Source organism: Manis javanica, chromosome 1 (genome assembly GCF_040802235.1).
Source record: "Manis javanica isolate MJ-LG chromosome 1, MJ_LKY, whole genome shotgun sequence".
In the NCBI taxonomy this organism is placed as follows: Eukaryota; Metazoa; Chordata; class Mammalia; order Pholidota; family Manidae; genus Manis; species Manis javanica.
In genome coordinates, this window is record NC_133156.1 from 167350816 (window position 1) to 167406758 (window position 55943).

A 55943-nucleotide genomic window follows, 5' to 3' on the forward strand; every position below is an offset into this window, starting at 1 on the left:
CCACTAGACTCTTGGCTCTGTAGGGTCAGGTCATTTGGCTCATTGTATCTCTGCATCCATGGCATCCTGTGTGTTTCACTGATGTCACCCAATTTATTATTATTCTGAGTCTGCTTGTAGAATAGCAGGGGAAAGTGTGGGGCAAAAGATATATTTTAAGACAAGAGGAAGTGGGGAAAAAGATATATTTTAAGACAAGGGGAAGTGGGGAAAGTTGGATTAGAACTTTCCTGAACTCTTAGGAGCTCATCTGGGGTAGGGTGGGAGATTTGTATTTGGGGCTGTTCATCTGATGCAGTTTTTTTTTAAACTCCATGTCACTTCTGTACTTTTAGATATGTACTCTGTTACTCCTAAGACTGGTAGACACTGATAATCATACACCATTTTGGGAAAAATTTTCAGTTGGGTGTCATGTGGCCACCCAAGACATTCAGCTTTCTTTGAAGATGACATGTGATCAAGTTTGGGCCCTCCATCCCAAGAAGGAATAATGCATCCAACTTCCAAGTTGTGGCCTTAGAGAGTGGTGTGCCTTCCACGTGCTCTCCTCCCCTTCCCCACTGGCTGGCGTGTGGCATTTGGTTGGGAGCCATCCTTGGCCATACGGATGAGCCTGCACCCTAGGGATGGCAGAGCTGCGGTGGGCCGTAGCTCGGGCCTGGCATCTTCTGAGCCCTGCACCAGCTTACCCAGGCCCCTGATGTGAGAGATTCATTTCCAGCCACGGAACTGATATCATTACCTCATTTGTTAAACAAAGACAGTACTTTGGCTGTCACAGACTCCTGTTTGGTAAACTGTAACAGCTCAAGAATTTCTCCTTTGCTCTTTCTCACCATCCTAGTCCTCCTTTTTCCATTGTAAATAGACATCTGAGCTAAAAGCTCTGGAATTGGAATCAGACAACAGATTTTGAAATTTCAGCTGTCATTTACTAACTTGTTTCCATATCAATGTCCTGAGGCTGCTGGGAGATGTGATGAGGCAAAACACAGCTCATGGGCAGAGTAAGCACTAAGTAAGCTTCCTAGGCTAACAGTGTGTGTACTAGTTGGGACTTTTTCCCTAGTAAGTAGCAAGAAGCTAAATGAAACTGGCTTAAGAAAAAGGGAGTTTATTGTCTCAAATTGTAAAGCCCAGCTTGACCAGCTCCAGGCTTTAACCAGGGGACTGACTGTTACTGGATGAAACCTCGCCCTCTCCAGCTCTCATGTTCATTCTGTGTTGGTAACATTCTCTGGCAGGCTTTTTCCTGCATGGTTAGAAGACGGCTTTCAGATTTCCATCTTATTTTTCAGCTGCTCTACCAGGAAGTCTCTTTCCAAAAAGTCTGGGAAATGAGTTTTGCTGGTTTTGAGACTTGAGCCCACCCTCTAGTCATGGCTGCTGGCCAGGAGGTGCCTGGCTCCTGTTGGCCAGGCCTGGGCCACGTGCGCGGGAAAGGTGGTCTTAAGGAAATTAGGGTGCTCTTATTAGGACAACTGCATGCCAGGCAGGCAACAACAGATGTCTTTCATAGCATGAGTGCCTGGTACCTAGTAAACAGCAAATGTGTAGTCATGCCTCTTCTTTACTGGTCCATGGTCCTCCTGCACAGGGGTGCCGGTCCGTAACCACCTTCTTTCTAAGATGTGCTTTATTTTCACCTTCTCTAAGAAGTTGTCGCTAAATATTAGATTTGATTTCTGCCAAGGCCCATATCTCCATTCCAATTCCCTATGGATCTTCCTCCCAAGTGATTAAGGGCCTGTCTTCTTTCCATCATTCTCCTCCCCGCTCCTCCCTATTTAGGAACAGCTATTTACCAACCAAGAGAGTTACTGAGAATCTATAAGGAGTTCTAGAATTAGGGTGCAGTTTTCTGCAGCTACTTACCATCTACAATTGTTATCCTTTTATATCCTGAAGATGCTGTTTAATCAGACTGTTCAAAACCTCCAATTTGTCACTTTAAGAACTATATATTATTAGAAATAATTAAAAATGGGGAAAAAAATGGAAAAATACACATGGTTAGTCAATAGTTCAACCAATAGTTGTTATACCCGGGGTGGCATGGTGAGAACTGCCTCCCAGGCCTGGGGTGGGGGTGGGCATTGGGTGGTGAGGATGAACTATTTTAGAGCCAAAGGAGAGGGGAATGCACGAGGGACCCTCTCCAGTGCAGTCCAGTGAGGGGGCCTGGCTGGTGGGCATAAGACGGAGCACCCGAGGTCTGAGCAAGGACATTGCTAGCATGGAGGGACTCATTTAGTCTGGTTGAATATTTGATTTCTCTAAGTCCTAAATCCCACTGTCAGATCTTGTGATCTCTCTGTAAACCCCCTGGGCATTATTTGGCTTCACAGGCAAAGTGAGTCTGTCTAAAGGGAAGGAAAGGGCTGGCTGTGTGGATTCCTGTGTTTAGGTTGTGGTGATGCTCTATTTCTTAGCCCAAGTCATCCTATTAGTGTATAGTTTTATTGCTCAGTTTTATGAACATTGTTACTAAAAATCTGACCTAGAGAGATGGATCTGCTTCTCTCACAATGAACAAACCCAGGTCCTGGCCAGACCCCTGGTCAAGGTGATTAATGTTCCTGGTGGGGCCTCTTGAGGTGGCCTACTGGGGTTTCCCCAGACAAACTCTTAATTCTCTAGGCTAAGCCATCATCATTATTTCCTATGATAAAGAAGATAAACGGATGAGAAGGGATGACAAAATTTAATGTTTGCTTTAGATAATAGTTTAATATGAAGAAAGCAAAAATTTTACATATGTTCAACTAGGTTTTTCTATACATTATGTTTACATAATGATTCTGATTGTACGTTTCCAAAAGCACTTGCCCAGGACGAAGGAAAGGCAACATTTATCAGTCTCTAGCTTCTGTTGTCTTCTCAGGCCAGGTGTCTTCTAGCAGAGCAAAGAACTGAAGTGAAGAAGCAAGTGTGCCCTCCCTGCCCCTTTCCCCCACTTCCTTTCGTTTTTAGTTGAAGCATTTCTGAATGACAAGTGTGACATTAAGTTTGGATATAAAAAACTAAGTGACCATCCCAATTCAGGGCAGTGTTTCATTGGAGGAGACCTACCACAGGAAAATCACAAATTCCGTGCCACCCGCAGGGACACTGACCGAAGTCGAAGCTCACACAGAAGTCACCTGCAATCTTTGGACAAAGGCATGGCTAGTATAAGCTCATCTGTAAAATGAGGGGATTTGATCAGATAGTCTGTCCCATCTAGCTGAGGTTAGTTTCTAAGCTCAGCTCTTCCATGCTGGGAGGACCTCCCTCTCTGCTAAGGTGGGTGCTGGAAGGAAAGTCTATCATAATAAGGCATCAACCCTGATATAAAAAACTATGCTGGGATTAGATTGACAAAGTATAAATTTTTATCACACTTGTGGGATACATTAATATTCAATAGTTTGAAATTTATGTATGTTGTAAAACTGTGGCAAACTACAGCCTTAAACAAATAAACCAAAGACGTTCCTTTGGGGATATAAAATTTGAGAGTAAACCCAGAGAATCGCTTTCTCAGTCCTGAGAGCCCATAATCGGCATCCGTGATGCCTCTCCATTATAAAGTTTCTTCCAGGTCCCTGGACTAGGGCATTTCTTGTCTCATGGAGGCTCTGAAACACCTTTAAATATAAAAAAGCATCAGGAAATTATGAGTCAAGGATTTGAAACCCTAATGTTACAGGCAAAGCCTCATTTTTACGGAATATAAAACACTCTGTATCTTCTACTTCTAATAGCTCGTTAAGAGAAGCCACTACTAAATCGTGTTCCTGCAGCATTTCCGGATAGTGGGACACAGCTCGCTCGATCCTTGCTGAACGCCGTATAGGAGTGATAAGCTTCATGCCTTGCACTTCTGGCATTCCATTTATTCTGGGAGATAGCAAGAGATGCATTTAAAGCCTTATAACTTCTTTTGAAATTCTACTTATTATTATTTATTTTTTTCTTATTACATATAATAAAACACAATGGACATTTCAATGTAGGTTGGTGTAAGAGATATGTCTAGAGCAGCTCTTTCCTAAAATGGCTTTTCCCTGATTGCCAGAATGAAATGGGTGGCGTCCATCTGCTCTTAGATGATATAACATAGGGATTTATTGAATGAAGTAGTAAGTACGTTTTTCATTTGAAGTCAAATACTTGGCAGTTGGTGTTTGTTTATACCGTAAACTTTCAAAGAGTTGACAGGTTTTGAGGAAATTGGGCCTAACACCAAATGGGATCGACTAACGAATTCTAAGATTCTTTCAGCTTTGACATCTGATCATAAATTATCCAAAAAAAAAACCCTTTTAAGCTGGCGGACAAAACCACTAGGATGGATTCCAGGGGAGGGAGTAAGCCCATTCCCATGCCCTCCTGACTCTGGCAGCACTGCCCTCACTGCAGGCCAAGTCTCGTGGGAGTGACATGAAGGGGCTGGTCTGTGTGCAGAGAAAGGACCCAGCTCTTCCTGTTAATGGTCCAACCTCCCCTCCCCTCAGCTCCTCCCCCTCAGGCCAAAGATGGATCACCACTGCCTGGTCCCCACATGAGGTAGAAGGTATCAGTAGACTACAGGCATTCTGGATTTATGGAGGAGAAATGGAGACCTGGACTCGAATCAGGCCTGTGCTTTAGCTGTGCTTACCTAGGGATGGGGGTGATCTGTAATTTGATGCCAGGGTGGTTACTCCGCTCTGCCCTGGTTGTTTGGGGTGTTGCTGTAACCTGTTCCCTTGCTTTTGGAGAAAGACAAGACTTTCCAGATTCTATCTTCTTGGCCAGCTCTTCTATCGATGTCATATTACTTTCAGCAACTAAAGAGTCAGAGGTAATTCCTGTGTATGCAAGGTCAAGAAGGAAAGTAGGGTTAGCAAATTAATACTGAAGCTAAAATCAGTAAAATGAAAAAGAAATATAGAAATGATTCCCAGTGATCCTGATGGACTCCATAAGCTGAACATGGAGTAACTGATTTGAAGTGAGACTTAAAACTAGTTTTTCCTGCTAAGCCCTGTAGCAATGCCCTGCTACATCAGGTCACCCTCCTAACCAGCCCTCCGATAGCCTTCGGGCTTCCATGCCATGTCGGGATGGATCCCTGAAACCCTTTCAAGATTCTCAACATCCCCAACCTCTCTTTCACTCCTAAGAGAGCTTCCTTAGGGGCAAACCATTGGCCTTTTACCTTTACACCACACCAGCGGTCAATTTTATTGACTCATTATGGTTAACTTGCCTGATCTCTAGATCTCCGCTCCTACAACAACCAAAATGAAGGGAAAAAAAAATTCTACTGAGACAGGCAGATACTGTGGCTGGAGGCTGAGATCCCAAGACAGATCAATAGGGGCAACAAGCACGAAGGGCATGGATTCCAATTTCTCTTTTTATTTCTTTGAAGAACACAATTCTGAATTGCAGCATCATTCCCAGTTAAAAGCACCTTCGACTGTATGTACCCTGTGGCCTTATTCCCTAAAGTAATGGGTTAGGTAGCTGTAAATTCATGTGACTTGACTGTTCCCCAAAGTCCAAACTACTCTTAAAGGAAAAAGATTTATCTCCTTCTGAGACCATAAAACCAATTCATTTTTTTCTCAAGGTATCTTGTTTATTCTTTCCATTCACATAGCAAATGTTATAAGCAGTTATAATATGCCATTCACTGTATTTAGCATGCCATTTTTCATAGAAGGTTCTCTTAAGATTCTGAGCAATGACAGCAAGGGTTAATTATGCGAGAAGATTCCTGAGATGGCTGTTTTTAAAGTTATAACATGGATTTGGATGTGTAAGTGCTGATGGGTTTTGTTATGATTAAAGTTCTCTCCCTTTTACCTCAGTCTCTTCTTAGCAATGACCACAGGGAAGCCAGACACTCTAGTCTAGGTTGCTCTGACGCAAACAACCTTTTTTCAGTGTTGAGTACTGTATTTCCTTGTAACAACAGAAATAAATCAGCTGCTGCTGATGGCTGAAAGGGCCAGGCTATGGAAACCAAGAAGTAAGAGACATTTCAGGGGACTTTTAATTATTTTCTTTTCTGTATGTGTCCCTCAGTGACTTTTACTTGAGCAGATGGAGGGAATGAATTTAAATACAAAAACTTCAGTACCTTCTGTGGTTCTGTTGGAGTCTTGCAAAATATTAAGAACAACTTCCCGTAACTCTTGTATTGGCTGGAAGGAAGGCAGAAAATACAAGAACAGTATTAGAAACATTTATGGGAAAAATGATCTAAGGAACTATAATATCAAATGGACTTCTTTTTATCATGAAAATGTTTCCTTTTTTTCTCTCTTGACTAACTATAAATATTTTAAAGTTTCATATTTATAGCTTTATGAGAAAAATGAAGGAACAAAGGAAATGTTGGTTAAATGCTGGCATGCTTGACTTTAATGAAGAGATGTGTTTATGGAAAGTTATCTATAATGAAATTTCTGTAAATCAAACTAATTTTCTTATCGACTTATATGATCCCATTAAAGATGTGTTCCCATGTAAAGATTCTGGCCCAAAGATGTAAAGTTAGCCATACAGAAAATGTGTACACATTTTTAGTGCTGTCTTAACTGAATTTTTGTTTTTATCATAAAAGTCATATAGCTCATTACATAAAAACTGAATAGGCCAAACTTAAAAAAGGAAACCACCCATAATCCTATTACCTAAATAAAACTTTCAGTGGGCATTTTTGGCAATTTTCCCTTAGACTTTCCTTTGTTTGTTCTTTTATTTGGTAACATGACATAGAAAACACAAGATTAAACATAACTTAACAAGAAAAAAAAAAAGCCATTACAGAAAAGTAATTTCCTGATAAAATTATCTGAGTCAGCTTTCCTTTTTCAAAGTATGCAAACCCTGCCATGAAGCATAAGTGACCTGTGCTTTCTCAAAGGAACATTGTATTTAGAGGTTGGTCTTCCTGACCTGGGATGCTGTATCAAATAAATAATAGATATAAACTGACAATAGAACATAAAAGCAAAGTTATCTATACACTTTTACAAAGTCTAAGATGCTTTAAGCTTAAGGGAATAGGAATACATGAAGAGAATATATTACAAATAGCCTGAATTATATAAAATATTCATCGAGTATATTTTACATTTTTAGGGCTCCTAGTTAAATATGATGGATTGAATGCACATTTATTTCTAATCCCTCTTGAAACTCTACTAAAATGATAACAAAGGGATCAAAAGGAGGCAATAACTACAAAGAATAGAAGAAACAGCAACAAGATTTTGGAAGCTAGAATGTAGTATGAAGAGGTAATCAATTTGATCAACTTGAAGGAGTTGAATTCGAAGCTGGCAATGTAGCTGAGAAACAACCCACTAAATCCCAGGGCCTCTGAAAGGCTCAGGAGTGGAGGGTGGGGCCAAAATCAGGACTGTTGAGCATCCGTTCAAAAAGCAGTCCGGCCTCCAAGTCCACCCTGCAGCCCTCAGCTCCATGCAGCTTGGTGACTGTGCCCCATGCCCTTCATTCTAACAGAAAACAGGATATATTCTCCAAGGATAAACATCTCTGGAGGATATCATGTAAGACTGAGGGTGGGGGTGCTTACTGAACATGAGGGATAAATGAAAATTTCCATGTTTAAGGTTGAGACTCCCAGCTCTCTTCTCCCCAAGACTCTCATAGCTGGTTTCTAGCCCCCAGGAAGGAGATGGAAGAGCCTTCTTTAGACAACATGGTCAGTCTTAGAGGAAAGACCTGAAGACACTGATGTTGAGGGGTCTTCAACTGACTCAGCCAGATCACCCTACGGTAAAGCCTCATCGATGTGTCCAGAGCTCTGAATAAGCTTTTCAAATCCTCCTCTTACATATGCAAAAATCCCTGTTTCACCAGCATCTGACTAAAGCCTTTAATGAACAACAGAGAAGAAAACAAAATAAAACAAATTAACAGCCGAGAGAAAGAAGAGAGAGACAGAGGGAATGAGCGAGCAGTGAGGAAGTAACAGACAATGTAGGAAGAAAAGGGAATCTAAAGGTGATGGTGAAAGGAGATGACAGAATGACAGCCGGTAAAAAGAAACCTGTTGGACGGTCTCAGAGAAAAGTCTCTAAGAGGAAGAAGTCAATAGAATATCTGATGGTTTGAAAGTACTGAGAAATTTAGACAACTGGAGAAGAATTGGAAAATTGTATAGTAATAAATAGAAAGCAAAGCAAAAGGAACTGTTTTCAGAGTAATCACTTCATTGGAAATTATTGAGGTAAAGATAAAAACAATCACTTTCCTTTGGGAAGTGGGAAGGAAGGGAAGCTGAGGCCTTATGTAATGAATCTAATATAACTATTTGGCTGTTTAACTATGTGCATGTACAACTCCGATTTTGAACAATCATGGAAAAATAACATGAAAAGTGACAACTAGGAGAAAAGAGTTATAAACCTACTTGATGCATTCTTTGTTAAAAAAAAAAGTTATAGGGAGGCAGTGGTTTTACTAGGTTAAGAATTAAAAGTTATTTCATACAATAGCTCTGCATTATTGACTTATGGATATTGATAAGGATATTGATGTTAGGTTTGATATATTTTTAGGTTCTTTATGGTGAAGTGTGACTTTGTAAGTACTGGATATTGAAATGAGGCGATAATTTTCTATGCTATTCCTTTCCATAATGCATGTTTCTACAATGAATGTAAGGCCGAGACATACTCACTTGACAAGAAAACTGACTCTATTGGTTTACATGTGATACTGCTTTCTACAAAATGAGTATTTTAATTAAAATGTTCATAAAGGACATATTGTGCTTCATATTCTATATGAAGTGAACTTTGTGAAGTGATTTAGGAGTTGAAAATACATTGTCTAACTGCCATATTGCAAACAACAGAAAATCCACACAAAATATTCAAGAGGTTGCCCACCCTTGACAGATACTCACTGTTGCCCCATTTCTAATGGCCTCTTCATACAGCCCAATAACATCAAAGGTGCCTTTACTTGCCGACAACTTTGCTTTGCAGATCCAGAATTTAGCAAATTTTTTAGCCTCAGGAATGCTAGACAATATGGTAAATATTTCATTAGAAAGTACACCCTGGAAGAAAGAAAGTATGCAGGGGTAATTATTACCATCTCACTCTTATTCTCCTGTCTTCTAATATTTATTATAGCAGGCATGCAGAAATCAGTCTGATCAATAATTTAAAAAATCTTTCTTAAGTTTCAATTTTGCTGAGGTACAGCGTACATATAATAAAATGCAACCTTTTAAATAGTAGATTTCAATGATTTTTAACACTGATAATTAAATTTTAAGAGTTACATGAGAATAAACAGAAAAATGTTTATCATAACTAAAGGCAATGAATATGGTCTGTACTTTTATGTAAAACCAAAACCAAAACCAAACCAAACCCTACAGTAATCAATATTCATGTTTCTTATGTATTCATACTAATATAAACATAGTGTATTCACAATAATATACAATTAACATAAATAATGACCAGAATTTCCATATGACTCTAACAGAATTATGAAGGATGGCACAGGTTTGCAAGGGTCTTGGGGTGTATATGTGTGTGTGTGTCTGTGCAGGTATATATAAAGAGGGTAAAGCTGCAGAAAAAGGAACTTTAAAGTGGCTCCATTGATGGTCCCCTTCCGGCTCGTACTCAGTGCAGGTGACTTGGACCAGGAGGATTATGGGGAACTGGCACATTCAGCGAGGCAGCATTACTCCTCCTGAGATGCGGAGACACAAAGGTAAGCTCACAATTAAGAGTCATCAATGTTTGAGAAAACTAACACTACATGAAAGAGGCATAAACCTAACAACTAGTGGAATGAACACTGGAGCAAACGGTTGGAAGAGCAAAGAGTAACACATTTTAAGAGTACTTCAGTCAGTATCTTCAGAGTGGTAAGAAAATATTGCTATCGTAAAACCAGAACTACCTATGACAAAAAATATATATAATAAATGGCAGGAGAAAGGCATGGACACGGCTGAATAGTAAATCAGTGAGCTGAAAATTCAGCTGTGGAATTCTCCTAGAACCCAGTGCAACAGAACAAAGAAATGAAGAGTATGAAAGGAAAGGAGGAGCTCTGCAGGATGCACTTATCATTCAGGAAATCCAACAGCCTCTAAGAGAATTTCTAGAATGAAAAAACAGAGAGAGGAAGCAAAGTTGAACACACATTTGAAGACTTATAGAAGACAATTCCCAAGGGCTGAACAAAGAAATAAGTGTTCATACTGAAATGTCCTCAAAAAGCCAAGCAGGAACGAACAAAGAACCATGCATAGAAAACCAAGGATAAAAAGAAAATCTTAAACATTTTCAGAGGAGGTGGGTGGGGATTACCTATAGAGGAATGGGAATTAGACTGACAGGAGAGTTTACTAAATCAAAAACTGCAGATGCAAGGAAGAAAACAAAACAGCACTTCAAATTTTCTATGGGAAAATTTGAATTTAGACATTTCCCCCAGACAAACTATGGTTCCAGCACAAGGAAGAAATAGTGACATTTATGTCAAGTGAACTCAGAAAGTTTGCCATTCAAAATCCACAAAGTTACTAGTTAATATACTTTTGAATTCAAGTGGAAAACTTGAGACAATAGTAACTACCCGAAGAATCTAACTTGCATGACATGTTTCAACTTAAGCTTAGCACATTCCTTTGTGATTTCAATTTATTGCTTTCTTTATGGAATAAAGAAAATGGGACCAAACACAGAAATGAAGGAAAATAAACCAAAAGACAATGGAAATAAATTGTATTACAAAAAAAAAATGGCAAGTATAAATTTAAACATGTGTAATTACAATAAATGTGTATTGGCTAAATTCACTTTTTAAAAGCAGAGAATTCCAGATTTGGTTAAAAAAATCCAACTGTATGTATTTATATGGGGCATACTTTTAAAAATAAAGGGATGGGAGAAAGATTTATTAGACAAATTGCAACAACAAAGTATGTGTGGCAAGATTAATATCAGGCAAAAGGAAATCAAAGCAAGTCATGAATCTTTATGTACCTAAGAGAATAACTTTGAAAAATAGAATGTAAAGTTGACAGAAACACAGAGAGAGATTATTAATCACGAATCACAGTGCCAGTGGGTGTTTGGCATATTTATTTCAGAAAGCAATATATTAAATAAGGAAACAATAATTGTGCTATTTAAAATTTCTAAGTTTGTTGTAACGGATACCCATGTAGAATTTTCTCTTCAATAGAGAACACATATTCTTTTCAAACACTTTGGAACATCATTAAGACTGATCAGACATTAAGACCAGAAAGAAAAGTTCAAAAATTTCATCAAGTAGAACACATAAAAGCTATGTTCACCAGCCACAATGCAGTATAGTAAGAAATTGACAGAAAAAAACAAAAACAAAAAAACCCTACATATCTAGAAGTTAAGATACTCTTCTAAGATAACTTTTGGGTTAAAGAAGAACTTAAGAGTAGAAATCTCAACAATGAACAATGATGATAACACTTTAGTTATAAAGCTATGGTCTCAGTTCCAGACCCATCTATTCTTAACCTCTCTGCTTTGTGACTCCGGGGCTAGAATTCTGTAAATCACTTTCTGCCTTCCCAACAGCTCCCTGCTGGGCTCTACCAAGATGGGGCACTAGAGGAGACTGCAGCCTGGTGAAGAGCAGGGACTTCCTCTCTCCCAGTTGCTTGCATCCCCTCAGCATCGGTCCCTCGCTCTGGCAGCAGCAGGTGGTCCTCGCCTCCTTTCCCCCGGCATTCACAGATCCCACCTCACTGGGCTTTTGGAGGCTAGAGCACCAATTGGGCAGCATCCCTTTCTCCAGGTCAGATCCCCAGCCCTGTGGGGCCCTACTTGCAGCCCTCAAGGTCTCAGTATCTGTGGGGTAGTATGCCCTCTTCAGAGTTGGCGTCCCATTCCCACCAGGGTCTGTCTCACCTAGCTTCTAGGTTCTGAGACTCCCAACCACTTTGCTCTCCTGGACCAATGGATGCTAGCTGCTTCCTGAAGTTATTGCCACTGTTACCTCAGGTTCTGTTTGGCTGTCAGCCCTTTGTGTGGCACACATATCTTCTCTGAAGAGCCTTTTATCATTTTTGTCTACACAGGCTCACAAAGGGCTTTCATGCCCAACAACCAGCACCTGCAACTCTTTGTAGTATCCAGAGAGACAGAGTGGGAATTTTTGTCCCCCAAGGGCAGCCATTAATCCATGACTGTGGAACTATTAACACCGCAGCTCCCTTGCCCCTGATCAGGACAACTCTGAGAGGTCTGACCCACACTGTCTCCAGGGAATCTCCTGTGGGATTGTGCCAGTCACTCTCCATGGATTTTGCTCAATACGACAGCCTGTTTGGCCTCCTTCTGTTCCTGGCCCCACATCCCTACATCCCTCCTAGTTTTCCCTAGGAGCTTCCTCCTAGTAAATTACTTCCACACAAATTTTCCTATTAGGGTCCACTTGTAGAGGACTCACATATGACATTGTGAAGCCAATCTTCATGTTATTGCATTCTTTCTATGGAGGTAACTGGTGAAGTTTTTGTTTCTCTGACTTGACTCTAACTGATACAGAGCCAAACCTAGTCAAATCTGAAGGATATGACCAAAGCTAAATTCAGAGGCAAATATATAGCATTAAATGTAAGACAGACATAAATGATTTAAGCTTTCAGCTAAAAAGGCTAGAAAAAGAACAATAAACATAAAAATAGACATACACATTGATGCCAGAAAAAAAAATATCAATAAACCCTCAAAGACAGCTTTTTAAAAAGACTAATAGAGAAATATTTAGCAAGTCTCATTTAAATGAAATGCATAAAATTACTAGAATTGGCTCAAGAAATAAAAACCTAAATAGATCAATGTCTCAGGAAAAAAATAGAAAAGATACACACAAAACTATCCTCTGCAGTCCAGGTGATTTTATGGGTAAGTTCTTACCAAGCCTTCAAAGAAAAAAATAATTCTCATGTCACAGAACTATTTTCAGAGTGTAGGAAAAAAGGGAAATCTCCAACTCATTTGACAAAGCCAGCATAATAGCAATGCTAGGAAAACATGAGACAAAGAACACACATAAAAATCTGAAATAAAATAACTGCAACTCACAAAACTACATACTAGTTTCTCTGTGTACCTATTTGGTATATACATGCATAAAAACTGCCTGGAAGTGTAATTGTAATAGTGGTCACCTCCAGGGAGAAGCCCAGGATGCATAACTTTGTGTGTGCATGCACCTGCTCCATGGGAGGGCTGGTCCTTTAGCTGTGCTGCCTGAAATGTTTTTAACAATAAGAATGTATTAATGTACTTTCTTTAATACAAGGAAAACAAAAGAAGGAGCAATGATGATGACAAAAACAACTAAGTTTAAGTCCATGAAGGAGACATAGTTAATGTTTAACTGAATTTTGTGAACAAAATTGCTGGGATAGACCAAAACTAAAGATTTCCATTTTTTTTTTGTTTTGTTTTGATGTCCAACACTACCAGCCAAAAGACAGAACTGGATTTGCTTCAGTCAAGAACCTTAGTATAAAAGTTGATCCAATTATTATTTATTATTTATTTATTTAACCATTTTTTTGTTAAGGTATCATTGATACACAATCTTATGAAGGTTTCACAAGAAAAATAATGTGGTTACTACATTCACCCTTATTATCGAATTCCTCCCCATACCCCATTGCAGTCACTGTCCATCAGTGTAGTAAGATGCCTGAGTCCCTACTTGTCTTCTCTGTGCTACACTGTCTTCTCTGTGAACTCACATACACCATATGCCCTAATCATGATACCCTTCAATCCCCTTCTCCCTCCCTCCAGACCCACCCTCCGTCAACCCTCCCTTTTAGTAACCGATAGTCCCTTCTTAGGGTCTGTGAGTCTATTGCTATTTTCTTCCTTCAGTTTTGCTTCGTTGTTATATTCCACAAATGAGGGAAATCATTTGGTATTTCTTTCTCTGCTTGACTTATTTCACTGAGCATATCCTCTAGCTCCATCCATGTTGTTGCAAATGGTAGGATTTGTTTCTTTCTTATGGCTGAATAGTATTCCATTGTGTATATGTACCACCTCTTCTTTATCCAGTCATCTACTGATGGACACTTAGGTTGCTTCCATATCTTGGCTATTGTAAATAGTGCTGCAATAAACATAGGGGTGCATATGTCCTTCTGAATCTGAGAATTTGTTTTCTTTGGGTAAATTCCTAGGAGTGGAATTCCCAGGTCAAATGACATTTTTATTTTTAGTTTTTTGAGGAACCTCCATATTGCTTTCCACAATGGTTGAAATAGTTTACATTCCCACCAGCAGTGTAGGAGGGTTCCCCTTTCTCTGCATCCTCACCAACATTTGTTGCTCCTAGTCTTTTCAATGTTGGCCATTCTAACTGATGTGAGGTGATATCTCATTATGGTTTTAATTTGCATTTCCCTGATAATTAGCGATGCAGAGCATCTTTTCATGTGCCTGTTGGCCATCTGGATTTCTTTGGAGAATTGTCTGTTCATATCCTCTGCCCATTATTTAATAAGGGCATCTGTCTTTTGGGTGTTGAGATGTGTGAGTTCTTTATATATTTCAGACGTTAACCCTTGTCAGATATGTCATTTACAAATATATTCTCCCATACTGTAGGATGCCTTTTCATTCTGCTAGTGTCCTTTGCTGTACAGAAGCTTTTTAGCTTGATATAGTTCCATTTGTTCATTTTTGATTTTGGTTCCCTTGCACAAGGAGATGTGTTCAGGAAAAAGTTGCTGATGTTTATATTCAAGAGATTTTTGCCTATGTGTTCTTCAAAGAGATTTATGGTTTCATGACTTGCATTCAGGTCTTTGCTCCATTTCGAGTTTACTTTTGTGTATGGGGTTAGACAATAATCCAGTTTCATTCTCTTGTATGTAGCTGTCCAGTTTTGCCAACACCAGTTGTTGAAGAGACTGTGATCTCCCCATTGTATGTGGATGGCTCCTTTATCATATATTAATTGACCATATATGCTTGGGTTTGTATCTGGGCTCTCTACTCTATTCCATTGGTCTATGGTTCTGTTCTTGTCCCAGTACCAAATTGTCTTGGTTACTGTGGCTTTGTAGTAGATCTTGAAGTCAGGGAGCTTAATCCCCCTCACTTTATTCTTCCTTCTCAGGATTGCTTTGCTATTTGGGGTCTTTTGTGGTTCCATATGAATTTTAGAACTATTTGCTCTAGTTCATTGAAGAATGATGTAGGCATTTTGATAGGGATTGCATTGAATCTGTAGATTGCTTTAGGAAGGATAGCCATTAAAAATATTTTTATTAAGGTATGATTGATATACACTCTTATGAAGGTTTCACATGAAAAAACAATGTGGTTACTACATTTTCCCATATTATCAAGTCCCCACCCATAGCCCAATGCAGTCACTGTCCATCAATGCAGCAAAATGGCACAGATTCACTATGTGCCTTCTCTGTGCTACACTGTTCTCCCTGTGATCCCACACACCATGTATACTAAACATAATATCCCTCAATCCCCTTCTCCCTCCCTCCCTACCCACCCTCCCACACAGCCCCCCTTTGGTAACCACTAGTTCATTCTTGGAGTCTCTGAGTCTGCTGTTATTTTGTTCCTTCAGTTTTGCTTCATTGTTATACTTTCCTTTGTATGTGATCTTATTTCTCTGGCTGGTTTTAATAGTCTGTCTTTACCCTTGATCTTTGCCATTTTAATTAATATATGTCTTGGTGTTGTCCTCCTTGGGTCCCTTGTGTTGGGAGATCCGTGCACCTCCATGGCCTGAGAGACTATCTCCTTCCCCAGATTGGATAAGTTTTCAGCAATCACCTCCTCAAAGACACTTTCTATCCATTTCTCTCTTTCTTCTTCTCGTTCCCCTACAATGCGAATATTGTTCTGTTTGGATTGGTCACACAATTCTTTCAATATTCTTTCATTCTTAGAGATCCTTTTTTCTCTCTGTGCCTCAGCTTCTTTGTATTCCTCTTTTCTAGTTTCTATTTCACTTATCGTCTCCTCCACCATATCCAATCTACTTTTAATACCCTCCATTGTGCTCTTCAACAATTGGATCTCTGACTGGAATTCATTCCTGAGTTCTTGAATATATTTCTGTACCTCCATGAGCATGTTAATGATTTTTATTTTGAACTCCCATTCAGGAAGAGTCATGAGGTCCATGTTATCTTTCTCAGGAGTTATATTAATTTTACTCTGAACCAGGTTCTTTAGGCATTTCGTATTTGTATATGGCACCCGCCAGTGTCCAGAAGCTCTACTCTCTGGAGCTGCTCAGCCCCTGAAGCAATGTCGGTGTTGTAGGGGAGTGGTATTGGTGCCTGGAGGGAGGAAAGTGCTATTTCCTACTTCCCAGCTACTATGTCTGTCTCCACTGCCTGAACCAGTGGGCCAAGCACACAGGTATAAGCTTTTGTCCCAGAGCAGCCGGATATGGATGCCTGCTTTCCACAAGCGGCTGGAATCTCAGTCTTTCCAGGAATTCTGCCTGTCTTAGCTTTCCAACCCCATAATCACAAGAGTATCATGAAAGCACCATGAAATGTAGGTTTGTGCTCCCAGAGAAGATCTTGGAGTTAGGTATTCAGCAGTCCCAGGCCGGCACTCCCTCCCTGCTTGGTTTCTCTTCCTCCCACTGGTGAGCTGGGGTGGGGGAAGGGCTTGGGTCCCGCTGGGCCACAGCTTTGGTACATTGCCCTTTTCTAAGAGGTCTGCTTTTTTCTCCAGGTATATGCAGTCTGGCACAGTCCTCTTTCCTGTTGTTCTTTCAGGATTAGTTGTATTAATTATATTTTCATATTATATGCAGTTTTAGGAGAAAGCCTCTGTCTCATCTCTCATGCCGCCATCTTTAATCTACATTCAGGCAGGATAGCCATTTTGTCAATATTAATTCTTCCTATCCATGAGCACAGGATGTGTTTCCATTTATTGGTAACTTTAATTTCTCTCATGAGTGTCTTGTAGTTTTCAGAATATAGGTCTTTCACTTCCTCAGTTAGGTTTATTTCTAGGTATTTTATTCTTTTTGATGCAATTGTGAATGGAATTGTTTTCCTGATTTCTCTTTCTGCTAGTTCATCGTTAGTGTATAGGAATACAACAGATTTCTGTGTATTAGTTTTGTATCCTGCAACTTTGCTGAATTTATATATTAGATCTAATAATTTTGGAGTGGGTTCTTTAGGGTTTTTTATGTACAATATCATGTCATCTGCAAACAGGGACCGTTTCACTTCTTCATTGCCAATCTCAATGCCTTTTATTTCTTTGTGTTGTCTCATAGCCGTGGTGAGGACCTCCAGAACTATGTTGAATGAAAGTGGGGAGAGTGGGCATCCTTGTCTTGCTCCTGATCTTAAAGAAAAAGCTTTCAGCTTCTTGCTGTTAAGTATGATGTTGGCTGTGGGTTTATCATATATAGCCTTTATTTTGTTGAGGTACTTGCCCTCTATACCCATTTTGTTGAGAGATTTTATCATGAATGGATGTTGAATTTTGTTGATTGCTTTTTTGGCATCTATGGAGATGATCATGTGGTTCTTTTTCTTCTTTTTGTTGATGTGGTGGATGATGTTGATGGATTTTCTAATATTGTATCCTCCTTGCATCCCTGAAATAAATCCTACTTGATCATGATGGATGATCTATCTTTTTGATGTATTTTTGAATTTGGTTTGCTAATATTTTGTTGAGTATTTTTGCATTTATGTTCATCAGGGATATTGGTCTATAATTTTCTTTTTTTGTGGTGTCTTTGCCTGGTTTTGGTATTAGGGTGATGCTGGCCTCATAGAATGAGTTTGGAACTTTTGGTTCCTCTTCTACTTTTTGGAAAACTTTAAGGAGAATGGGTATTAGATCTTCACTGAATGTTTGATAAAATTCAGTGGTGAAGCCATCTAGTCCAGGGGTTTTGTTTTTAGGTAGCTTTTTGATTACCAATTCAATTTCTTTGCTAGTATTTGGTCTGTTCAGATTTTCTGTTTATTTCTGGGTCAGCCTGTGAAGGTTGTATTTTTCTAGAAAGTTGTGCATTTCTTCTAGGTTATCCAGTTTGTTAGCATATAATTTTTCATTGTATTCTCTAATAATTCTTTGTATTTCTGTGGTGTCCATAGTGATTTTTCCTTTCTCATTTCTGATTCTGTTTATGTGTGTAGACTCTTTTTTTCTTGATAAGTCAGGCTATGGGGTTATCTATTTTTGTTTATTTTCTCAAAAAACCAGCTCTCACTTTCATTGATTCTTTCTACTGTTTTATTCTTCTCGATTTTATTTATTTCTGCTCTAAGCTTTATTATGTCCCTCCTTGTATTGACTTTGGGCATCATTTGTCCTTCTTTTTCTAGTTTTGTTAATTGTGAGTTTAGACTGTTTATATGGGATTGTTCTTCTTTCCTGAGGTAGGCCTGTATTGCAATATAGTTCCCTTTTAGCACAGCCTTCGCTGCATCCCAGATTTTGTGGTGTTGAATTATTGTTATTTGTCTCCATATACTGCTTGATCTGTTTTAATTTGGTCACTGATCCACTGATTATTTAGGAGTATGTTGTTAAGCCTCCATGTATTTATGGGATTTTTCATTTTCTTTGCATAATTTATTTCTAGTTTCATACCTTTGTGGTTTGAGAAGCTGGTTGGTACAATTTCAGTCTTTTTTAATTTACTGAGGCTCTTTTTGTGGCCTCGTATATGATCTATTCTTGAAAATGTTTCATGTGCAATTGAGAAGAATGTGTATCCTGCTTTTGTGTGGAGTGTTCTGTAGATGTCTGTTAGGTCCATCTTGTCTAAGGTGTTGTTCAGTGTCTGTGTCCTTAACTTATTTTCTGTCTGGTTGATCTGTCCTTTGGAGTGGTGTGTTGAAGTCTCTTAAAATGAATGCATTGCATTCAATTTCTCCCTTTAATTCTGTTAGTATTTGTTTCATGTATCTAAATGCTCCTGTATTGGGTGCACAGATATTCATAATGGTTATATCCTCTTTTTGGACTGACCCTTTTATTATTATGTAATGTCCTTCTTTGTCACTTGTGACTTTCTTTGTGTTGAAGTCTATTTTGTCTGATACAAGTACTGTAACTTCTGCTTTTTTCTATTAGTTACATGAAATATCTTTTTCCATCCCTTCACTTTTAGTCTGTGTATGTTTCTGGGTTTGAAGTGAGTCTCTTGTAGGCAGCATATAGACAGATCTTGTTTTTTATTCATTCAGTGACTCTATGTCTTTTGATTGGTGCATTCAGACCATTTACATTTAGGGTGATTATTGATAGGTATGTAGTTATTGCCATAGCTGGCTTTAGATTCATGGTTACCTAAAGTTTAAGGGTAATTCCCTTACTATCTAACAGTCTAAATCAACACTTACTATTATAAACACAATTTAAAGGTTTTTTTTTTTTTTTTGCCTTTTTCTTCCTCTTCTGTTATTTATATACTAGGTATCATATTCTGTACTCTTAGCCTATTCCTTGCCTGACTTTGGGGGTAGCTGATTTAATTTTGTATCTGCTTAGTAATTAGTTGTTCTACTTACTTTTCTGCAGTTTCATTTCCTCTGTTAACAGCTATTTAGCCTTAGGAACACTTCTATCTATAGCAGTCCCTCCAACATGCACTGTAGAGATGGTTTGTGGGAGGTAAATTCTCTCAGTTTTTGCTTATCTGGAAACTGTTTAATCCCTCCAAATTTAAATGATAATCTTGCCGGTAGAGTATTCTAGGTTCAAGGCCCTTTTGTTTCATTGCATTAAATATATTGTGCCACTCCCTTCTGACCTGTAAGGTTTCTCTTGAGAAGTCTGATGACAGCTTGATGGGTTTTCCTTTCTTTGTGATCTTTTTTCTCTCTCTGTCTCCTTTTGAAAGTCTGTCCTTATCCTTGATCTTTGCCATTTTAATTATTATATGTCTTGTTGTCTTCCTTGGGTCCCTTGTGTTGGGAGATCTGTGCATCTCCATGGCCTCAGAGACTATCTCCTTTCCCAGACTGGGAAAGTTTTCAGCAGTTACCTCCTCAAAGACACTTTCTATCTGTTTTCTTCTGGTATTCCTATAATGCAAATATTGTTCTATTTGGATTGGTCACACAGTTCCATCAATATTCTTTCATTCCTAGAGATCCTTTTGTCTTTCTGTCCCTCAGCTTCTTTGTATTCCTCCTCTCTAATTTCTATTCCATTTACTGTCTCTTCTACTACATGTAATCAATTTTTAAATCCCTCCTTTTTTCATTTCAAATACTGAATTTCTTAATGATTGAATCTGTGTCCTAAATTTGCCTCTGAGTTCTTGAATATTTTTCTGTACCTCCATGAGCATGTTTATGATTTTTATTTTGAAATCTCTTTGAGGAAGATTGATGAGTTCAGTGTCACTTGGTTCTTTTTTTGGGGTTTGTGGGATTTTGGTTTGAACCAGGTTACTTTGACATTTCATATTTGTCTGTGGCACCCTCTAGTGCCCAGAAGCTCTACTCTCTGGAACTGCTCAGCCCCTGGAGTGATGTTGAGGGTAGCAGGTGAGCGGTGCTGGTGCCTGGGGGGTGGAAAGAGCTGTTTTTGGCTTTCCGGATAATGTGCCTGTCTCCACTGTCAGAACCAGTGGGCCGAATGCACATGTGTAAGCCTCTGTGCTTTGGGTTAGTAGCTTCCATAGGTGGGGCTTCCCTCTGGTTGGCCTGACACCAGGGCAGGGACTGCCTATTTGTGAGCCAGTGCTGACAGGTTGGGAAGAAGGCATAGCAGGCTGTGTATCACAGTGGGGGGCCCCAGAGCTGCTCTGTAGCCAGCCAGGGGGATGGAGCACTTGAAGCTCCTGTAAATTCTCAACATGCTGGGCAGAGTGCACCTTGACAATTTTATCCACCTATCCTTTCTCTGAGCCACAAGCTTAGTGCAATCTTTGCCCCTTTAGCAGCCCTCTTACTGTTAGGAAGTCTCTCAGATCGCCCACCTTTCTTTTGTCCCAGAGCAGCTGGATGTGGATCCCTGTTTTCCACACATGGCTGGAATGTCAGTCTCTCCAAGTATTCCGCCTGTCTTAGCTTTCCAGCCACACAAAACTCCAGAACACCATGCAATGTAGGTTGAGCTCCTAGAGCAGATCTCCAGAGCTGGCTGTTCAGTAGACCTAAGCTTCCACCCCCTTCCCGATCCGTTTCTCTTCCTCCCACTGGTGAGCTGGGGTGGGGGAAAGGCTTGGGTTCTGCCAGATCACAGCTTTGGTATGTTACCCTGTTCCATGAGCTCTGCTCTTTTCTCCAGGTGTATGTAGTCTGGCGCAGCCTTCTTTCCTGCGGCTCTTTTAGGATTAGTTGTATTAAGTATATTTTCATATTATATGTGGTTTTGGGAGGAGGTTTCTGTCTCACCTCTCATGCTGCCATCTTTAATCCCATACTCTCGATCCAATTGTTTTTATTAATGTATTTTTTTCTTTCAAGGAATCTTCTAAGGGTCATACTCTTTGCTACCACCTACTTTATCCTTATCTGCAGAATTTAGATGACAGGTGACATTCACAGTTACCCAAGGTCTTTAGGATAACCCAGTTTTACATGTGACCCTGCCTTTTGACTTCAGCTTTGCATTCAAATGTCAAATGTGTACTCTTTGGACCTTGATACAGGAAGAAGCCAAAAGTCCCTTTTGGACCCCTCTGGTGCCAGGCTGCTTGGGTTCATTTCCCAACTTCTCTGTGTCTGTTTCACTTGTAAAGTAGGCAGAGTACTGGTCATTATGATAATTATATAATGTAAGTCAAGTGCTCAGAATGGTGCCTGGCATACAAGAGCCATTATTTAAGTGCATGCCATTATTATTGCATTATTCTTCTACATTAAAAAGAGGAACTAAATTTCTGTGTAGACAGAGGTTATCTACCCTACACTATAGCTAAGAAAAGTGCTTAAAAACTCTTAAGACTCTGGGACAAATCTTTGGGAGCTTATTCACTTACCCTTTCGATGAGCTGCAGACATTCTGTCAGAGTGTTGTTAATTTTATTGGACAGTTCAAATAGTGCTTTCTTTTCTTCCTCTTCTTTTTCCATACTCTTCCAGAATGAAATATTCATCTCCTCTATTATTTTTCTTTTTGTTTTAAGTTCCATAGGAGGCCGTTTATAGATTTTCCCTTTAGATTTCTGCCATTCTTCCAGTTGTTTCCTGTTATGCAATTAAAGAGGGAGAATGGCTTTAGGCATTTTTTTTTTTGGACAAAGTTTCTAAAGTATATGCTAATGCAGATTGAGTATCATTAGCCACCTTCAACTACAGACAAAGTCAGGCAAATAGAATTAAAAAACAATGTACAAACAGGTAATGGCAGCACTAGTGCCCTACCCTTCAGAATGCTTATGCCAGGGGATTACTAGGTGTCTCAGTCCTCAAACTCCTTACTTCATGATTATTTTTCATTGTTTTCCTCTGAAAAATTTCATTTCACCTGTATGCTCCCTCTGACACTTGCTTTCCTAAGACATTCCTCCATCTCTGAGATCTCTAACTCAGCACTCCATTCCTTCACTATGAACTTTATATCTGTCACTCAAGCAGACCCACCAAATCTGCATTCTGCCCTTAATCTGGTCTTACTCAAAGTGACTCCTTTTGCCCAGTTCCTTAGCTCTCTCCAGACCACACATGACCTCCACTGTCCTAAGCAGGCTCAATAATTTCAGGGCTCTTTTCTTAAGAAGTTGGTCACTGAGGGTGCCAACTGCTAACCCTCACTCTCTCCCACTGTCACATTCTCTACTGGTGCTTCTAAGCAGTCCAAAGATTACTGTTTGGAGGGCACTAAGACACATAGACCCAAGTGTTTGGATGGAGGTGCTTCAGCTTCTTTATGTACAATGACATGTTTATTACTCACAAATGCACATTTCAGCCCAGATCTTTCCCTACAGTCCCAAACTGTGTAAAACCCACTGCCTAGTTGATATCTTTTATTTGGATGTTTGGCAGGGATTTCAAATTTAATATTGGCCAGAACAAAGCTCTTAATTTTCATCTCCAGATCAGTTCCCAAACAGCCTTCCTACATTGGTAGACAGTACCCAAACCTGACCAGTTGCTGAGGCTTAAAACCAGGAGTTGTCTTTAATCCTTTTTCCTCCCAACATCCAACATCACTGTGGAGTCTGTATACCTTGTACCTGCATGACCACCCTCCTAGTCCATATCACTGTCACCTGAAATACTGCAGCTGCCTCCGGACTCATCTCCTTGCTTCCACTCTAACCCTCATCAAATTCATCCTGTGCACAGTAGCTAGAGTGATCTTTAAAATGTAAACCAGATTGAGTCACTGTCAGGAACTTCCTTGGCTCTTGGAATACAGTCCAAAATGTCTTCCATGGCTGAGGTGCAGCATGAACTGCTTACCTCTCCAACCTCATGTCCTACTGCAGTCCCTCTTGCTCACCCTCCAGGAGCACTGGCATAATCTCAGTTACTTAGCCAAGTGCATTCCTGCCTCATGGTCTTGTATTATCAGTCTTCAGCTCTCTGCTCAAATGACACATGCTTGGAGAAGCAATTACCTGTAATTATTCTGATGTATTTAATCAATGTTTTGATTTTCTGTCTTCTCCACTAGAATGCAAACTCTATAAAGGCAGATACCTTGGATGTTCCTGTGCCTAGCACAGTGTTTGGCACACAAGTGTGCAATAGCATACAGTAAAATTTCCCTTTTTCAGTGTATAGTTATGTGAATTTTGCCAAATGCATGAAGCCATGTAAAGCCATGTAACAGTAACTACGACCAAGATACAAAACTCTCAAAAATTCCCTCATGCTCCTCGGGAGTCAACTCTGCCCTCATCCTCAGCTCCTGGTAATCACTGATCTCTTATCTGTCATTATAGTTTTGCTTTTTCCAGAATTTCAATAACTGATTAACTCTTGTTTCTCTCCTTTACTCCAGAGCACAATCAATTCAGTGCTTATTTCAGCCCCAACTGCTGCTCCCTCTTTACCTTCACTTAACATCCCTGCTCAATGATAGAAGCTGAGACATCTGGATGTGTTTCCCCCATGTTCCCGGCATTCTTCGCTTCTCCTTAGCCTTCCTCCTAATCATAAATGAAGAGGGAACTTGCTTTTTCTAAAGCCGATTTATTCCCAAAACCTCAATACCATGATTTCATTATTCTAGGACTTCTGTACATACCAGGAAAAAGGTGCTCTAGGGGCAGAGGCTGGACTGTGTGCCCACTACTGCCTCCCGTGCCTGGCACACTGTAGGTTTTCAAGGAGCACTGAGGAACAAGTGAGTGATATGTCCCTCTCCAGACTCCTTCTTTTTTGTAATCAAACATGGTCAGTACTCCACACACTGCCTTACAGTCCACCATCTCTTATTGTGAACTTCAGGGTAGGGACCCTGACTTCCTCATTCACCAGCTCAGGGTCTTTGTACTCAAGTTTTCCTTTTGCTCAGAAGGCTGATCCTTCCTGTCACTGTCCTTTTCCCAGCCCAGATGTCATTGTTGAATTTCCCCTTACTCTTCTATAGAAAGAAGTCATCCCAGCCTCACTTTCTCTGTCACATCACCCTGAAGTAAGTTGTTTGTTTTCTGTCTCTTCAGTGAGTTCATCTGTGGTGCTGGGGGATTTACTTGGAGAATCAATCCTGCCCTCACTCTACCTTGCTATACCTTTCAGCTTTCATCTTATTTTACACATTCCTTTCACCCTTTTCAGGAATCTCCTTATTTTCTACTCCAACCAAGTATATATAGGTGCCTCTCCTGGGAGGCTCACTACATTGTGAGATTATGTCTGGTCCTGTGCAGAAAGGACATGAAATCTTTTGGCTCAGTTTCAAGCATCACAGATGTTAATGTTAACCACCAGCAACCTGAGATGCTTACTTCTACCTTCTGAATTCTGTGTAAAATGACTGCTCTTCTCTGACTTAGCTTACTTTCCAAATCTTGGCCTGCTCAGACTCATCAAAGTTCCCTGTTTCTGCTTCCCTGATACATTTTCTGGATTTAACTACTTGTCTGCTTGTCAAGGGACTACCATCTCCCCACTTCCTAGTTATGTAAACTCCCTCTTCTATCTCCTCTTACCCTGCCCTCTTCTATTGCTGTTCAGTCCCGGAAGGGTACTTTTTGAATGAACAGTCAACATCAGCAACCTGTATTTTCTACTCGACCATTCTGTTTCAATTTCTTTTTAGAAAATAAATTATTTCAAGCACCAAGAAATTTATAGAGAATAATGTATAACACAGTATGTCCACTCAGCTCTGTCAAGTCTTAATATTTGTTATAGTTGCTCCAGATATTTTCTCAGGGTTGTAGCTAACAATTATTTAGTGCCATTGTTTATGGCCTATTTCTTGAGTATTCCTGATGACTAATTTGCCTAATCATCTTAAATTACAAACGTTTGAAATTAAAGCAAAGTACCTTCGATCCTCTGCTGTGGTCTTTTTAGTATTTGGGTTAGTTTGGGTCTCCTTTGGGACCGGTCTTCCATTTATGGTCGTGTTACCAGCTTGAGTTTTGGGAGCTGTCTTGTTTAGAAAATGATTCTGGGGAAGAGTTTTTTTCACTTTGGCTTCCAAAGTCCATGGCTTTTGTTGACAGCTGTTGTTGCATTGATTCCCATTAGTTCCATTTGCTCTTACACTGGGGGTGCTTGGAATGATGGAGTTAAAGTTGCCAACTGCCAAATTAGGACTTTGGTTTATGGCCTTCGATTTTTGAGGTACACATGATGTCTGAGGTCTAAAACAGGTCTGAGTGGATTTCTGATCTTGCTTAATGCTCAGATGTCTGTTGTTTTTTCCACCCTGAAGCATACCAGGGTGTGTCCAGGGCTTTGTACCTTTTACTTTCTGTTCAGTAACAATGCGCGATTGTAACTTAGTTTCATTTGATCTTTCATATTTACCTCTATTAACCTTTAAGTCCTTTATGTCCTTGACCACTGGTTTCTTAGATGTTTGAGTTCTATTAACAGAGTGAAAAGGATCTATCTTTGGGGGTTTTTCTCCTGGTCTTGCAAGATCTGCTCCTCTAGGGAGTTGCTGGGACTTTACTGGTGGAATCCTGATTTGTGTTTCTCTAACAAATTGTTTATTAACTCTGTCTTTCAGAACAGCTTTATTCTCTGAACTTTTGCCCAAGGCTTGTTTAGGAGCCAGACTACTCTTGTTTTGATTGTAAGAGTTAGTCTTTGGCTTTCTTAGGGCCCACACTTCAGAATCTGGCTTCCTCTCAGAGTCTGGAAAGGTTTGGGGCAAGTTCTCTTTATTCATCTCTTTTAGAAAGCTGTTCAAGGATTCATTTTCAACATGGGCATTGTCCACAGAGTCTGTACATTGAGTATTTCCTTGATCTGTTATCTGCTGCTTTTTAGTTTTCAATTCCTTTACATTAAGTGACCCCACGGTTTTTCTTAACAGTTCTCCAGTAGTGGAAGATGTAGCTTTCTGCTGGTATTGACTATTGCTGAACGGTTTACAGTTTGGGTTAGAAGAAACACACCCTGATATCAGCCTCTTGCCCACAAGTTTTGGGGGCTCCAACTTTGGCTTCTGGGACCCTGTGATGCTGGTAGGTCTGGGCTGAGGTTTAATGCTGATGGGTCTTGTAGCATTGATGGGCAAAGCAACATGGTTGGTAACATCTTTTTTGGGTCTAAAAGCCTAAAATGACAAAGAAAAATGTCAAAAAAAGTAAATTTATAATCACAGCTCACTGTTTAAAAAAAAATGAGTTATTTCATTTAACAAAGTTGAATCCTGAGAAAATAAAGGCTCACTAATAGATGATATTTATTACTGGAGTTCCTATCTGAAATATATCAGAATCTTTTAGCTTGATAGAATTAAGCAGAGATATAATGAACATACAAAAACTGTCATTTAATAAATAAATTTGCCTTAATCAAATAAGTATTTGCCAAATGCCTGTTATGCCCCAGTGAAGTGTCCTTCTAGGGACTCTGGAAATATACATACATAATAAACTTGTACCTACCAAGTTCCTCCTAGTAGTACTTTGTATTGCTACACTGATTTTTTAAAAAATAACCCTGCCTTTGTAAATGTCAGAGTCTTTCAAGAACCTTGGTCTCATACCTGGAAATTGGGGCAGGGATAGGTGGTAGATGCTGGCAGGCCTGAGAGACTGTGGAATAGCTCTCAATAAGCATCTAACATCTCAGTAGAAAAGTCAGTCATATTTGTGAAGTCAGGCAAGGGTTTCACGGTTAGATTCTATGTTATTAACAAGAAAATGTTTCAGTCATCTGATTTAATTTTGGATGAGAAAGGAAGGATTAGGTTACAGAGAACTTTAAAAACTAGGGAGAGGAGTTTAGAATTGATATGGTAAATAATAGGGCCAAGCCGTGTGGATTCTGGAGCATCTGTACTGCAAGCAAAATTATTCAGGAGAACTTGGTAGAGATTTGCAGAATATATGTCTCCAGGGGAAGATTCAGGAGTGCTAGTTACCACTCTATGTTTAATTCAATAGTACTGTTCAGAGTTACTAAATAAGCCTTGTGAGTGTGTAAAGGAAGTCTATAACCAGAACCATTTGGCACCAGGGACAAAAGATGTCTGCCCTGGAATGGTGTGTGTGTGTGTGTGTGTGTGTGTGTGTGTGTGTGTGTGTGTGTGTGTGTGTGTGTGTGTGTGTGTGTGTGTGTGTTGGTAGTGGTGGGCTGGGGAGGGTTGGAATGGGAGGCAGAGAGATGATGGTATACATACATGGTTAGAGCAGGGTTATTCCTGAGCCCTAACATTTACATCCACCTCTCATCTTGCAATTACTGCTTACTGAAGAGGCAGGGGGGTGTTGATATGAAAGTTTCCAAATATGTGCTCTTCCTTGGCTGTTTTCTTTTGTACATTTAAATAAGTTGAGATATAATTTGCATCCCATAAAATTCACCTTAAAGTGTACAATTGAGTGGGTTTTAATATATTCACAGGCTGTATAACGATTGCCACTATCTAATTCCAAAATATTTTTATTGCCCCAGAAAGAAATCCCATACTTGCTAGGAGTCACTCCCCATTTCCCTCTCCTCACAGACCCTGGCAACCACTAACCTACTTTCTGTCTCTATAGATTTGCCTAGATTAGACATCTCATATAAATAGAATCATATAATATGTGTCCTTTTGTCTGGCTTCTTTCACTTAGCATGTCTCTGAGATTCACCCATGTCGTAGCATGTATCAGTACTTTATTATTTTATTTTTTCAATTGAAAAATTTTATTTCTTAGAGCAGTTTTAGATTCAAAGCAAAACTGAGTGGAAATTACAGGGAGTTCCCATATACTTTTTGTTCCCACACACTCACTTCACTACTTTTTATGGCTAAATAACTAGCTCATTGTATGGATATATCACATTTTGGTCACCCATTCATCAACTGATGGACATTTGGGTTGTTTCTATATTTTAACTATTAGGGATAATGCTGCTATGAACATTTGCTGTAAGTTTTTATGTGAGCATATTTTCAGTTCCCTTGGGTATTAGGAGTGGAACTGTTGGGTCATATGGTAGCTCTATGTTTAACTTTTGAAGACTTGCCAAACTGTTTTCCAAAGTGGCTGCACTATTTTGTGTCTCTACCAGCCAAGTACAAGGCTTCTAGTTTTTCCACATCTTCCCCAACACTTACTATCTGTCTTTTTGATTATAACCATCTTAGTGGGTGTAAATTGGGATCTTATTGTGGTTTTTATTTGCATTTCTCTGATGGCTAATGATGTTGAGCATCTTTTTATGTCCTTATTGGCCATTTGTGCACCTTCTTCAGAGAAGGGTCTATTCAGATCCTTTGTCTATTTTAAAATTGGGTTGTCTTTTAATTGTTGTGTTATAAGAATTCTGTATATATCCTGGATACTAGATCTTATCATATATATAATTTGCAATTATTCTCTTGAAGTGTTTTTATATCTTTTAGATCATCCTGGCCTTGCTAACTTATTGTAGGTGGTAGACTTGCCATGTAGTTTTAAGCACTTCATCAAGAGAGAAAACTAGGCTTAGAAGAATCATCAGGCTAGCAGAAGAACCTGTAATCAACATGGAGATAGAGACCATTAGAGCTGGAAGTGATTTTAGAGATCATTAAACTGACCCCTCATTTGAGAGGGAAAGTGAGCTGCCCAAGTTTAGGCAAGGCATTAGAGGCAGAGCTGGAGTTAGAATTTTAGTCTCTGACTCCTGGTCTCACTGACAACTCACTGCAGAACTGATGGATTTATTTGATTAAAAAAACAAAGACAAAATGTATAAGAAGGAACAACTGATTCACTGAATTTGATTCCTTCATTCTGGACATATGAAGCCAGAGAAGGGAGAAAAATTCACAAAGGATATGACTGGGGCTTAAGTCAAGAGAGATTTACTGAATGCCTGCTAGACACTGTGCTGGAGCAAGATGACACTTGCCCCGAGGCTCTAACAGAAAAGATATGTACACAACAAATTATGATTTGATGAAATAAGGGCTATAATGGAGCTGGGAGAGATTATAGAGCTCATCTTTATCAGTGTGTTTTGAGTGTTTTTGTTCATGTACTCCCAAAATAATTTTGATGAACTCTGTACGCTTTCATATGTTTTAAAGTTAACATCTAACATTTTTCATTAAGTTTAGATGACTGCAAAAGATGTAATTTCAGGCACACTGTCAATATTGACATTTTAAGATAAAATGAAACTTGATACCCATTATAACCCATTCAAAAAATTATACATTCTTCTTTAACGATTGAAAATATAATACCTTTCCTTTTCTCCTTCGTCTATTTTCGTTCCTGTTCACCACAAAATTTGTATCCTAGATTTTTGTGTTTGGAAGTTTATAGTTCATTATCCTATCATACTTCTCAACAAATATGTGTATATAAATTCATTTAAATTTGTATTTACCATAACCATAAATATTTCAGCAAAGATAAATGTTACCAATTTTGATTAAAAACATAAAAACTAAAATATTTTTTCATAAAGAAGTAGAAATGTATCTCTTAATCAGTTGGTTGGAGCTCCCCTCCCCCCATAATTACTTCATGTATCATTGGGCAACATTATATTACTTATTTCTAGAATGAGACAGAAGTTTGCATCAATTTTATTCTTTTTCAAGTAAAAATACTGAGGAAATTTGTTCGCTTTAATAAGTAGAAGGGAGTAAAAGATGTCTTGTTAGAGCACAACAGTCAATTCTGCGAACTCATCCAGAAGCTTATATTAAAAATAACAGTGATCTCTAAGCAAAACATTATTTTTCATGTCCTACCAGATGACAGTGTTGAATGCAAAGAACCAGAAGCCACCTGAACTATGAAAGGCTTTCTCCATATCAACACCATTATTTCAAATTGTCCCTTGATTTTGTGCCTTGGAGGGCAGGCATTATATTAAAATTAGGGCAAAGCACCATATTAAAACTAGGGATAGGATGGGTGGTGAGTGGTTTGTCTAAAATAAGCAGAGAAACAAATAATTGAAAAGTGGAAGAAAGAACAGTGCCAAGGGACATGGCAAAGGAGAAACTGTATGTGAGGCACATTCTAAAACAGACCAGTTTTAGGCAAAATCACATACGGAAGTTGAGGATATGGAAATTGATTCCATGCATACCCACTGGAGATATTTTATGCACGTCTAGAACAACATATACCCCAACTGCAGACATTTCAAGATGTATTTCAATATGCACTAACTCAATCCTTTCGAACAACTATATGAGATATGCTTTTTATTCCTGTTTTATTCCAGATAAAGTCAAATAACTTACCTAATGCCACTTAGCTAGAAAATGAAGGAGTTAGGATTGAACCTAGGCAATTTTTAACTATTATTCGTTACTGTTTCTCAATAAACGTTAAGAGCATGGTTTCAAGGAATCGTTTCAACTTTTGGTTCAATATGTTAAAACTCCAGGATAGGAACAGAAAATGAAAAACTTTGTGTTGTTCCTTTGAGTAGTAACACTGCAGTAGGAGTATGCCAGAAAAGCTTTGTTCAAGTCCTGGGTTTGACTGACCCTTCCTGGCTGTATAATTTTGGCTTACTTAATCTCTTTGAGCCTGAGTCCTCTCATCTGTAAAATGGGAATACTAATAATGATAACAAAATAATAATGATATCTACCTTTTAGGAAGAGTGCCATAATCTCCTGGTTTTTGTAAGATAGTATAGATTCATGCCTGTTGGCCCAACATAATTATTAACAGCACCTCCTTCTACTTTCAAAGGTATATGGACATTAAATCATATAGCCATGCTTTTGTGGTAAAGTGTTTTGTCCATTATCTGAAGAAAATGAGTGCTCAAATGTTAGCTATTACAGTAGGTATAAAAATGTTTTTTAAATTGTAAAGCATTATGCAATTGTACTAATGACTATTATTTGCCTTTTAGTTTCTCCTATTCCATAATTGCATCCCCCATTACATTTTTATCTTCATAACTGTGTAAGACAGATAAGGTAGATATCACTTCTTTTAAGAGATGATTTACTGAAATCAGTATTGCCAGTTTCCATAGAAGCCTCTAGGAGCTTTGAACAAGGGTCTTTTCCAGATTCTTCCTTTAAGACTTGCTATACTAGTTCACTCTGCATAAAGCACAAGTCTAACCCAGTGATTCCCAACTGTTCACATCATGTACCAATTTTGCTTTATATGTTTTCTATCCTCCAGGGTCCAACCATGTCACATGTACACATAACGTATATGGTCCATATATGACATATATATGCCTATGCATATAGCTGTTGTGTATATATATATGTATGTGTTTAGTGACTGAATCATTGAAACTTATTAAAACTGGTACCAATGTCTCACTTTATACAACATTATTTCAGTTACTCTATAGAACTTAGATAAAATATGGTTTAAAAATTAAAATTGGGATTCTTTTAGTGATTATTTTATTATAAACAAAGAATTTGTGCCACTTTCAGAAGGCTAATTTCTCTCATTGAAACCTTAAGTATGTTAGGATATACCTACCAGTCTATTCACAATGCAGCTGAACTGAACTGATTAGGAAGCATATTCTTGTTAAATAACTTGGAAGACCCAACATAGGTGTTTTCTTTTTAATGACTACTGAGCTATTTAACTTCATGACAGCATACCAAAGTGGTTAAGATGACAGGCTCTCAGCTCTGTCACTTAATAACTATGTGACCATGGGAAGTTACTTAACCCGTGACTCAGTTTCCCCATCTGTAAAATATGGCTACTAATAGTACCTACCTCATAAGGTTGTAAGGACTCAAAGAGTTAATGCAAGTCAGAAAAACACTAGACACATAGTGAGTATTCAATAAATGCTAGCTGTTAAGAGGACCTAAGTGCACCTACAGATTTATTTTGGTAACAAAACTGAACTATAATATGTTACACTTTCCAAAAAATGACTCTGTCTCCCATTAAACCAAACTGTTCTTATAAGAAATACCTTTGGAAAACATGTTCTTTAGGTTGCTAACATCTTTGTTATTTTTATTATTAACCACCCAAAATAGATATTTTTTAAAAGACTGATTTCTACTTACCAATTTGGAAGGTGGAGGATTTGGGCAATTAATCTTGGCTTTTAGATAAGGCCTGTAAAAGACAACATAAGATTAATTCTCATTACAGAAGGATCAGCAAGGCTTGGGAAGTATAGTGATTAAAAATTCTTATGATTTTTTTGTTGTGAATAGACTTACGATTAGAGTATTAAATCATTAGAATTTCTGTGTATGGTAAAATAATTCAAAATTATACTCAATAAAAGTCTCATCATGTCTTCCTTAGTCCCATTATTCTCCTCCTCAGAGACCACAACCACTCTAACCCACATTTTTGGTGATTCTTTCAGAGATGTCCTTTGTGTAAACAGCATTCTATCAATATTAAATATGTGTTTTCTCCATATTTACATAGTCCTATTCTTTCAAACATCATTCTGTGAACACTGCAATGTGCTAGACACTAGAGATAGAATGCCAAATAAGATAAATGCTTCTTTAAAAAATGTTCTTCTTTTAAGTATCTCCCATAGTGAATTTTCAGGGGTGAAGAAAGCCATATAACTAAAAAATAAGGGCACATATGATACTTCACTAGTGAGACAAAATGCAAAAAAGGGTAGTTAAATAGAGGAGAATTGATAAGGATTCACTTTCGGACATGGACCAAGGACAACTGCCAGACTAATAGGATTCTGATTATGACTTGTTTGCTTCTCCTATTGGAATGCATGCCCTAGGAAGGCAGGGATCTCTATCTTCTTAAGCACCATAGTTCCAGAATCAAGAGTGACTGATACCCTATAGATGTTAAATAAATATTTGTCAGATAAATGAATTGTTTATTTAATCAAGGTAACAGATTGAGTTAAAAAAACCCGAAGTGAAAAGAAGCTAAACTAAAGGGCAAAAGGTAATTTTGTAAAAGTTTATTTTCAAATAAAAGTTTAGCAATACGTTGGGGGAGAAAATACATAAATGGTAAGCAAGAGGGATAAATAACACCACCAAGATGGCAAGATGTCGACAAAAGATAAATGTGAAGCAATCACATTCTGTCCACCTCAGGAGTAAGTGCGAAGACAATGTGCAAACAGCACGGGCAGGCTGGACCATGCTGATGTGAGCCATGGAGGAATGGTAAACCGGCTCTCTGCTTTAGCAAGAAACACGAGAGTCTAGGTGATTCAGCTCCTTTACTGAACAATGCCTTCATGAGAATCACTTTTCCCCAGAAAAACGGAAGGGACAGGAAAAGCTTCCAGCATTTTGGGTGATATTGTAGACCCTCTCCTCCTTTCTTTGCAGACTATCACAATAACGATGCTTAAATCTTTGCCAGTGTACTAGATAAGGCCCAGAGTTTTTTGTCATGCCTGGACTGAAATGCCCTTTTGAATTATCATGGGGTCCCTAGGCAGTCTGAGTAGACCGCAAACAAAAGAGCTATATTTTGAAAAGGCTTTAAATTGCTATTAGCAACTAGGGCAACAAAACCTGCATGACCGCGGAGACACACTCACTTGGTGCTGTGGCATTTCAGTTTGCCCTTGGCTGCCAGGTACTCCTGCAGCCTTCTCTGCCTCTCTTCTGCAAAACAGGCAAGCACACAAACAACAGAACTTTAGCTTGAGGTTTTAGCCACTTCAGTTATATTCTAAAAGATGACACTTTTCTGTAGTGATTTTGGCTTTGGACCATAATGGAATAAAGTCCCTAGCCCTACAAATTTGCTTCCAGGTTAGTATCAACATCAATATTATCATTTATATGCCACATTCTGCTAGGCTCCTCACATTGACATCAGTTTCTTTAATCTGCACAACAGTCCCATGTGGTGCTTTTCAGTAGGAAAGCTAAAGAGGGTAAATGGTATGTCCGAAGTTACTAGGTAATATGTGGCAAAGCCAGGAATCGAAACTAGGTTCATTCAGGCCCAGAGCCCTTGCTCATCGGCACTGCTCTCAGCTGCAAAATAAAGGCTTGGCACAAAGAATTCTGTTACTTGTCCACCTGGGCTGGTGAGCCAGGCCTAGTCTTATGTTTTTTCTGATAGGGATCATGATTTTTGTCCACAAACCCTTACATGGCTTCTTTTGGGACTGAGGAAAAATAGGCCAGGTTAGGGTGTTCATAGCAAACATCTATGTGGGGATTTTCTAAGCAAGGCATTTGTGAGGGGATGAAAAGTTAGTTATTTCTGTCCTCTGGTACTTTTAGTCTAGTAGTGGAGATAAACAACAATAATAATTACAATATAAGGCAAAATTGAGGTGCCGTAAGAGAGGATCACAGAAAGAATTATGGGAATTGGGAAGCAGAGAATGAGTGAGGGGAGTAGGTGGCTGGGAAAAGCCAAAATTCAGTAATGGCTAAAAAAAAAAACTATAGGGGTGTAAGACTACTCTTAGTCTCATCGACACTGAGTTTCCTGTGTTTTGATAAAGAGCTCTGATGCATCAGGAGGGCACGTGGGGAGAATAACATTTTAGGGCACGCCAGGCGGTGTGAGCCCCAGGGGCTGTTGTGGTCTGAGGCAGGGTTGGAATCCCAGCCCTGTGACCTCTGCAGCTCAGTAAACCCTGCGACTGCTGCGCCTCTGAACGGACACCAATGCCGGTCTTCAGGGATGCGGTGTGAGTGCCAGGACAGCGCCCAGGACCCGAAGCAGAGCCCACAGGGGTTCCCACTGGGGCTGTGTAAACACCGCGTGCATTTCGGGGCAGGTGGCATCTGAGCTGGAGGAATCTGCCAGGCAGCAGGGGCCCCGGGCGCATCCGAAGGGCAGGGTACGCAGGACCCTTAGCCGTCAACCCCCACGGAGGGGACGGACCGGAGAGGCTACGCGAGTTAGGGTCAGACCAGCCCCGGAGCAGCTGTCAGAGTTCGCGGGGGGCGCAGCCCTGGGCCCCAGGGCTCTGCCTGAAGACAAATCCGGGTCGCAGGAACGCTTGGCTTCCTTCTGGAGAAGCCGGGCAAGCGTACCCGGAGAGGTGACAGGCGGTCTCGGCGGCGCCGCCGCGCAAGCGCAGGGAAGGCGACCGGGAGGCGAGCGGCACAACACACGACCCCGCTCTAGCGGCCCGCCTCCGGGCTGAAGACGCCGCGGCGGCAGGGCCTCTTCCGCCGAAAGCGCGCCATCGGCGGCTCCTTCCCTCCCAGGGGCCCGCGGACTCACTCACCCGCAGCGGCGGCGGCGGCTGGCCGCGGCCTCTCCATTGCTCCTCAGCAACAGTTTTTCTTCAAAGGTCGCGCTCGCAGCTGAAGCCGAGCCTTGTGTGCGTCCACCTGCTCTCATTGGCCCCTGTGGGTTTGAAACTCGCCAGTCAGAGGGGCGGGAGAGCGGGACCAAAGGAAAGGGGCGCTTGCGATTGGTCTTCCCCTTGGAGCCCGCCTCCCGGGGCCCGTGGATTGGAAGAACTGCACCACCTTGGTGGGGAGAGGCGGTGGCTCAGTGCGCCAGGGCTGCCCCGAGGGGGAGCTTCACCCTCCGTACCCTTATTCCTCTCTCCCCCAAGGTCCACCGACCTACGGAGAATAAGGCCCCCAGACCGGGGGAATTCTGGCGCTCGCTAGCGCGGAGCTGCAGGTCACGGTCTCCGCGCTCAGGCTTTTAGTACTGCGCTGTGGGTCCTGTTTTGAGTTTTGTTGTGTAAAATACAACTGAACGTTTTACTCTTTTCAGGCGTGCGGTGCAGTCGCATCCAGCAATACATAGTGAACAAACTCCGTCGCCATGCAGCCCTCAACCTTTTCTTCCTCGTTCACTGGCCTCCCTCCCTGCCCTGCGCCCTCTGGTCCCCCATGGGAACAGGCATCGCCGCGTGTCACGGTGGGTCCACAGAGTCCCTCCCTGGAGCTGCGAGCTAAGTGTCGGGTTTGTGGATGGCCTGGGCCCCTTATCCACAGAAACATCTCCTTGGGACGCAGACTCCTGACCACGGTCTTGTTCCTTGGGGCTCTGCTCACACAGCACATGGTCTGTCTCCTTGTCCCTGGCTGACACTAGCCTCTGCCTCTTCACCCCAGCATGCAGGTAGTGACTGTCCCCTTGTTAGGCAGAAAGACAGATATGAGCTAGGTGGAGAGAGAATAAAGCCAGTAAAGCCCACTAAAAGAGACTCAAAGAGTTAACCAGATAAAACCAGAGAGCCAGAAAGGACTCACAGAGTCAATTAGTTAAAGTTTCAAGGGCCAGGAGTGACTTGGAATGTCCAGACACTCCCCAGATGAAAAATGGCTTCCCAGATGAGAAGCTTCCAAGCACAGACACTCCCCCAGATAAAGAAAACATCTGAGACCAGGCACAGCAAATATCAGAGTGCTGCCCATGTTTTCTTTTTACCAATTAACTAGGGCTCCAAGGCCAAAGATTGTCAATCAAGCATGTCTCTGCCCTGCCAAAAACCCCATAAAAAGAAGCCTCACAGTAAACAGCTTGCCTGTCTAATCTTAGGCAGGCCCACTCTGTTACCCCGTACAGAGTGAAATAAAATTTACTTTGCCTTCCTGACTTTGGTTTCATGTCTCAGTCTGTCTGATTTCCCTGTGACTCTGAACCGAGTTCCTCCCCAACACCCTCACCCCTGGCACATAGGTAGTATGTGTCCTCTTGCCCCTGGCACACAGGTAGTCACTGTCCCCTCACCCCTGGCACTCCTGTAGTTGGTGCCCCTCACCCCATATAAGTAGTTCCCTCCTGTCTGTGTTAGTGATGGGCAGTCTCCTCCAGCTGGTGCTCCTGGTCTTCCTGTATGAGTCCCAAGAAACTTTCTTGTCTCATCTGGCATCTCTGGGTCTTTCCTTGTGGATGTGCTTTCCCATCCCAACTGGCCCACTTGGGCCTGCCATCGGATTTGTGAACACACATCTGCTGCCCAGGATTTTGATGACTTTCAGAATCCCATTGAAGTGGAATGGGATAGCATTTGTCTTTCTGTGGCTGGCTTACTTCATTTAACATTGAGTCCTCAAGATTCATTCATGTTGCAGCATGTCTCAGATTAGCTTCCTAGACTGAAAATATTCCATGATGTTTATGTGCCCTATTTTGTTTATACCTTCATCTGTCACAGTTGGGTTGCTTCTGTCTTTTGGCTCCTGTGAATGACGCTGAGATGAATGCAAGTGTACACCTATCTGTTGGAGTCCCTGCTTTTCATTATTTTGGTTATACATCTAGAAGTAGTATTGTTGGATTATATGATAATTTAATTTTTAATATTTTGAGGAACTGCCATACTGTTTTCAGTATGGAATCTATGTGTTTGATTTGACTTCATTAGCTGAGGAAGGGATCATGAGCTCAAAAAAGCCTCTTGCTCATTAATTAGTCCTAGTTCTTTGGAGCAACAGAAGCCACTTCTGCACCCTCTTCTACATTCATGGAATATTTGAAGGACTATTTTGTAGAACACAAAGAGTGGAAAGAAAGCTAGGCAGGCTTCACAATTCTCAACTCATCAATCAAACTCTCCACCACAGTTCTCCCGTGGCTTCAGTGGCTTCTCTTGCTTGCAGGCTAATGTCCTACAAATCCCCACAGGGCCTAGTCTGCTTGTTTAGCTTCAGCTCCTACTATTCTCCCCTTGCTCACTGTAGTCAGTCATGCTGTTTGTTTCTTCATTCCTTTTTATACTCTTCTTTCTGGGAACTCAATCGTCACTCTCTCTTTTTCCTAGTTAATTATAACAGCTCTGTTGAGATATTCACAGACCATATAATTCATTCTCTTAAAGTGTACAATCCAATTTTAAAACATTTTCATCACCCTGAAGAAACCTCCTACCCATTGGCAGCCAGTCACTCTCCATTCCCTCTTCTTAGTCCTTGGAAAACTCTAATCTACTTCTCTCTCTGTGGATTTGCCCCCTCTGGACATTTCATACACATGAAATCATCCAATATGTGGCCTATGATGGGCTTCTTTCACTTAGCCTGTTTCTGAGATTCACCATGTTGTAGCACGTGTCAGTTCTTCATTCCTTTTTATGACTGGATAACATTCCATTGTATAAATACACCACACTTTATTTACCCATTCATCAGTTAATAAACATTTGGGTTTTTCCACTTTCTGGTTATTGTGAGTAATGATGCTATGAACAATTGTGCAAGTTATTGTGTGGATATATGTTTTCCACACTTTTGTGTATATACCTTAGGTATATACCTATTACTAGGTCATATGGCAACTCTATGTTTAAGGATTTGAGCTCAAATAAGCCTCTTGCTCATTGCTCCTTGTTCTTTGGAGCAACAGAGCCACTTGGGCACACTCTCCTACATTCTTTGACTATTGAATGAGATCAAAATGAAATATAATGTAGAAGTTGGAAAGAAGTTGTCTAGATTGAAGTCACCAAGGATAGTGGACTGGCTGGTCAAGAGGCTTCACTTGATGGTTTGCAGAATGTCTCCCTTCACCTAGATTCCAATCTTTATGGGTTCAGGAACTTGATTTAATTAGTATATTGATTGTGGATTAGTCTCTCAGGGACACATTCACTAAATAAAAATGATAGCAGCTATTCTTAGGTGAAGGAATGTATGAACTGAGCATTCTAAATCTCTGTTGATACACTGAACTCTTTCTGTATTTCATCTCATTTAACACAACAAACGTTTGATGTAGTTACTACTATCTCCATTTTTATAGGTAAGGAAACTGAGATGGAGACATTAAAAGAAAGTTATAGTCCAAAGTTATAGCCTAGAGTTATAAAGTAAATAAGATTTGAATCCAGGACTGATTTCAAAGTCTGCTCTTTTTTTCTCTGTAGACACAAGAGATTGAATTATAAGAAAGCTAATTTCAATTTACAACAGGGCTAGAATTGCACAATATGCTTGACACATCCTCTAGCTAGCACATTCTCTGTAATACGGATATGCAGGAAAACAGGTTATACTCTCTGAAATTCTCTTGATAAGCATAGATCAGAACAAAGGGAGGTATCCAACTGATTTAAATATTTAGTGACATTAAGCCACAATACATCCATTTGGAAACCTAGGAATGAGACTGTAATAAATAGAAACTGTAAGAAATAGACAACAACTTCAGTGTTAAAACTGTTGAACCTCATTGTGGTGACCCTCTTATTGTTGGGGCAGTGGGAAAGTGGGTAGTAGAGTATATGCAAAGCTGGCCTTGTCAGAATAACACTTTGAGGCTATGTTTTGAAGGATCCAACATTTCACTATTAAATACTGAGCAGCTATTATACTTTTTAAGTTTTCTTGAATTTATATTTCTTGCTCAATGTTTTATATTCCATTATTTTCTCAAAATATTAAGATACTTAGTCTTATTCTAGCCTGACTTGGTATATGGAAACTCTAGGAAAATCATGGCAGCTAGAAAGAATGGGGTGAAACCAACAAGAGACCAGATTTCTTCCTTTACTCTCTGTTCTTTCTGTGGTGTTCCCTGTCAGTTGGCTGAATTTGGCTATAATTAATAGCAATCTAAATGAAAATGGCTTAAAACCACAATAATGTTTCTTAGTGCAACAATGTCATCAGAGATGCTGGTTCTTTTTCTCCTTCCATTCTGCCTTCCTCAGTGTGTATCTGTGTCTCCCTAATGGTTGCAAGTTGGTCACCATACTTCCAAGCTTCACATCTTCATAGAACATGTCTTGTGCAGGAAGGAAGGAGGAAAAGGACTCCTTTCCTTATGGCTCTACCTTTTACCATGGTAGAAAATCTTTCCCAGGAGTTGCTCCCAGCAGATTGACATCTCATTGGACAGGACAAACTCAACATGACTCAATCATGTGAGGATAGGAAAACCATGACTGGCTTAGACCGATTGGATTCATCATTCTTTAGGTCAAGACATATTTCCTTGTGAATGAAATTAGGGCTCTGTTAGTCAAGAAGGGGAGCTTGAGATTGCACAGACAGCCAACAGGTTTACCTTGTGCTTTTCTTCTCTTCTCTCTCTCTGGTGTCACTTCTGGAATTTTACCTACTATCAACCTCCTGATGTCTTCCAAATATACATCTAGTTCTAACTTCTGAGTTCCAGACACATTATCATCTGCCCATTACACATCTGCACTTGGATGTTCTGCCAGTGGCTCAAATTACATGTCTAAAATGGTACTCATTATACTTCATCCTGAAGTTGAGAAGAACTCCATGTTTCTACCAAAAATAGTGATGAAGACACCACCACTCAGTCACTCTCCAGTACCAGGAAACTGAGAGTCATCTGGACCACTCCTTCCCCATTATTTTCCACATCTACTTCCAAGTTCCCTTCATTTCAACTTTTTCCAACTCAATTTATCTTTCAAATGGATTCATTAGTTTTTGATATGGCTCTGTATGTGTGAGTTTGCATGGATATATGAACACATGTGTTGTACATGTATAATGTGAGCTTTAAATGAACCCAGTACTCTTATCACAGTGCCATTTATGCATACTGGCAAGATAGCCAAAGGGAAAGAAAAGACACAAAATCTTGGTCTGGTTTTGTAAAGTAGCACTAATTATAGTTATTTATGTGAATTTTGATCATTTGTTCCTAAGTACCATGCAGTAAAATATTGATTAAGAAAACAAATAACTCTGTGTCAGATTCATTTTTTTGTGTGTTTTATTCAGTTATGATTGATAATAATGTCTCAATCCTTATTGTTGATAGTAATGTGACACTGTGGTTTGATTACAACTTTTAGAACCTGGAAGGAACACTGCTTCCATTCCAAACAAGAAAGTTTAGATAACAGTTGTCCCATGGTTGCCAAAATTAAGTTCATCTCATTTTAACTAGTAGGACTCCATGGCAGGTGAAATTGAATGACATAAGAATAACAAAGCAAATTTAAAAGCAGAGGAGTGAGAGATTGGCCAATTGTCAGCTCAAATGAACATAGTATTACTAGAAATTTGTTATAATTATTGGAATACAGCTTCAGGGCTGTGGACAAAAGCACAGCTTGGACCACAGTGCCTTTAGTGTAACTAAATCTAACTCACTCAGCCTGTCCGCTCTGGTTGAGGATGTCCAGGCACACTCAGAGATTGCAAGGAATTACAATAAATATAATAATATGTTATAATTATCTTAAAAATATGTTTATAAATACATACATATATATATATATAAATAATAGCTTAAAATAGCATTTCGTGCTTTGCCTTCTTGAGGCTCAGCTTCAAGAAGCATTTTACTAAAATTATCTCAGTGATTAGTGTGAACAATTGTTGAGGCAGGAGGGATATGAATATCATTCCCTCCATTTTGAAGATGATCAAACTGAGGTCGTAGAAACTTCCAGTATTTGATTAAAGGTCCATCAGCAACTTAAAAGAAGGCAAGCAGTTGGAATGAAAACCTGGGTCTTCGGCTCCACATTCTAGTTGTTAATGTGGTCCTATCTTAGTTTCCTCATGCCTCAGTTAACTCCTCTGTAATTTGTCTAGAGTCTTTTTAGCTCTAGTCAGTAGATCTGGTCTTCCCAAGATTGTTTTGAAGAATAATAATTAAAATAACAGAAACTTTGCCAAGTATAGGGTGTTCTTTACATGACGAACATTATTTGCTAGCATTGGTTCCTAGCCCTTGCTCCCTCTCTTACAAAGAGAGTAAACATTCATTTAGAATTACAAAGGCTGAGCACATGCTCAGCAGTGACTAAGAGGAAAGGATTTGCCTCCTTCATGTACATGGTACATACAGACTGTCAACACTTCCCAAGTAAGTAGACTGCGGGGTCAAGGCTACATTTCCATGATCTCCAAGTCAGTGATGGAGGGTGGCCCCCTCGCCATGTGCACCAGTTTTCCTTCATTTGTGGCAAGAAGCAGCTTTGGATGTGCCACTGATGTGAAGTAGTCTTTCTTGCCATACCTCTCCCAGAAGAAGAGGAGGTTGCTCTCCTCTTTGATGGTTTTGGGTGTCTCAGGCATCTCCTATGATAAGGACAACAGAGATCTGTTAGAGAACAAGGAGATGCTAGAAAAAGAACTAAAGCTCAATCCCTTTGCATTTGGCCTTTGTGAGAAACATAGCACTTTAGGACTATGATTCTGAAATATGATGAGGTAAGCGCTTCATTCATTCATTCACTCAGTGAGCATTTATTACATGCCAATTAGATGCCTGGCCCAGCCTAACCATCATAGTTTATTTCCTTAGTTAACTGGAGAGACATCCAAATTAGTCATGAAGGTTGCCAGTGGCACTAGTGTCTCACTCTACTTGGCAGGTGGGGTGAAGCATGGGTCTTGTCCTGCCTTCAGCGTAGCCATAAGGCCTTTTGAGCACTGGCAATTCTATGACCTCTAAAACGTTTTGACCTCTAAGTGCGCAAATCATACCTTTGGGAAAATAATTGATCATTTTAGAGATGTTTATCTGTATATTTAAGCTGGCAAGTAAAGGTTAATTTAATTAACCTCCTCCCTCACCCCACCCCAAACACACACACACAGACTTTGTAGGTAGATTGGCAGTCAAATCCTTTCAATACAAGTTTTGATAATTGTGATCTCTTCAGACTGTACTTTCCCATAAGTATGAATAAAATCTAACAACAAACACTTCCACGAAGTAAGATTCAAATTCCAACTTGGGATGCTTCCCTACTCTTTTTAATCTAAAGCAACTAATATCCTTTTGAGGTTTCCTTGGGGTTTTCAATGTCAACATGGATTTCATTTCCCAAGCCTACTCCTCTCCTAGTCTCTCCCATCTCAGTAAATGGAGTTTCTCCCCTTCCTCCTGTTGGTCCTATCTCTGAAATACTTCTTTCCACCTGTCTCACCCTCCCCACTCTCCCCAATTGTTAGGACCTCCAAATTGGGTTCTTTGCTTTCTCTATTGTCTTCCTTCTGATCTCTTCTCCATTTCAGGAAATATACGTAAAGTCATGGCACTTCCCTGTTTAAACCCCTTAATTAAGTAAGGCTTTTCACTGTCCCTCAGATGGAATCCAAATAGAAGGCTCTGCAAACTAGCCTCTGCTGATCTGTCCCCCTCTTAGTGTTCCTTCTGGTCTTGAGGCTGGCCTTTCAACCCTGGAAGCTCAGGGACTAGATGCGATCAGATCCCTTCGATTAGAATGCCCAGCCTGCCCCTTTGCCTGGTATGCTCCCTCCTATCAGCAGCTCTCACCTCTCAGGAGCACTGCTGTGACACGCTACCTAAAGAGCACTCTCCCCTTTTTCTCTATCTTAGCGCCTGTTCATTTGCTTTACAGCATCTGGCACTCTTTGCTGGTTGTTCGGCTTGTCTGTTGTCTGTGTTCCCCACAGGACTAAGTTCTACAAGGCTAGGGACTTTGGCTCGCCTCTGTCCACATGGCTGTTGGCACTCTGCCTGAAAGACAGAAGGCTCCTAATGAATAATGCTTGTTGAATGAATTTATGAATGAAGCTACAGCCCTACTCTGTGGACGTCACTTTCACCTCCCTTGTTTCAGGAGAGAAACACATGTATCCACATAAATCCTACTCAGGTGGGGTGGGTTTGGATTATTTACTGAATGACAGTCACCTGCTTATCGGTGGTGAAAGCACTGAGGGCTGTAGTGGGCATGTGTGTGTCTGTATGCTTGAGAGGTAGCGGAGATGGGCTGGGATGAGGGATCTTGCTGGCCCCATTGAAGGAGGGGCCCTGGAGTAGGAAGGCTGGAGTTTGAGTCTTGGCACCCAGCTTTTGGCTTTGTGCCCCTTAGCAGGTGACTAATCCTCTTTGATCTCAGTTGGCTTATTTGAGTGTCAGCTCAGGCCCCATTGTCCTAATGCCAGTATTGTCAGTATTGATGCCAGTATTGATCAAACATGGATGCCCTGGGATGGGAGGTGAATAAGATTAGGCAAGGAAAGGAAAAAGAAGGAAGAAGGTAATTGACCTTTACCTCCTGCCACCTCCGTTTCCCTCTTGCACAGACCCTGCCTAGAATTGCCTCTGGGGATAGGTGAGAAGGATGGGGGTCATGTCGGCAGGTGAGGGCTGTGGTAAGAAGAGAATAGGACTGTACTACCCTGCTGGGGTGTCTGCCCTTTGGGATCACTTACAAATGTACGGGGTGTAACATGAAGGTAGGTTGGAGACTAAGAACAACTGACCTTTAGCAGTACGGGCTCATCTTCATTTTGAGCACTCAAAAATAACCGGGTTTTTGAGATTCTTAGAGTCACAGGAAGTTTAGAATCATCTTCTGATGTATAAGCACCCATGTCAAATCTCACTGGTAAAGAGAAAAGCCAAAAAAATGTGAATGCATTGTATTTGTCTAAAATCAAGTCTGTTTATGTAGATATTTAGGGTGTGGATACATGTGTGGGCACGTGCAGTTAGGTCCCCAGCTATGGTGTAAGTACCAAGAATAGAATTTGATATATTTTTGTATCCTTCACAATGTCCACTACATTGGCTAGGCAGCTAAATACTTGGTTCTTTAGAATGTTTGACTCTAATTCCTCAGAACTTTCTGTTAAATGAATGCTCCAGGGCCGAGTATCTGTTGAATCCTTATAATTACATTGGTGGGATAAGACCCTGCTTATTTGTGAGGCTGATTTCATAATGGCCTAATATGTGGGATTTTCAGGAAGCTGATATGCTTCCACATTGCTAGTGGTAATGAAAAGTAGCTCAAGAAGTTAGAGAACAATGCTTAATTATTGATGTCTGCAAAATTATTGATGTCTAGGAACCCAGGAGTTCCACTTCTGGGATATGCTCCAAAGAAATCATCTCCTAGCTGAAAAATTATATGTACAAAGATATTTGCAGTTGAGTTTTTTAAAGCAAACACAGGGACCAGCATAGCTATATGATGAAATATTCCAGTGCCACAGAAAGTGACAAAAAAAAATATGTATGTGATGGCAAAGTGTGGGAAAACTGTATGAAGTAATATTAAGTAGGAATAGAGCACAAACCAATGTACAAGTGTCATAGAGTGGAAAGCATGTTAGTTGAACTATTTCCAATGAGAAAGGGCCCAGTACGTTTATTGCAAAGTAGCCTCTTTGGACCTCTGAAAGTTATTTTGTATATTGATGACACGGCCTGAGGCTAAAATATCTTCACCACGGCAGCTGGATCTCTGTGACAAAATTTCTGGGAGGCTAAGTTCATCCTTCAGAATATGTTGCAGCTGACTGGCTGTTTTGCTCCTAATTATGTTAAAAAGATAATGATTCTTTCTTGTTGGATGTTATTTCTATGTTTGGTCCTCAGGCTTTCTCACAGACAGTGATTGCTCCTCATTAGCTTCTGGGTAAATTCGTATTTCTGAGACTCAATCTCCTCATCCTTAAAACCGAGGATAAGCACAAATGAGAGAACCGAAGGAGGTTCTGCCTCGGAAAGCTTTACACCCCACTCAGTGCTTTCCAAGGCCAGAAGCCTTTCTCGTGGAGCTTCCAGATTTGGCTGCAGCTTCTGTTCTTGCCTGGTTTTTCATTGTTTTTTATAACCAGGGGTGATGTGCTTCATCTTATTGTAGAAGAATTGTGAAAAGCCAGGAATGTAGAGAGGCTTATTCTTTGAAATAAGAAAGCTTGAAAGAAATACAGAAATAAATAACAGAGACATCCACTCACCTGCATTTTCCATATTTTGTAATGCAGTCGCTGAGAGGTATGGACCCCATGTGACTCGAACAATGCTTTGATTGAGGACATCATTCAGGATGAATTGGGACTTGATGACCCTCATAAAGTTGTATTTCACGTTGTTCTGGAAGGTGTAAGGTGCCGATCTTGGCTTGATGATTTCTAAAACCATTATCACAAACTCTGATTAATGTCTAGGTACAAACACAGATGACAGATCTGCCCCAATGCAAACAAAGAAAGTAGCTAGGAAGGGACATTAAGAATATTCTGATCCAGGTGAAAAAATTGAGAGAGAAGTGAAGCCACCCACTCAGCAGCAGTATTGGATCTAGGATTATCCCAGTAGTTATTTATTTCTTTTTAAACTTAAAACTCCTTAGGTAGTATTTTTTAAAAAAAAACGAACAACAAGATTATTTGTGCAACTTTCTCAGTTTTGGTTTGGAGGTTTCTAAGAAATCAGGAAGATTCCTAGTATCCCCCATATATGTTTTCAAATGAATGCACACTGAGAAAAAAAAAACCAAACACATTAAGAATTATACATCATGGAGAATGAAGCTCTAAATGTCTCCCCTCCTTCTTCACAGTTGTATATATCAGTAGTAGTTCTACTTTTAGGAATCTAATCTAAGGAAATAAATGGTGACAAGAATGAACATTTATTGATATGAATGTTCATTGTTGCATTAGTTATGATGGTGAAAACTTGGCACTCTAAAATGCCTGATGACTCATGAACACAGTGAACAATCTGGGGTCGCCACAGGAGAGGGGGTGGGTGGATGGGTGAAGTAGATAAAGGGGATAAAGAGGCACAGACTTCCAATTATAATATAAATTAGTCATGGGGATGGAAGTACAGCATAGGGAATATAGTCAATAACATTGTAATAACTTTGTATGGTGACAGACTATAACTACCATGATGAGCATTTCATAATGAATATAATTGTCGAATCACCATGTTGTACATCTGAAACCAATATTTCATATCAATTTTATTTTAATGAGAAAAAGTGAAAGAAAAGCAGTGAAGGCGACAAATAAAATACCCTTGATATACTGCTAAGTGAAAAGGCTGGATATAAAATTTTATATAGTATGGTCTTAATAATGTCAAAGGAGTACAGTGTGTGCAGGCAAGACTCTAAGGGGCAAACCATTGTGCTGGCTGTGGGGAGCTCTTAGTGGCAGTAGGAGCAACTTGTGTTTTCTTTCTTATATTTTCTTGTGTTTTCCAATTTTCTATGTGAACATGTATTAGTGTTCAGCTGTTATCTTAAAAAGCTGTCACATTAAAAATGTTGGGTTTGTGTTTCATGTAGAGGCTTGAGCAATAGAGGCATGGGAGAAAAATCATGATTTTTATAGTCAGATTGTATTTGTTTTCAGGTTTTCCTACTTAGACACTTTGGTGAGAGCGGTGTGACTTGGCTGGGTTACTTACTACCTCACTGAGCTCAGATTCCTCATATGGAAAACGAGAATGTAGGGCTGTTGTCAAGTTTAGAGATAATGGAGCCAAGAACAAACCAGCCGTGCTGGTAGTATGAAGAGAGGCAGTAGTGGTAGGAATAACAGAAATAACAACAATAGTGAACATTTGTTGGGTATTTACTATGTGCTGGGCATTATTCTAGTCCAGAAGCTTGTGAGTATTGACTCATTTCACCTCACTAGCAGGGGTTCTGATTATCTGTTTCACAGTAGAGGAACCTGAAGCAAGAAAGGTTAAGTGACTTGCCCAAGGAGCCATGAGGAGGAGGAGGAACACAGCTTGTAAGCTGTCACCCACCAACACTATATGACCGCTTTCTGCCTAACGGCTAAAAGTCATACAGCCTTTACGATATGGCCATGAAATGAGTCTGTGAGCAAGTATTCTAGGCCTGAAGAATGATATAAATTAATTTACCTTCCTTATAGTTACCAGACTACTGCCTGGGTGCCCTCGTTACTCTGATTCTAGGTTTCATTTCCCCCCATACTCTGTTGTGCCTATTGCGTAAGAATGAAAAGGGTATTATTTGTACTTGACCCCTTACCTTCTTCTGTGTCACTGGCAATGGCTTCCAGGTCATCGTTGGTGATGAACTGATTTAAACTCAACCGTCTCTTCTTCAGAACCTTCCCACTGGCTGTCACCACCACCATACTCTCACTGAAGGTAATCTCGGATGAGGCAGAGGTTTCAGAGGTACTCAGAGACTTAAATTTATCCCTGCAGTCCTCATGAAGTGGGTCATAGTTTGCATCATAGAAGGATTTCTGTGAGGAAGAAAGATGGAATGAGGCCCTTTCAACAGGAGTTTTATTCAACAGACTTAGTGAGAAGGATTTCCATTTTGGTCTCATCAGTACCACTCCCCCTTCCCCTTCCTCCTTTCCTTCATCCCTCCCACCTTCCTTCTCTTCCTTCCTTCCTTCCTGGGAAATCCTGAAAGGACAGACTTTTGTCAACCATGTGCAGACTCAAAACTGAGATGTTGCAATGAAACAGGATTTCAAGTGATCTTAGTGTGTGGTAGCCTTCCAGTTCCCCCACCGAAGGGTAAATATCCATTTGACACATGCAGACATTTTAGAAATACTCTGTTGGGAACAACTTTTAGAGCCAGTAGCTATAATACTTGTATGGCCTCCTAGCACAAAACCCTGGCTTGATGTGACTGCAGACTTCTAGCTTTCCATTGCCTGCCTCCTCCACCTCGCTTCTGGGGCTGTTCCATTTGGAGGGTGACGCTAATCTCTGGAGCTGGTGTTAGAGAGGATGATCACAGCACATCACTGCAGGAGGCAGACCCCAGCGAACTGGCCTGAAGGGGCTGTCTCAGGAGAGCCTAACCAAATTGTGATGAAGCTGCACCAGGAGACTCCAGGTTTGAGGACAGTTCTGCTCTATTCTGGAAAAATCTGGTGAGCATGGAGAATGCCATTCTTGCGGAGCAGAGAGCCAGTGGGTCTCACTTAAAATGAAGAAAAGCATGTCTCTGGGCCTCTAGGGACCATAACACAAAAGCCTCTAGGATTCAAACCATTGCTGTTCTCTTCATGTGGAGAAAATACTGTGTCAGAATAGCAATCCCATAAGAATTAGGATCATTTGCTTACCTGATTTAGAGAGAGATGGTCAATTTCGGAACTGTAGTCTTCATTTTCACTATCAAACAAGACAATGAGAATGTAATTCTGTTTGTTATGTCACTACAGTCACTGGGCATCATGATTTTTAATGGCCACCTTAGCTTTGGGTAACACACACTGTACACACACACACACACCCACGGCCACTACTGTCATCTTGGAAAATAAGGACTTCTATGCACACACATACATACAGTCATTTGGGTCATTACTAACTTACTAGTTTGGAGTTAGTAATCATCAGGACACAGCTTGAACTTTACTTGTGCTTTATCTGTAATGATTGGGCCTGGCTAATAAGTTAAAGACTTGTAATTGAATTTCGGATAAAAGGTTGATCTCCTCAAGTGAGAAGTACTTCTGAAGCAATCACTTTAATTTTAACCAAACAGATCCTATGTTACCCACTGCTTTCATGTATTTGCTAAAAAAAGATTAATAATATATACTTGGCAAAATATCCAGGCGACACTTTGATAGCCTAGTTTGTGTTAGTGTATATTAACAGGTGATGGGAACTCCATGTTTGTTTGGAGTATTGTATGATTTAAACTTCTTATTCATTTACTTTTCTCCTACATCTGAATGAGGTTTGACTGTGTTTGTAGATTCATATGCTCAAATTGCTGTAGAGCTGTTTTCTATCCCAGACTGAGAACAGGAGGTTTTCCTAAGAATGGTTTCTCTTAGTCTCTGACAGTCCATTAAAACCCATTACTGTATCAGAGCATGTGAGCCCACTAAAGCCATGTCTAAGTAACAGGCTCAAATTCACTAGGACTCAGCAGACATTACCAACCATTTTTCTACCATGGTTGTCTCCCTGTTCCTTCATCTCAGTGTAACATGCTGCATGCTTAGTTTCCCTGGGTGTCTGCTGCACCTGCCCTGACTCCAGATGTAGGACTCTTCTAAAGACCCTGCCAATCTGGGCCCATGCTGGTCACTGTAACTCCTAGCTGGGTTCTCATGCACCTTCATCCCCTCATGAAATCACAAGAGAAAGAACCTATTTCCTACCTGTAGCAGTGCTTCAGGTCTTCAAAGAGGTCAGGGACTTTGGCCATCTTGACTTCTGTAACAGAGAACATCAGCAGCTGTCAGCCCAGCCTGCCTCTGAGCAGATGCCCGCGAAGGGAACGCCGCTTCTCTGTGCTTCTGAGAATCTTAAGGAATGACTTAGCCCGCACGCAGCTATTCCCCATTCTTCTTGAATTAATTACAAATGAATCTGCCTCTTCGACTAAATTATGAACTTCTTTTAGAATCTTGGCATCCCTTATGTCCCCTACCCAACGCAGTACACATAGTAGGTATTCAATAACAGTTATAAAAAACCCTCATGAGAATGACGTGTTTGCCATACACAGATGTAAGAGAGAGACAGAGTTGGACATTTCCAGTTTTTTCCTAATAGCGTTAGATAATAGAGATTCCCTTCAGGGGGAGGCTCAGCTGCACCCACCCGTTTCCTCATAGAAAACCAGTTTCTCCGCCCCTCAGCTCCCAACAGTAGAAAAAAATCACTTTCTGAAATCTGACTGTGATTCTAGCTCACACACTAAACCAGGCGGAGACAAGAAAGGAGAGGCTTTAGCTTCAGAGAAGGCAGTTGGAGAGAAAAGAAGAAATACAAAAAATATCTTAAAAGCCAATGACGTGATAAGGACAATACCTTTGCTGTCTCAAGCGCCAATGAAATGACTCCCTCTCTGCCCGGACACTGAGCCGCCAGCAGGCTTCTTCGCCTTTTGTCCTCTTTGGAGGAGGCGTGGCCACGTGTGCGTCACGGGGAATTTACAGGGAAGAATTCTGTTCTGTACACTTATTTCTTATGTTCTTCCCGTGTTATGCTGGCCAAAATAATGACAGATCATATGCTCGCGAATAGTGTTGAATCTGATAACAGTGTTGTTTGCAGAGATTCCGGGAGTTTCTGACTTGGTTCATTTCTTTACGACTTTGCTCTAAACAATTATAAACCTGTCGTCTTAGAAAAAGGGAAGAAGAGCAGGAAACTTAAGTTTCTATAAATGTATAGTGGGGGAGGGAGGGAGAACTGAGATCAGAATTACAGGCGGCTGGAGTTGGAGAGGAGCTTAGGAGCTGTACCTTGTGTTTTGGCTTAATTTGTGCTTGGCATCCCAGGGCTGAGTGAATTGATGGAATGCTTGGCAGCCCCCGCAGGTAAGGCACGGGCCCTTGGGGGAAGATGATCCATCTCTTGAATAGGCACACATCACTGTGAGTATTTAACCACAACATCCTGATTTGCGCAGGGCAGAGGAGGAAAAAGTGGTATTTAGTAACAGAAGTCTTGATCCTCTTCTCTCTGTGGAACATTGCCAATCCATTTCCTATAGAAATGACAGTGGGGGCCATGTACAGCAAAGGGCCCTCTGCCAGTGCCACCAGAGAAGACCAGTCTTCCCCTGGATAAACCCTAGGTGTGTGAGGAGTGCAGACTCAGGGAGGGATGGGCCCCTGACACATGCCAGGAGCTGGGTTTGAGAACGGAGACTGGGGGGGGAAAAGGGACTCATGCACAGTGCTTGGTGCTGTCTGGCTGCTGTTATCTAAGACTTGCTAGGTATCCTGAGGCTAGCCCAGTGCAGGCGGTAGAGCACCAGGTTCTTCTTGGAAGACAAATGTTTCAGGTTTTTTGGTGGGAATTTAAACCACGTAAATTTTCAATACAGGAAATGGATAGAAAAAGAGGTAGAGGAAGACATAAGAAGGTGAGGAGGGAAAGGCAAGGCAACATAATGAAACATGGCATCAAAAAGCTCAGAACTGGGAGGGAAGCGGCTTGAGTGGATTTGATCAAAGTATTCTCTCCAGTCTTGTTTAACTGTAAATAATGGTGCTGGTTACCTGATCATTCGGGTCTATCCTAGGTGCAGAATCTCTGATTCTGATTCTGTTGCCCAGCACAGTTTCTCCTGGTCATAGACCTGGTGTTATAATAGTTATAAACAAGAGCCAGGGAAATAACTGGCATCCTGGATGTAGGCAATGTAAACGTGGGGCCAGACTGGGGCCAAGTTCAGGTGTCTTAGACTGAACCTTGTGTGAGGGTGATGGCGGCCAGATCTCTATATAAGCTGTTCCCCTTCATGCAAAACAGAAAAACAGGAATGTTAGTCCTGGTCACCCCCCTCTGCCTCCAGGAGATCTTGTCAGGACTATTATTAAGAAAGAATTGTGAAGCACATTGAGAACATGAGCTGCTATGGAGATGCAGGTAAACAAAAATAATATCAGCACTAATAGCAGCTTCTGTCACTTGGGATCCTGTATAGTCATCATGGTACCACCTCTGTTCACTGAGAAAAATGCAGTTCTTATGAAAATACTGGCTTGGAAACTTCAATGGGGAGGACACCTTCAAGAGAAGGCCTCCACCGAAGCCCCGGACGGAATGTATAGCACCTCTTTGGCAATCCAGGAACACGTCTTGGTTCTAGCATTAGGGTGACACCCATCCTGCCCTATGTCACTCCTCCTCCACAGGGGATTCCCCACATGGGGATGCTGAATTTCTTGAGGAAAGTTTGGATCTTTTCTAGATAGCCAATTCAACTTTTTCCTTATCATGAAACTGGTTTTTTTTTTTGAAACTGGTTTTTAAAGGAAGAACACTGTGGGCAAGGCTTAGAGAGCAAGAAGTCCTGTTTTGCTTTGGGGAGCCTACTTTTCTGTGAGTGTGAACCAGGGCTGGATGAGCCTCATCCCCAGATGGCCTGCTTCTAGGAGCGGAGAGAGGAACATGCTAGGGGGGCTCTACTGGAGCCCAGAGGCTGCTGGGGGGCTGACCTGTGACAGGGGCTTTGAGTGGCTTCATGCACCTTCCTTTTGACTCTGAGGAGGCCTCAAAAGCCTTCTTTAGTCATTTTCATCTAAATCATCCAGAAAACATTTATTGTACCCTTGCTGTGTGCCAGGACTTTTGCTAGGCATCAGTATCTTACTTTCATGATTCACAAAACTAGGCATGCAGGATGAGGTGTGCTGTTTTGGTAGGTGAATAGATCAGCTTTATGAGCATGGAGGTCCTGAGTCCAGAGTCACAGATGCTTTTCATTTAGAAAGTGCTTTACGGTCACATTGGGCTCTGACCGCACTGTCTCACTGGCTCCTCACTTTACCTACAAGAGGTGGTAATTGCCACCCCCTTCCACAGCTGAGGACCCTTAGAGGTTAAGTGACCAACCTACAGTCACAAAATGGGCAGAGCCAGCACTTGAACTCAGGTTTCTGATTCTAAGTTCAATCTTCTTTTCCTGCTGCCTAGAGATGCTCAGGTCTCTCACCACTACTGCCAGGTGATAGGGCTGAAATAGGTCATCAGTAAAGGTCTGAAGAGTCACCATCTCAAATACCCTACCATCGGCAATTCTAGGATTCCTTGTTAAAAACAATACAGAACCAGAAATGGCTTGCAATATGCCCCTCCGTCTCCTTTCCTCTTCCCGTGCAATCCCATTTCATTCTGGGGCATACAGGGAGAGGGTCGAGGGGTTGAGTCCATGGTCAGTGGTGGATTCTGGGTGTGGACTTTAGCCATGTTCTTTCTTTTGTGCCAAGAAGACAAGAAACATCTGGAAATGTCTTTGGAATCAACCTGAAAAATTATTGCACGTAGTTAGATCTGGTAGGATTGCTCGAAGGAAGAGAGAAACACAACTCTTGAGTTTTCAAGGGATATAACTATTTCTTTTTAGGTGGTGGAAAGTCTCTTCAGAGGAATAAAGCATGCATAAACCATCACAGACAGAGTTAATTGAGTCTTTTGTCTCAACTCATACCCTATTTGGTCATAATCTGCTTTTAAATTCCATGAAAGTTAGTAGGAAGGTAGAAAAGACCTAACATGGAGCATAATCTTCCATGTTACAGGTGTCATAATACATTATCTCACTTAATCCTCGATGAAACCTTTGAGGGTTCTTATTGCATTTTATAGAAGAGGAAGTTCAGAGTCCAAGGAGATTGAGCAAACTGTCCAAGGCTGCAGGGCGACCAAGAAACTGAAATCAGATTTAGACACCAAAGCACAGCCTCAGTCAGCCCCGGGTGTCTTCTTTCCGTAGTGAGTGCAAACTCTTCCCTTCCTTTTACCTTTTTAAGGGCTAAGTTTTTTTGCTTTCTCTTGTTAGTCTACTGAAGGACCTCAAATGATTCGTTAGAGAAGTATGTACCCCAGACACTATCTAGATTAAACTCTTACCTAATAAAAGAGGTACCGGCTCAAAGAGGGAAAATGTCAAGGTCCTAAGGTTATATGGAGAGTTCATCTGAGAGTGGGAACAAAAATGAAAACTCCCTGTTTCTTGATTTCTAGTTCAAGACCTCCTTCTTGCTAGTGATGCTGGCTCTTCAGTAAAGAGAGGTAAGGTGAAGGAGTCCTCTCCCCCATGGGGTCTCATCTGTGGTGAAAAAGCAGTTAAAAAGAATGAGTCCCCATTCAGCGAGCAAAACCAGCTAGGTTCCTCTTCTCCTGGAAGCTGACTGTGAACACATCCGTCACTAACCCCCTAAGTGAGTGGATGAGTATAAAGTGAGATAAGTGGGGCAAGAGCATCTAACAGAGGAGCTAGTCTTAGACTGAGAGTGGAAAGTACCATGGGGAATGAAGAGGGAACATTTCTGGCTGAGCAAAGGCTGCCAGGGGCAAGTAAGTGAAAGTAGGGCATTGATCCAGGCTGAGCCCAGAAAGGTGGGGGCGTGGGTGTACCGAGAGGAGGGTGGGGAGGGAGGTGAGAGCCAGGCAGTCATGGCCTTGTGCAGACCACACTAAGGTCTTTACCCAGGCCACTTTGGAGGCCAGTGTTCCAGGAACTTGGAGAGCAGACGGATGGCTGTGGCTTGGAGAAATTCAAGCTGGCAGAAGCCTGCAGCTGGAAGTGACAGCTTCATGTTGAGCCATCAAATTCCCTGTGAGCTCTGATTCTCCTCTCTGCCTCAGCTCATTTGTTCCCCAAAGTATGTGCTTTTGGTTTATAAATTCCCTTTCTTCTCTTGGGATGATGGTTAGCAGGGCAGTGACCTCTTTGCATTCTCCCTTGGCCCTGTGTATTTCTTTGTGTCTTTCACGGATGTCCTTTAAAAATCAGAGTTCATTGAGAGAGCTTCCTGTTTGGCAATAGTCATGTCTGGGCCTGTCTCTTGCTTTTCTTGATGGCTAACTCTGATTGTCAAATCACAAGTGCATTTTAAAGAAATTCCCTTTTCTTTTGAGTCATTTTCCTCATTGGAGTCATAGTTATCTCTGGTATGAACTTGTTTCTCAGTTAAGAAAAATAACTTCCATTCCTTTTTTGGGTTCAAAACATGGTTATGAAATATTGTTGGGGAAATATAAGAAATATAAAGAAGAAAATAAAACCCAGAAACAATAGAATAACTGTTATATTTTGGTATATTTCTCTCTCATTCTTTCTTTTTTCAACACATACATGGTTTTTTTAATGCAAATGGGATACTCAGAGCATTTCAATGTTTGCATTCCTGAAATCTAGGGAACATATGTGTAGTAGACCGTGCTCACCAAATGCCCATCTGCTTATTAGCGGGATTGCTTGATCAATGTGTCTTCATCTTTTGGTCTACATT

General features: G+C 40.7%; 2 protein-coding genes across 3 annotated transcripts; both read right to left on the minus strand.

Moving 5' to 3' along the window:
* Positions 1–2688: 2688 nt before the first annotated feature.
* Positions 2689–35884, minus strand: CKAP2L (cytoskeleton associated protein 2 like). Its single transcript, XM_073241080.1, has 9 exons — positions 35774–35884; positions 34115–34181; positions 32631–32682; positions 25483–26726; positions 22015–22222; positions 8921–9076; positions 6119–6182; positions 4649–4838; positions 2689–3885 (listed from the first exon to the last, which is right to left on the minus strand). Exons 1-9 carry the CDS (start codon positions 35808–35810, stop codon positions 3660–3662), a joined length of 2244 nt encoding a protein of 747 aa, XP_073097181.1. The 5' UTR covers positions 35811–35884; the 3' UTR covers positions 2689–3659.
* A 5295-nt stretch (positions 35885–41179) lies between these two features.
* Positions 41180–51085, minus strand: IL1A (interleukin 1 alpha). Of its 2 annotated transcripts, XM_073241081.1 has the most exons (7): positions 51004–51084; positions 50349–50403; positions 49296–49344; positions 48230–48452; positions 46167–46340; positions 44682–44803; positions 41180–42521 (listed from the first exon to the last, which is right to left on the minus strand). In XM_073241081.1, exons 2-7 carry the CDS (start codon positions 50393–50395, stop codon positions 42330–42332), a joined length of 807 nt encoding a protein of 268 aa, XP_073097182.1. In that variant the 5' UTR covers positions 50396–50403; positions 51004–51084; the 3' UTR covers positions 41180–42329. The 2 variants fall into 2 exon arrangements, with proteins under 2 accessions (XP_073097182.1, XP_073097184.1); XM_073241083.1 differs by lacking the exon at positions 44682–44803 and having other exon boundaries at positions 42341–42521; positions 51004–51085.
* Between the last annotated feature and the right edge of the window lie 4858 nt (positions 51086–55943).

Excerpts from the sequence above, each read along its gene's own strand:
- CKAP2L (XM_073241080.1), bottom strand. The coding sequence starts at position 35,810 with ATGGAGAGGCCGCGGCCAGCCGCCGCCGCCGCTGCGG. Across the intron at positions 4,839-6,118 it reads CTCCAACAGAACCACAGAAG|GAATTACCTCTGACTCTTTA; the intron begins GTACTGAAGTTT and ends TTGCATACACAG. Across the intron at positions 3,886-4,648 it reads CAGATCACCCCCATCCCTAG|AATAAATGGAATGCCAGAAG; the intron begins GTAAGCACAGCT and ends GCTATCTCCCAG.
- IL1A (XM_073241081.1), bottom strand. The coding sequence starts at position 50,395 with ATGGCCAAAGTCCCTGACCTCTTTGAAGACCTGAAGCACTGCTACAG. Across the intron at positions 49,345-50,348 it reads GACCTGAAGCACTGCTACAG|TGAAAATGAAGACTACAGTT; the intron begins GTAGGAAATAGG and ends CTTGTTTGATAG. Across the intron at positions 42,522-44,681 it reads ATGAGCCCGTACTGCTAAAG|GAGATGCCTGAGACACCCAA; the intron begins GTCAGTTGTTCT and ends TCCTTATCATAG.